Source organism: Solanum dulcamara, chromosome 6 (genome assembly GCF_947179165.1).
Source record: "Solanum dulcamara chromosome 6, daSolDulc1.2, whole genome shotgun sequence".
NCBI classification, from domain to species: domain Eukaryota; kingdom Viridiplantae; phylum Streptophyta; class Magnoliopsida; order Solanales; family Solanaceae; genus Solanum; species Solanum dulcamara.
In genome coordinates, this window is record NC_077242.1 from 3,846,515 (window position 1) to 3,918,603 (window position 72,089).

General features: G+C 30.6%; 4 protein-coding genes across 9 annotated transcripts; 1 reads left to right on the top strand and 3 right to left on the bottom strand.

Annotated features, from left to right (window-relative positions):
- Positions 1-5,245: 5,245 nt before the first annotated feature.
- Positions 5,246-5,988, bottom strand: LOC129892257 (VQ motif-containing protein 10-like). Its single transcript, XM_055967821.1, has one exon. It carries the CDS (start codon positions 5,833-5,835, stop codon positions 5,503-5,505), a length of 333 nt encoding a protein of 110 aa, XP_055823796.1. The 5' UTR covers positions 5,836-5,988; the 3' UTR covers positions 5,246-5,502.
- Positions 5,989-12,047: 6,059 nt separating this feature from the next.
- On the bottom strand, positions 12,048-20,427 carry LOC129891754 (polyadenylate-binding protein-interacting protein 8-like). Of its 6 annotated transcripts, XR_008767231.1 has the most exons (11): positions 19,686-20,427; positions 18,199-18,309; positions 18,064-18,108; positions 14,824-14,896; positions 14,624-14,736; positions 14,419-14,478; positions 14,166-14,213; positions 14,013-14,081; positions 13,559-13,789; positions 12,561-12,830; positions 12,048-12,425 (listed from the first exon to the last, which is right to left on the bottom strand). XR_008767231.1 is itself a non-coding variant. In XM_055967231.1 (10 exons), exons 1-10 carry the CDS (start codon positions 20,052-20,054, stop codon positions 12,368-12,370), a joined length of 1,008 nt encoding a protein of 335 aa, XP_055823206.1. In that variant the 5' UTR covers positions 20,055-20,426; the 3' UTR covers positions 12,048-12,367. The 6 variants fall into 6 exon arrangements, 3 of the variants coding, with proteins under 3 accessions (XP_055823206.1, XP_055823207.1, XP_055823208.1); XR_008767229.1 differs by lacking the exon at positions 12,561-12,830; XM_055967231.1 differs by lacking the exon at positions 12,561-12,830 and having other exon boundaries at positions 13,559-13,620; positions 19,686-20,426.
- Positions 20,428-25,201: 4,774 nt separating this feature from the next.
- On the bottom strand, positions 25,202-32,773 carry LOC129891975 (ethylene receptor 2). The gene is made up of 7 exons (XM_055967485.1): positions 32,619-32,773; positions 30,667-31,610; positions 28,769-29,137; positions 27,923-28,189; positions 27,664-27,791; positions 27,274-27,471; positions 25,202-26,111 (listed from the first exon to the last, which is right to left on the bottom strand). The coding sequence occupies exons 2-7, from the start codon at positions 31,573-31,575 to the stop codon at positions 25,757-25,759; spliced, it is 2,226 nt and encodes a 741-aa protein (XP_055823460.1). The 5' UTR covers positions 31,576-31,610; positions 32,619-32,773; the 3' UTR covers positions 25,202-25,756.
- A 27,884-nt stretch (positions 32,774-60,657) lies between these two features.
- On the top strand, positions 60,658-63,028 carry LOC129892140 (9-cis-epoxycarotenoid dioxygenase NCED1, chloroplastic). The gene has a single exon (XM_055967691.1). It carries the CDS (start codon positions 60,820-60,822, stop codon positions 62,650-62,652), a length of 1,833 nt encoding a protein of 610 aa, XP_055823666.1. The 5' UTR covers positions 60,658-60,819; the 3' UTR covers positions 62,653-63,028.
- Positions 63,029-72,089: the final 9,061 nt, after the last annotated feature.

The following is a 72,089-nucleotide window of genomic DNA, read 5'->3' on the forward strand; positions in this document are numbered from 1 at the left end:
TATGAGATTGGAGGACTGTTGTTGTACTTGCAGGCTACAAGTACATTTGGTTTATTGAACATAAAGATATAGTTTTCCAAGAATGAATAGAACATCTAAAGGACTTATGCTTTAATACAAGTCCCCTGTAAGTGGATAATAGATTGAACAGAGAATTTGGTTTTAATTAAAGGATCAAAATGCTCTAAAGGAAAGATGCTAGACAACTGGAATGCAGAAAAGTATGTTCCTAGCTATATTGAAATACAAAGGGCAGCAGTTAAAAACAGTGTCTGCAATTTATATAACTTGGAGAAGTTTCAGTAGTACTTTAATAACAAAGACAAGAAAAAAATAAATCTATGAAACACACTAAGCCCAGCCAAGTCAAGAAAAAAGATTCAAAGATTATAACAATAATTAACCATAACTGTTCTACTTTGATATATGAAGAGTCGAAGATGATAGCGTTATCTATTCTGCCTGATATTTTTTAACTGACAAATAAAGAAAAAAAAAGGCTTTGAAAAAATGATTAAACATTTACAAACCCTGTTGCTTGACCATCCTAATGCATTTCTGGTCTCTTTTCTAAGTGTAATTATCTTTTATTAACAGGATCGGGAAAAGGAGAAAACAAAAAAAGAAAATTTTGCAGCTTCCAGGATCATGTAACAGTGGAAAAAAATGAAAATGAACATTAAGGGTGATCATGAAAATGAATAGTATCATACAAGCTCTAAATAAACATCCAAAGTAAAACTACAGATAACAACTAGGCGCTAATAAAATATGATACTAGTTCCTTGTCCCGTCTTCTAAGAAAATTAGATACTCATAAACTATTTCCAAGATTTTAGACATTGAAATGCTATATATTAAATTGTGCTTAGCCTTCACTATGTCAGTATTTTATACTAAGTAATGCCAAGTTATAGAATAAACAATAAATCAATTAACAATACCTTCATCAACTTGGTCGATGTTCAGGACTTTTTTTCAACTGTCATGAAAATTGTATTCTTTAGAAGGTGATCGTAGCCATTATTGAGTACAAATTAGAGCTTCTACTGTTTTTGACAATAAAGAACTCTGGTAAGAATCAAGAATTCGACCACGTGTGTTAAATGCTGACTCAGATGCAACAGTAGAAACAGGAATAGAAAGAACATCTCTCGCAATTTTTGAAACAACTGGATATTTACTAGATAAAACCTTCCACCAAGACAAGATATCAAAATCTTTATTCTTCACCACATCATCCATCAAGTATATCTGAAGATCATATTTTTTGAAAATATTTTCCTCGTCTGCCAAATGTTTCTCCCACTCAGATTTCAATAAATCATCGATTTCACTCATGCTAGTATCACCTCCAATATTGTCATTAGAAGAAGCATCAACGACAAAGTTACTGTGAGAATCATACAAACGCATTAAAACACTTGCCACATCTTTCGACTTTAATCTTCCCAACAAAGGACCATATGCCTTGAAAAGAGTGAAGTTTACATACTTCATCTTATATCTGGGGTCTAACACAACAACAACAAGCAATAACATATTCATATTCTCAAAATTTTTTCAATACTTCTCAAATTTACTTTATATCCTGTCTGCCATATCAACCAAAATAAGATCTTCGCATGTAGAATACTTTTTAATAGAACTTCGAAGTGTAAAAAAATAACGAAAGAAACAGTTGGAAGTAACATACAAAGTCCCTAAAAATTTTAAAGTGGCCTAATAGAAAAGATCAAGAAACTTGACAAAAGCTTTCACATTCTTCCAGTCATTTGCTGATGGATTTTCTCTTAATGCACTTATTTCTCGACAATACTTTTGATATTTATGGTCATCCAGATACATTCTTGTAAAGGCTTTTTCAAATTTTATAGTTGTATCTAATATTGTATATGTCGAGTTTCATCTAGTTTCAACATCAAGACTCACAAGACCATGAGTGTCTATCTTAGTTTTTTCAACAAATGACTTAAAAGAAGCAAACCTTGAAGGAGAAGATCTAACATATTTTACCGCATTCCTTACACTAGAAATGGGTTCAATTTGTTCATCTAACCCTTCTTTTACAATCAAGTTCAATATGTGAGCACTACACCTAACATGTAAAAATTCATTTCCAAGTATTACTCCATTCCAATCATTCATTACCACATTCAAATGCTTAATGGCAGCATCATTGGCAGTCGCATTGTCTAAGGTTATTGTAAACAAGTTATCAATGCCCCAACCCAATAAGCATTCCTCAATTCCCTTAGCAATAGTCTCGCCTTTGTGATCTAATGTTGGAAAAGAGTTCAAAATTTTCTTTCATAAATTCCATCGATCATCAATCCAATGTGCGGTGACAACTATATAACTCAGATTTTGGAGTGATGTCCATGTGTCACTAGTAAGGAAAATACGTTGGTCCTTGATAAGATATCTAAGCTTATCTTTTTCTTCTTGATAAATCCTCAAGCAATGCCTTGCAATAGTTACACGAGAAGCTAGTTCAAAATTTGATAAGGCTTTAGTCATCAATTTTCTAAAGCCTTCTCCCTCTACAACTCTAAATGGCTGCTCATCAATAATTACAAATTCAGCAATGACTCTTCTAATTTCTTCCGCATTATACACTATCCTTTCATTAGAATCCGAAAGACCTTCTGTCCACCCTTTTTTAATAGGTTTTAACGTTGTTTGTCTCTTAACAACGATTCTAAAGGGAAATTTGTTACATTTAACAGTTAGATGTGACCTTAATGTAGTAGTCTCATTCTTGCTTTCGGCAGCAAATGTTTTTGGACAGTAATTGCATTTCGTCCTAATTTTACCTCCTTTAGCTTTAAATTTGGAGAAGTGACCCCGAATCTCGAAAGTCTCTCTACCACTATTCCCAGATTTAGAAGGTTCTTTAGGAGTTGTTTTTTTTGCTTTTTAGGAGGAGTGCATCAATAAGGAATGTTCTTACCATGTTGTTGTTGAGATTCTGTTGGCACAATCGGATGGTTGTTGTCAATCTCTAGCGATTTAGTTTCAGAAGTTGTAGCTTCCATCGAGAAAGACAATTTGTGTATATAATAAAAAAAGATTATAATTTGTAATAAATCAACAAATTGATAGCAATATAAATAAATTTGTAAAACCTTACAGATGGAGAGTTTGTGTGGTGTAATGACTTTTTATGAAATGAGAAAAAAAGAACAATGGATGTGAAATGAGAAAGGGATCTGATTTATGGAGAAGATGTAGTCGAATAGGGTTTTCTAATTACATAACATGGTTTGGGCTTCCGGTGTTCATTTCCTTCTGGACTTTTTTTGTATATTATTTAGATGGACTTCTCAAGTCCAAATCTAAATGTAAGAAAGAAAACAAAAATTATGAAAAATTTTAAGAAAATATTTATAAATTACATTTTAATAAATATTTTTATGTATAACATAATTTAAAAGTAGTATAGCTATAATCGGGTCGGTTTGGGTTCGGTTGACTTTTTTTAGTTAAAACCAAATCAACCCTATAATGGTCGGATTTTTTTTCCAAACATCAAACCAAACCACTGGTCGGATTTTTTTTCCGATTTGGTTCGATTTATCGATTTGGTGCGGTTTATCGATTTGCCCTGTACAACCCTAGTTTAAACCATACATAACAGGAGTACATACACTATTATTAATAGTGATAACATTAAGGTTTCCAAAGCTGACCAAAATATTACACATTGACGGTGATATTAATTTAGGAGACACTACTACATTCTTGTTTGCTTGTAGTTTTGACAGTGCGTCTTCTGGAGGAGTTGGCATGACAATAATTTGGTCATGTATTAGGTGCTTCGATCCTATCCTATCCAGAACATCTACTACTTTGTTTGCTTGGCGGAATGGAATGTGTATAGTATCACTGAATTTCCCAATTTCTTTAATAGGGACCTGCAAGAATCAACCATATATAGTTGTTGTCTTGTTGATAGGCAAGAGTTATTGTGAATAAGCTAGTTGAAGTTCTTGTAGAAATGCACACAACTCCAAAAATGTGTGATTGAGAGAGAGTATTGATATTTTTCCAGAAACATACAATCCAATCACCCTTGTAGTTCGTGATTACACCACCAATTAATAACCACACTTTATAATTTTATTTTTAGTATGTTTTAAAAAAAATACATTTTTCTATATTTGATAACTTTATAATTTCAACAATTTACGTGATTTCTGTAATAACACAATATTCAAAAGTATTTTCATATATTACACATATATTTAATTGAAAATTATAAAACTCCCACCCACCCTCTTATTTTCTTAAACTATGGTGTCGTTTGACCCAAGTTCTCAAATATTCTTGGCAAGTTATTATTGGATGAAGTTTTGGTGAAATTTCATTATGCGTTTGGCCATAAATTTTTTCAAGTTTTGATGAAGTTTCAAACAATATTATTTTGTACCTGTAAGTTCTAAAAATTATTAAAATTACTCATAAGTTTGTGTTATCATTTTATAATAAATATGTAAAGTTAAAAAAACCTTATAACATAGTTGATAACAATCAATAACAATAAAATAATAATATAGGCCAGAACAATACATTAATCGAATTAAAAATAATTTTTTTTTTCAATCTTATCACTCAAATTATTCTTTTTCGGGGAGGTAATAACAAATATTCTTTTATAAAATCTTCCCACATTGTAGGAGCGATCTCTTCCGTCAAATTTTCAATTCTAGATCAGATAACAGAGAAGATGAGCAACGGAGTAAGTTGGTAGATAAATATTTAGTTACAATTAATAAATAATGGTGTTTTTATAAAATATAAAAGTTTGGGGTAATCTTTAAATTTTAAAATTTCCAAGTTCTCAACTTCTGGACTTGAATTTTTTGACATATATTTGCCAAGTAATGACAAATTATATGGACAAACATTAGTGTCCAAAAATTTTTCAAATTTTTTTCAAAAACTACTTGGGATAAACGCTTACCATATATGTGCTCAAACTATAAGACATTTAAATTGAAACAAAAAGAATAATAGACAATAATTAAGTAAGGGCAATTTAGTAAATTAGGCAAAATTCCCTCGCCCATTAATGAAAGACAAACCTCAAAAACAGAAGAAAAAGATACAGAAATAGAACTGGTTTCAAAATAAATATTGAACTTTTTACTTATTTTCTTAGTTAAGCTGCTAATACATTAATTACTAGTACTTAAAATGGGACGAAGGGAGCTAGTATCTCTAAACTAGAACATCAAAAGTGGAAGTTCAGAATAATTAATAAATTAAAGAATGGTATAAGTGTTTTCATACATCACATATATATAATTCGAACTTCAAAAGTAGAAGTTCATCAAAGGATAACAAAGAATGAATTAAATAATAATAAAAGCGTTTAAATTAGTAACGTATTTCATCCTCATATATGCGTTACTTAACTCGAGAGTACTCCTTCAAAAACAACATCAATTTTTTTCAAGATAAGGACTTTATACTATTTCTAAAATTATACTGAATATGTTATTGTTGTATTTCATCGGTATAATGGCGAAGGAGGTCATCTAAAGTGGGCAATTCTTTGAACAACTTGTCAAATTCGTTAAATGACTTCAATCTCCCCAAATTCGGTCCGCCACCACCAGCATTTTGATCTTCCCAATAATTACTACTATCACGGCCGCATCCCCCGTAGGAAGCTTCCACGGGTGGTGGCGGTGGAGGAGAAAAGGCTGACTCCACCGCCACCGTGGAATTCTTGCCGGTCAGTGTCTGAACGACCGATTTGAAATTGCTGGCATCCGTTTCTATGTATTCTGTGTTGATTATCACTACCTTCACTGGAATATTTGACATTTTTTTCTTTAAATTGGAAAATGAATGATTTTTAAATTTTTGTGCTGTTGCTGCTGCTGTTGTTTGTTTGATTATTGAAGATAAGAAGTGGGTGTATATTTATAGAGGGAAAAAAAGGATTTGCAAGTTTGTACGGCAAACAATGGAAGTGTTTTATTTATTTACTTAGTTTCCACAGTTTGACATTTAAGAAATTGGTGTCAGATGCACCGGTGGAACTATTTCATCTTTAATTAAATGTTTTGAATTCATATTTTTTGTATGAAAAAAATTATGTTAAGTGCGCTAGCTATGAATTAACTTTAGAGTGCGCAATCTGAATTTAATTGAAATTCAATGCAGATTTCGAACATTAATGAAAAATCAAATAAAAAAGAAAGAAATTGACGTCATTAAAGAAGATTTGACCGTTTTGTGCTGTCTGGAAGGACCAAAGATTGAGTCAATTGTCAAAGAAAATAAAATTTTATTATTGTTCCCGCACGCCCCACGAAATTGCATCCAATTAATTGGCATTTGGCAACATGGGATAAATTTTTACCCGCTCGAATTGTCGTTATATAGTTGATGAGATCATTTTATTCTTAATTAGAGATCTGAAATTTGAGTTCAGGAAATAAAAAATATTAATATCACTTTAGAAATGGATTCTACAATGCATGAAATTGAATTAGTCGAATATCAATACAAGTAGCGTATATGGAATGAAATCGATTTTTTATATTTTGTTATAGGACTCCCTATGTTTCATTTTACTAGGTCGAAAAAATATCTATTAGGAGTTTGTTTTACTAAACTAACTTTATTAATTATGTTGAAAATCTTATAGTACCTTATGTAGTTCTTTTAATGATAAAAATAATATTGAAAGAAATAATAAATTTCTCTTAATTTGTTAAACCAGACAAGTAAAAAGATTTTTTAAAATATAAAAATCAAGTAAAATAAAATGAAAAATTGTTATAAAATCTTAAAAGTATCCGGACACATAAGGTTATAAAAGATATTTGACTGCATTTGTAAGACTAAAAGTTATCTTAATAATAATGAAATGAAAATTTTAAAATTAAATTATTTATAATCATATAAAAATATTACAATATTTTCCTAGACAATTTTAAAAAAATAAAGTTGCATCACATAACTTGGAAGTTTGGAATAACGGGAATAGTAGACCATAAAAAAGACTTGGCTACGTGTATATCTAATCTATAAGTGAGTCGTTAGAATAAGACTTGTTATATATTTAGTATATAATCTATCTTACAATATACTAATATATACTTGGTGTAAAAATCAATAAATTTATATCACATCAATTGGACCTTCTCTCTTCTTCCTTCATCATTGTCTCTTATTCACACCAAATTTCTCCCTAAAAAATTGAAGAAAGAAAAATAAAAAAAAAAGTGTTCACACGATTTTGATTTACGTAAAAAACCTGACGATTGCTAAAGTACTTCGAACTTGACCCCATAAAACATGTGGTTGTAAACATATATACATCACAAACACTGAATTATTTAATATCGTTTGGTTTAGTGAGATAAGATAATAATTTAGAAATATGGTAACTCATATAATTATTTTACTAAGTGTCTTGTTTGTGAGTATTATTTAGTTTTAGGATTATTTCATACCACTATAAATGATTAGATTATAAGTTATTTCATATATAAAAAGAGTGGAATAAAATAATTCGTGAGAAATTCTTATCTAATGTCTATCACATCCCACCATTTTAATTGTGCATTGTATGGTTATTCTTTACGTTTTCCTCATAAATTCTACTATTATGTGCATCATTTATATATTATTTTTATACGAGATAAAATGTGCAATAAGAAATAAACCTTCATGCAGCAATCAATTTTTTTTTGTTAAAATATATTAATATTCTAAAATAACCATCATATAGTGGAGTATTTTTTAATGTAACAAATGAAAAAAAATTAATACCAATAAATAATTCTTACAATACAATTCCCGCATTACTAATTATGCGTAACTAATTTCTAATAAATCAAATGACCCTAAATTAAGTCTTCCTTCTATAAATCTCTTTGAGCTACGGATCGATAGATGTTTGGTCAAAACTTTTTTCTCCATATACTTTTGGCCATGTGTTTGAAAATAGACTTTTTTCACTTAATCATAATTAATTAATATATTATTATCAACTCATAAACATGAATTTACTTAGCAATAATTAATTAATATGATTTGACTTATAGTTTGGTACGAATAATCGAAGCAAAGCTACTTTAACAAGGTACGTAGTGGGGTTCTTATAGTACCAAGTTGTGCATGCTGCCAATGGCAACTGGTTCTGTCTTTAAAGCTATTTATTTATAGGGACAAATTCAATTTTAAGTTTAATAATTTGACAAATTAAAAGGTTCAATGACTCATGTCAACTATGCTTCAATATCTCACTTGGGTATCAAATAAACGGGTTGAACTGAATTTCAAAATATGTTGAGTTAATAAATGCTTGGATTACATTAATCTATTTAAATATTATTTAGATTGAAACGAGCTAAAAAATGAGTCATAATCCAACCCGCTCCATTCTTACTATACAACAACAACCCAGTAAAATCTCAGAACATAGGGTCTGGAGAGGGTAAAGTGTACGCAGACCTTACTCCTATCAAGGTAGGACGGCTGTTTCCGAAATACCCTCGGCTCAATAAAAGCATAAAAGGAGGTTAGATAAAGTTAAGAAGTTCAAAGCTATATGAAAAAGCAAATAACAAAAGCGACACAGATAAATTCTCATGAGTCAATATGAGTGGCCTCACAAATCAAAACTTTTTTTTATGACCAAATGCTTAATCTCAAAATTATAATTTCGAAATAACTTTGTCCACGGACCATATAGTGGGGTTCTTGCAGTACCAAGTTGCATGCTGTCAATGGGAACTGGTCCTTTGTGACCTTTAAAAGGCTAGGCTGGCTGGCTATATATATTGACTATTCATAAGTCTTTGACCAAAAATGGTCAACAATTGTCTGTCCTTTAATTCAGTATCTCCACCCACCTTAAGTCATCAATCAGTAATTTCTTTTTACAATGCTTAATTATATTCTCCTTCATGATCATCTAATTTGTTTAGTTTTACTTAATATTCTTAATATATAGTCCCAAAACCAGAAAAAAAAAGGAATTTGAAAAGATTATTGTTAGTGTGTGTCTTTAAATCAACCCATGTTTTTATATAATATGAGGCAAAGCTTAGAAGAATCATGGATTGTTTCCAAAAACACAAAAAAGGGTACCATTGGAATTCTCGAAAAGAATAGTCAAGAGTTTTGATCAATTATGAATATATAATTTGTCAATCATTAGTCAATAGGAATGACAAACGGGGCACGGCGGGAATAGGATTTATTATGATTTGCCTAAAAAATTCATTGAATTGTGAAATTGCTACACATCTAATTATATCAAGGAAATGAAAAGAAATTTGACGACGAAATGAAATCCTTGCAGATTTATGTAAATTTGTGCTACGCACCATTTTGTTATCTCTTATTAGTCAACAAATAAAAAGTAGCCTAACACGTTTCCTAGTTTCTTTGTATTTCTAATTTCCTATAATTATAATTACATAGAAATTTATGTAGCAATTTTTTCACCAATCATTTCTTGAATTCTTGTACGACAAATTTTCCAAAACTCTTGGGGATCATGTGGCGCTAATTAAATTGTGCTATTTTCTACTTTTGCGGCCAATCTGACATTATTTATTTGATACTATTTCATGCAAAGTATTTTCTATTTCTTAAAAATTATATTTCATTCATTTTATGTGGTATAATTTCTTTAAAATTTTGTTTAGCAAAAAAAGAAAAAACGTTTTTTTAACTCTATGACTTACAATTAATATGTTTGGTATATATAGAAGAAGATATTTTTTGAAAAATATTTGTTAATTTTCTCATATTTGATTGATCCAATTTTATTTTATTTTCTAGAAACATAGGTTTCTTAAAATTTTTAAAACATAATTTCTAAGATGAAAGTAGAAAATTAAATTACAGAAATGTTATTTTACGCGAATTGTCTTCATCCACCCTAACACCCCCACCCCATCTCACCCTATTGCTCATCCTTCACACCCTAGCCTTTGCCCTACCCCCACCCCCTTGATCAACCACCACCCCATTATATTAAGAGTGAATTCACGTGTACTCTATAACTTTCGTGCTTTTGTATTGGTTTTAGAAATTTTCGAGATGTGAGATTGTGATTCTGTGAACCTTAATTATTATATAATGTATACTTTAATGTAAAATAGTTAATGTATATGTATATATTGTTAATAAAGGTCTTAAATAGCATATTCTTGTAATATTTCCTTATAGGAATATATAAACTTTAATTTTTAGAACCGTCTCTACTTCACACCCCATCTCTATATTGTCTATCTGTATAAATGTTCATATGAAAACGATTATTTTTCAAGAAAATATTTTTCACGATTTTTTTTTACTTCCCAACAAACACATCCTCAATGACATGATTTTACACCCCATTGGTCAATATCAATTTTAGGAAAGAAAAACAGAAAAAGTACGAAGAATGCGCTTGAAATTGAAATATGTGAGACAACAACTTAATTGAAGTTCCTTTTAGACCAAGCAAATACCTCACTTTCTAGATTAAGAAAAGTTGACAAACTCCACATTTAAATTTGTTGATAGTCAACGTGAGACTCTTTTTCGACGTTATAAAAAACACACTCGTATTTTTCTAGGACTAAAATGGAGCACGTACGTCATTAATACTAATAAGACTCTAGAAGCAAGCATTTTTTCGACGTATCTGTTTCATATCGAAGATATTTTTAAAATTTTATTTTATTCACTCATGTGTTTGCTTCATGTCAGGGATATTTTTTGACTTTTGATGTTTATTTTTTAAAGTTACTTTACAAATACCTTTTAGTTGATAGTTTGTTTTCACTAGCAATAAAAAAAAATTGCCAAATAAATGGAACCTAACATGAGTAAAATGTTGATAACGTTATTACAGATTTGTTAAATAAAAAAAATATCTTTTTGAAATTGACTAAAAAAAAATGTTTCACATATGACACAAATTGAGGCAAAAAATAGATAGAAGTTTCAAATGCATTAGATAGTCGAGAAAAACTTAACTCTTTAGGTCAATTACATGAACTTATCATAGTTAAATATTAAATTAGACTAATAATACATATCAATTAATCATAGAACCAGACAAATGAATTTAAATAGTACCTCTTTATTATGATTTCTTGGTTATATATAGATTAGAGAAACTCACTAATCTAAACAAGGGTAAATTTGAAAAAAAAAATAATTAATAGCTGCTTGAGTAGGTAAAATATCATTTATTTTAAACTAAATATAAAAGTTTAAAACAGAACTAATATGGACGGGAGGGGACTACAAGCAAAACTATATCAATCAACAGTTCGTTTTATCGATAGAGCGTCTAAAGAGGCGAATTCTAAAGTCATTTATGGGTTCACGCAAATTTCCGCAACTTCTACTTTATTCTTATAAGAACATGAACTATTTATTCTTTTATCCTATTTTTTACTTTCTTATTTCGCACATGACCTCAGCACAACGTCAGCATCATTGCTATGAATTAATCCTATAATATTTCATCGATATATTAATATCATATCGATATCATATAAGACTGAACTTAATTCTCTGAAATACTCCGTAGGTATATTGATACCTTATCACTATCATATAGGATTGAATTATATTTTCAAAAAAAATAAAAATAAAAATAAACAATTGAGAGAAAATTATTAAAATCACAATCTTATTTATTAAACTCTAAATTAGTAGAAAATATATATTCTTTGTGATACTCCATCGATGTATTAATACCATATCGGTATCATATAAGACTGAATTTAATCATCTATGATACTCCATCGATATATTGATACTCAGTATGACGTCATTGCGGAAATTTTAAAATAAATTTATGTCATTTTAAAATAAAAAAGAGTATAAAAATAACAAGACATTTAAGGGTAAATAATTTTCCTTTTTGGGTACAAGTGTTCTTTTCGCTATATTACAAGAGACTCACTAAATATTTATAAATATTTCACCATGATACCAATTATTATTATAGTATTTATTAACTTGGATTGGTCTATGCATCTAACACTTTGAGATCATTTTTAAGAAAAAGATTTCTTTAAAATGGTTATCAAAGATTGCTTCACGCCTCAAACCAAATACCATCAAGCATCAACCAGTAAGTGCTTAATAAAAGTAAAGTATGGAACTACTAAAATGTTTTGACATTCTGTTAAAAACTTTAGCTAAAACAGGGTCAATAGTCATTTTCAGTAGTGATAAAGAGTTATTGCGGGCTGAAAGGAAGTGAGGGGAAGAAAAAGATGGAAATTACTGAAACAGACATTTGTTTCGAGTTCCCATCGTGAACTCAAGTCTTCCAAGAGGGCTTGCGCTCAACTCTTTCCAGACCTTGATAGCAACAAAGGATTGGCTAATGCATCATGGGACGATGAACTCGTGGCCTCACAGGTGTCTTTGAAGGACTCACCCTATGGCATTAGCAAAGGTATTAAAGTTAGAAGAGACATTAAACATAAATAACACAACATACTCTTTGTAAAAGGAAATGCTGGTTCAAGAATGGAGCACCCGGGGTAAGATGGGAGGGGTGGGGGTGGACTTACAACTCAGTAGCGGTAAATTCTGTCAAATGCATAGTGCAAAAACATTATGGCTAGTATAGGAATGGTACATGTATTTTCTTCGATGATCCCTTTCATCCAATAAAGGGCCCCAAACCTTCTTTTCTCCATTTTGTATATGTTACTCTAATCACTAAAACTTCACAGCCGATATTTTCTTGGGATATCACTGGTGCTCCGTCCAGCTTGCACGCACTTTGACTATTTCATCATGCCGTATGTCCAGCCCGCAACCACCGTTGTCAAGGTTATCTGTCAAGCAGGACTCAAGCAGATGGACTCATACCATGTATTATAGCTGGAATTTAAACCTAAATCTCCAGGTTGGTCTATGCGTCAACCACTAGGCCATCCCCATGGGACCTTCACAACCTAATGATCCTATATAATTACAAGAGAAAGTACTTGGACTGACAAACTTAGATTTAGTTTCATATTCTACTCTCAACCTTGTTAAGAAAAGTACTTGAAAGTAGCTATCCATTAACGTCTCCTCCAATTTGACTCTGAAAATCGATCCTCAATGAGGGAAGGGTCTTTCTTACTGGTGCAAAGGGAGTAATAATTCAGTTGAAATGCTTATATGCGCAAGCAGGCAACCGGGACTGACATATTCTCAAGGCTACAGAACACACACACACACTAACCAGGGTACAAACACAACAACATTCCCTAGACTGAACATGTCCCAACTCCCAAAAATAAATAGCCGACTGATACACAGTTAGCATCTGGCATGCACTACGGATAACTGTAGCATTATTTTTGAGTTTCATTTTCAGATGACAGAAAGGCAGAAAGCAAGCAATGTTATAGTATACATTCGGAGAAAGAGAGAGGAAGTTTTTGCAGTTTACAGGGAACCTTAGAATGCATGACTATGTTGATTGGTGCCTACTTGGGAGGAAAAGAGAATCTGAGATACCAAGCTTAAAAAGATGCAACATTATTGGGATCAAAGACATTTCTAACTAAAGTACCTGATGCGTTGGGATCCCAAAATCTGTCCGCAACAGTCCAATGCTAAAATTGCACTCTCAGCCTGCACATTTATCAAGTATCTGTTTACATGTAAAATTTACTATAATTCCAACGCCCGTTTAGATCATCTTCAAAACAAAATATTTGATATTATGCTGCAGCTTTTTGCAGGCTAGCATCTTCAGATATACCACTGATAATGTATAGGAACTTGCTCTGCTCAATGGCGTCTCCAGAGTGATGGTTGCCACATATATAAGAAGGGAAGGAAGAGAAGTAAATTCAGAGGAAATACCAAAAAAAAAATGGAGTTGACAATCCCATGACACAAAAAACTAAAATAAGAGGAGTCTTCATCTAGTGAACATTAGAATCTATAGGTGTGTGTAATGTACCTATTGATACAACATCCCAACTTAAATCCAAAGAAAAAGAAAAAGAAAATCAACGTACCATAACAAATTCAACAAAAGCAATACGGGTAGAGTGCACTTGATCCCCCAAAAGCCTCAGGCGAGACACCTGCAAAGAGAAGAGCAGCTTCAGCATCACTTGGGCGAACATTCTGTAAGATAATAAGTGAGAAGTTTCAGACATCACACTGACCTCACCACATCTTGTTTCAAAGAAATTCTTGACATCAGCTTGAGAAAGCTGTTCAATATAGAGTACAATACATTAAAATTTCAGATGATTATGAAAATAAAAAGCTACAAGGAAGAGAAAAATATACAACCAGCAAAAAAGTAACTCAGCCAGATCATTATAACCTGTGCATCACATACTGGTAATCCCACAGAAAGATGTACTAATAAAGCATGCAATAACTTCAGAAGATTTCAAAAGCAAGAATTTATACCTTCTTATCAATATTTGTGCAGTAGACTGTCCTGGCACACATCTCACGCTCATCCTCAGACTGCACATAGCATGTACACATAATGGAAAACTAAGCACTTAGTTCCATGAAGTTACTTCTATAAGTTGAGATAGAACCACAAGAAAATTATTTTTTCTACATCATCCATATAAAAGTAAATAAAATGACACAGATCTGTGCATACCCTAGGAAGGAATGTAGGATTCACGGGTAGAATAGCAGTTTTTGATGGTAGGACCTTCAGAGGGGAGAACCCTAATATTGTCCCACAGAGGCTAAGTGATGCTCTTGCTGAGTCTGTTGGAATGATTCCACATGATAAGTTAGTTTTGACTTTTGAATGTTCAGCAGTACTAAGAAAAGCTTCAACCTCCTCCAACTTACATTCGTCAGCGAATTCCACGAAGGCAAAGCGAAGGCGAGAGTGGGGATCACCACAAACTCTGCAGTCAACAACCTATGGAGCAAGTGTAGACAACCGAAAACACACCAATATTACACTCCTTTTTTTGCTTTTATAGAAAGACCACTATTACACTCCTCAATAGATACCCCATACAATTTTCACCAAAACAACAACATACCCAGTGTAATTACACAAGAATTTTCACCAAAAGCACAAATACAAATTAATGTCAGTCTAGCTTGAGAAAGAAATAAGGATGAAGAACTCGAGCACACAAATAAACAGCTCTGCTGCATGCTGGGGTATATGCCTTAATCTGAAAACAATTCAATTGTGTCAAAATGGCATGAAACTTAGCAAATTATGAGGAGACTAATCCAACTATGTCAAACAGAAACATAAGCATCGTGACTTTATGACATCTTCACAACACCTTGCAGACTGACAACAAGTAACCCAATCTAGCTTTCCAAGTTTATACAAACCAAACTTTTTGTTGGACAGTCCCATAATATATAGTAAAAACAAGTGTATGGCATATCAATTCTCGTGATAGGTACCTTTGAAAAGACAATCTATGAAATGGATAATGGATCTTGCAGGGCAATAATCTTAAGCCAACCAGATTAGACTAAGTGCCCGTTTGGATTGGCTTAAAAGTTGGTCAAACCAGCTTTAAAGTTATTTTATAACTTTTGAAAGTGTTTGACAAATAAAAAAAGTGCGTAAAATAAGTTAAAATTTACAAAAAGATGTCAAAAGTTAAAAGTTGGTCCCCCCTACTTTTAAAAGTCAACTTTTGGAAGTGTTTGACAAATCAAAAAAGTGTGTAAAATAACATAAAATTTACAAAAAGATGTCAAAAGCTAAAAGTTGGTCCCCCCTATTTTTTTCTTTTTGACTTAAAAGTCATTTTCAGCTTAAAAATCATTTGTTTTAAGCCAATCCAAACAGGCTCTAAAACGAACCATAACCAAAGTGTAAAGAAGCTCTTCAATTGATGATGCAAGTTAGGAGAAAAAAGTAAAGTATTTACGTATATTAATTCAAGCAGTCTTTAACCAGAGTAAGCATCAGCACACATTGCTAGTGAGCAAAAGACAGTTAAATCACGTTACTATGACACTAAAGTGAAAGAAAAGAAAGAAAAGAAGAGGAAAATAACAAGCAAAGTAGTGCCCTTTCGAGCTATGGACCTTGTAGTTCAAAATTCCAATACCTACTTGCTTCTGTATATTGTAACTTTCTTTAGATTCTTCCTAATATATTGATTTAAGTAAAAATGTAAGATGTAGGTTGAAAATATCCAAAAACTATAAGCCAAAACGAAAACACAGAAATTTAAATTCCACTTGGAGATGAAGGATGCAAGTGGAAGAACAATAGGATTATAATACTTTATATATTTTTAAACATCTTAGGTTCATCTCACATGCTTCTTAATTAGTAACTGGCTCTCAGATATAGGCTATTTTATTAATTTTCAGGCAGCAGTGATTACATCCTTGCAGTAAATATTCTCAGATATAAGCTATTTTATTAATTTTAATGCAGCAGTGATTACAACCTTACAGTAAATATTCATAGTCTACTTCTTATGTCTTTAATCAAGCAAAGTAAATTTTTTAAAGAAAGTTCAAATCCCACTTGTGACTTGTCCTAGAAGTCAAATGATACTAGCGTCCTTGGTGTTCAGGAATCAGCCTAGGAGGAATATGAAAGGGGGCATCTTATATCCGTCTAGTTCAATCTTCTGTTGTGTTGAAGTTATTAGGTTTTTCTTGCTATGCTGCTCGGACTATCCAAAACTGTTGTTGTACCCGTGTCGGATCCTCCAAAAATGCACTACTTTTTAAGGATCCTGTGCACACCTGGCTTTTTTGGAGTGTCCAAGCAACATAGTTTGCTTGTGAATATACCAGCTTCACCTTTAGGCTTCTTCTTTCGTTTTGTATCTCCTCATTTCAGCTTCCTCTTTCCCATGCTTGTCCAGAATTTCTATAGACTAACAGAAACTACTTTAAGATGCAGCTACTATTTAACTCTAAAAAGCTGTCAGAGAATTTGAAGAACTTTGAGCTACCTTTTTGACTTTGAATTGGGATGACCAAAAAATGAATACTCCTTCCGTTTCAAAAAGAATGACCTATTTTCCTTTTTAGTATGTTTCAAAAAGAATGACTCCTTTCAACCTTCGGAGTGGCCCGGTGGTTTGGGCTTGGGACTTCCATGTTGGAGGTCTCAAGTTTGAAACCCCTTACTTTCCTCTGGGTCGAGCTCATCACACCAGGCTTGCTTAGTGCAGGTTACCTCTCCTATGTGATTTGCGAGCTATTGCATAGAAGCGGGGGTTTTATCCTGTGCGCACCTAAAGGGTAGCGGCTGCAAGTTTCCCTTGTCATTAAAAAAAAAAAAAGAATGACCCCTTTCCTTTTTGGCAACACTTTAATTTCAGTTTTTCACATGACATGTTTAAAGCCACAAGATTAAAGGGCATTTTGGTACATTTGACGTAACTTTAATTTAGGACCACAAGATTGAAAAGTCTCTTTATTTTCTTAAACTCCTTGCCAAGTCAAATTAGGCCATTTTTTTTTAAACGGAAGGAGTACATAATACCTGAGCCTAGTCAACATTCACTTTGAGATATCCTTTTTGACCCTCAATGGGGATTGACAAGAAAATAAGTACCTCGGCCAGGTCAATGTTTCAGAATATTACGCACAATGTCATTATACTAATACCACAGCCAAGAGATAGAAAGAACACATCCCTCTCTGCCAAAGATAGACAAAAGGTATGTTTGCTGCATGTCATTAGTAATTTGAGCAGCTCCTCTAGGCATCAATATGTCAATGATCAAGATATTTCGACAATACTAATGTGTTAAACAACCTGACAATTAATGCTAATCATAGCTCGTAAGTCGTAATATCAGACAGTCTAAAGGTTATTGCTTATTTGCAGGTCGTGCAATTTCATCCTCCTATAAAACGCAGATAGAACAACAAACTTGGACTCGAGGGCTATAATATGGAGTGAAACACATGCTATAGGCACCCCAAGCTAGGGCTTTTCATCTGCTAAAGCACGAGATTCAGCACATTAATGTTTTTAGGTTTCTCAAAAAATTGAAAGAAGCGACACCTTGCACTTAAAGCACTCAAGCATCTAATATTATGAATCACAACAATGTACAGAACAGCATCGTCACTTACTTGTCCATAAGCGCTAAATAATGCAGCAAGACGCTCTTCTGTTATCTGTGGTGAGGCAAAGTCAAAAAGAGGAACGTTGTAAATACAAAATACAGATCATAAATCAAATATTAATGGGCATCCATCCTCACTTACATTGTGATCGACGTCAGAAACATATACTGTTCTCCTAATGCTATCTTCTCTTTGAGCCTTAAAAGCTCTATTGTTCATTCTTCTTCTGCCCTGGTTATGGCTGTTACCTCTCTGCGGACACAGAAGTGATAAAATTAAGGAGGAGTCAGCTTGCTGAATTGAGCACTCAAAATTACTTCCAAAATGGCGAAATGCAATTCCCAATCCACGAGGGTATTTAGTAAATCGAGGTAATTATGATCCTCGAATTGATAAGTATGGAAGGTTGAACTTTTCTCTTTATAAAAGAAAATAAACATCATGACCAGACGAAACTTCTAATGAGGACAAGATTTGAAGCTAAGGTAGAATTGTTCCTTTGGTGACTTGTGAATCACAGATGCGAAGCGTGAAATCAGCTTCTACAGCCTCTTTGCAGAGGTGCAATGGAAGGATGCTCAAAACATCAACCAACCCCCCATCTGGACCAAAACTTTTAATCCAATTTATACGAAAATGACAAATATATTCCCTAATATCTGGTGTGCATAACGAAAAAGGTTTGATCTGAGTACTGCTCAAAACACCAAATTTAATGTACCACTCACAAGTGGACATTTGGATCAAAATGACAATTCCACCCCATTCACGACAATGGAAAAAAGCATTTATTCATTTTTACCAGCTAAGCATCCACAACAATTCTATTAAACAAAGGTCACTAATACTAATAACGAACTCAATGTCAAATTTCCATTTTTGACGAACAGAATGTCAGCGATTAATTACTAAAGGAAGAGTCAAGAATCAATTTTGACAAGAAAGGTTCAGAATGCAAAAGTCCCTCAAACTGTGAATCCAGCTACTACATTCACTCAAACTACCCTTGATAAATGATCAATGGCTCAAAGCATGAAACTTTTCACAACAACTTATTTGACAGACTGATTACCGAATATCACGCAGGATCAATGATGCTTTCCACATACATTCCCAATATTTGAAATCTCCAAGAACCATTTTTTAGCAAGAAATGATGAAATTTTCAAACAAATTTGTTACAAGCAGCTACGTTTCCCATAATTCAAACAAGTATACTAATAAATAAATGGATGCACAGACGGCCTCATAAAAAACATTAAATTAAAGGAAAACAAAAATGAGTAAAAAAGGGCAGCCTGTGCACTAAGCTTCTACGCAGGTCTGGAGAAGGGCCAAACCACAAGGGCGTATGCAGCCTACCTTGAATTTTTGCAAGATGCTATTTCCATAGGAAAATAAAAAAGTGTTTTTGATAAATAAGAAATAAAGAGACTTCAAAAACTAAACCTGCAAACTGGAAAAACACTTTGAATATATCAGAATTTCGATTTTATCATGTGAAATCAGGAAACCAATAATTGCCCAAGTCATGAAACGATCAACCAAAAACAAAAACATAACAAAATAAAAGTCCAAAACAACTGTTCAATATCAATTTAACTGAATCATAATAATGGAAACAATACCTTTCCATTGTTTTGGAAAACATCACCTCCCACAGTCTTAATAACAGGCACAAAATTGTGCACAAAATTATTCAGAAACATCTGATCACGATTATAATAAGAAGGAACAAACTCCTTTGCCTGTGGATTCAACTTGAGTTTCTTCAACATGTCAACAATATCTTGCATTTTATAATCAGATTTAGCATCCGAAGAATCATTTACACCATTAACTACAGATTCAGAATTCACATTTTTCTCAGAATTGAACTCAGATTCTTCCGAACCCACATCAGAAAATTTGGTATCATCAGTGTTTGTTAACAGTGATTGAACTGCTGGAACCTCAATCACTGCCGTCTCATCACACACTTGTGCATCAGCCGCCATGGAAATGCACACAAATATATATATATAAAAATTTACAGAAAAAAATGTAAACCCAGAATTCTATTATTATACAATAAATGAAAGGGGTAATCAAAATTCCAATTATTTTTTTTTGATTTGAGATTTAGATGATCGGTGAAATGTAATAGTGAAAACCGACTGAAAGTTTGTTTATATATAGAAAAAGTGGGTCAGAAATGGAATGGAAGTGAAGAATGGTGATGAAAGAGAGAGAAATTTTAAAGGGTTTTTCTAACAAAATTCAATCAGAGTGTGTTGAAAGGTGATTTTATGGAAATTTCAAGAAGGTAGCTTTGGGTTTTGGCCTTTAGCTAAACATTGTTTTCCATGTCGTTTTGAAGAGAGAAGAAACTACGAATCCAAATCAGAATCCGAGTCGGAATTTAAAGTTTATGAAATTAAGAATTTTAGTATTTTGAGGCTCTTTTGATATAAAAATAATAAATAATTAAATTTAAAATGAGTTTATTTTTATTTAGTGAATAAAAATATTGCATAATTTATTTTAAAATTAGTTATTTTAAGATTATAATATTATTTTTATCTCATATTAAAAATAAAATAATAATTTTAAAATAACTAATTCCGAAATAATTGCCCTATTAAAACATAGTGCCAGGAGTAATACATATGATTTCTCCTTTTGATATAAAGAATTAGAAGTGAAAATGAACTATCTAAACTCATCAAATAAGAAGAGTATAGTAGTACTCCTATCACTCTTATTGAAAATGAAAATAATTATTAAATGTTATTAGATATATTTGGAGGGAGTCAAATTAATATATGGTTTTTTTGACAAATGAAACTCATAAACATAAAAAAATAATATTATTTTGAAGGAAAAAAATAAAATACAGCTAAGGCAAGAATGAGCCTGCCTTGTTTTTGTTACTTTCTGAGGTATTTTGGATAATGTAATTCATATGATTCATAACTGCCTCTTTAATGTTTATTGGGATTGTAACTTTTTCTTATTTTTTAATTATAAAAAAAAATTAAAATGTTTTTTTAGTACATAGTTGTGGTATTATTTTTATATTTTTAATGTCACAAGTTGTTTGTCTAGTTTCCTTTGTGACGCTGCGCACAATGGAGTGGGTGATGATTGGAAATTTCCCTTTTAGATCACATAGATAAAGTACAAATAAAATAAAGATTCTTTATTTCTGAAAATTGAAAATTTATAAATTCTTTATATATTTATATATATCAGAAAATATTAAATATAAAGTATACATTTCTATATTATATGAGCACAACTTATTCCACGATTACTTATTACTATCAATTTCCCGATAAAGTAACCATGTACCTGATTATTCTATATAGTATTTATCACCTCCAACTTTCCATCAACATATTTATTATACACACGTATTTTGATTAATTCCATATAATATTTACTATTTTCTATCTTTTTTAATTGTGTATTATAACTTAACACAATATAATATTTATCTCTTACGTACTTTTCATAAGCACAAATATCAAAATAATTCAACCCATGTTGTATAAATGGAAAGAAATTATGTAGTTGGCTAGTGCCAAGTAGATTGAACAACAAATAATGTTTTTTTTAGGATAAAAAGTCTAACTTTTTCAATGTACTAATAAAAGCTGTGGGAGCACATTATTCACGTGATCTTAAGTTAATTTTGTTTTCAATTGACAATCAGAATATAAACAAAATCTTTTTGTCTTTAAAAAAAAAATAGTCGTTTGAGCTCCAAATAAAAATAAATTATAATATTGCAAATTTGTTGTCATATTTGAACCTTAGAATAATAAATTTCATTTACTTAATTTTTGCTGCTGTCAATTGTTATCTAGGTATTATAATATTCGATATATAGTAAAAAAAGATTTGTTTCTTTTTCTTTCCATTATACCATAGATAGTTGATCTCTTAACAATGACCTTAGTCTCATAACTATCCGTGACAAAGGCTGCTCAATACATGGATGGATAGCCACTTAAATTTATCGATAATATTTATTTAGAAATTTAAAGTATGATTTGTTCTAGTTGAGTGAGTTTATACATTCATCTTAAAGTTTAAAAAAGTTTTGTAGCATATTTTCAAGAGACTATTATGTAAATTAACCACATACAACATATTACCTTTTAATTATACATATCAACTTTAATTGAAATGTATCCGAAGTTTTATGATTTATTGAGACTAATGAATACAATTAAGAAAAGTAATTAACATATTTTAAGTAGTTATCTTATTTGTGTATTAATGCGCTCTAGAAAACACTTGCATTAGTTTTTCAAGAAGTACCTAATGGGATCACTTTATCATATTCAAATGTTCAATCAGAACAAATCGTGATTTGAATAGCTACATTAAATTTACGGCATAAATTAAAAGGTTATCGATATATTCGACCACCAGGATCTTTTCTATGAATTAACCGATTTATAGCTGTAGACATTGATACTTTGTAGGACTCTATAAGTTGAGTTCAATTTCAATTAGGGTTTTTGGAGGTTACTTTACCCTAAATCCTAGTTCATGCCTATATAAAGGGTAATATATTCCCTTGAAAAGGCATCTCAGATATTTCATAAAATTTTTGGGATATTCATAAAGAGATCAAAATATGTCGGACTCTTTTTGAAAATCAAATATTTTAAGAAGATCTACAAATCTTTTCGTGGAGATCAAGTCCAAATCATCCTAATTCGAAAAATACGCAACTAAATGGCCCTCGATTCACAGAAAAATCTTAGGACAGAAAAATCAAGAATTAGGAACAATTTTGTGCCTATAATATTTTATCAATAAAATTATATTTTTATATATTTTATTTGTAATTATAATTTATTTTTCTATCACTTTAAAATTTGTCGCAAACAATAGCCAATACAAATGTTAATTCCCACTCACCAATTACAAAAGTAAGAAAAACAACACAAGAAATCTGTTGTATATCTTGTGCCTTTTAACCTTTATGAAAAAAGACTGCATAAAAAATCACTTATTTGTAGCAACTTTACTCTTTTCTTGATTCTCTCAAGTAAAGCTAGAAGCAGGGCAACTTCCATTTAATGCACCAAAACAAAATGAACTGTTATGCTTTCCTTAGCAACAAAGAACTATAGCATACAGTAATAGTTATTTCACTTATTATAAAGTGTTACATGTTATCTTTTAGGTGATGTAATAGTATATATATTTTTTAATAAGATATATCAATATTAGAGAGTTAAATTTTCTTGAATAGTAGTAAAAGAATTTTAATCAGTTATATATATAATTAATATGAGATATTTTTACACTATTAAATTATCTGAAAATTAATGTTGAGGTTTAAACCTTCAATCTGCATTAATAAAAGTATAATAATGCATTTAATTAATGGTGGTTGGTGATGATAATAGCTAGATGACTAGCGATACCGATGATTTTATGGGTGTCAAATGGGGATGTTGTTAGCTAATTAATGGTAATTGATATTGTTACAACACGTGGTAGTTAATGGTGATAGCTCTCACAATAATGGTTGAAAGTGATAGTTATGTTGGTGCCTTGGTGGTGACGACTAATAGTTGTGATGGATGATAGTGATGACTAATGGTGATGGTGAATGATGATGGTGGTTGACAATATATAGTAGTGACTATGCTGGTAAGTATCATTAACGAGTAGTGATTATTGTGATAATGATGGTTGATGGTTATTATTGTAAGTGGTGGTTAGTAATAGTAACAACTAACTAATTGTAGTAGTCGACAATGATGGTAGTTATGGTTGATGATAATGGTCGTGGACGTTGATATATAGTTGATAAGATGTGCGGCAGTAGTAGTCCTTGATAATACATAATACATGGTGTTATAGTGATGAACAAATTGAATAGTTGACCTGTCGTATTTATACAAGCCTTGAATAAACATCATAATAATATTAAGATTTTATTACACATCTTAATCATTCAATTCTATTCAGACGCATTAAATGGTATAACATGAAAAAATAAACGCTTTAATTAAAATTAAGATTTGAATAATGAAAATTAAAATTTATATATATGATCCGAATTATTAAAATTAAGAGATTTCTTATAAGAGCAAACAAATGAGACGTTAAACTTCATTGACAAAAATAGATAGCAACAAGTAGCCATATTTCTTTTTCCGTGGGGTCTGAATATATGTTTTTTGACTTGACAAAGGTAGGAGTAAGATAAAATCTACATACATTTCACTTTTCCAAGGCTCAAACATTATTAATGAGACTATACTAGATATGTTATTGTTGTTATTCAGTTCTTTTTTCTTTCTTTTATGTAATATTAAATTAAGGAAAGAAGAGTACTATGGTTAAGACTTGAAGACTCTTGAACAAAAACATAAATAATTGTATATATTCTGTAAAAAAAAAACAAGTGTTGACCATGAGGAATCAAATTCTCTGCCCTATCATTGGCGCCACTTTCAGAATTCCCTTCTTCTTGACTAATCATTTCATAAATTAATTACCAAAGTTTGGTAGCACATATCATATACTATAATTTATAAGGTGATTGTTGTTTTTTTATTTCGTTTTCCTTCACATGTTATTAAATATCAAGATTGTACTTTGTACCAACTACTACATTTCTTATTATACTTTGTAACAACGACTACATATCTTTACATAAACACCCTTACCTTCTTCAAGTTTTCTTTTTTCCAACCTTCTTCAAGGGTAAGGATGCTAATTACCTTCTTCTTTTTTTCTAAAAAATATTATAAATGTTGTATAACTAAGTAAGCAAAAATTTGTATACTCCATTTCAATTTATTTATCTAATTTTGACTTGACACAAAATTTAACAAAGATACTTTTTGAATTTTGTGATTTTGAATGTCTCAAAATGTCCTTGAATCTTATGAGGTTAATCATGTCAAGTGAAAAGTTAAAATTAAAGAATAGAGGAAAAAAAACATTCTTTAAAAAGAAAAAGACAAATAAATGGAAACGCAGCACGTTACTCTACATTGCTGAATTCAACTGTCATTTTTCTGTATTTTTTAAAAATATTTTTAATTATAAAATATATAATTATTTCAATTATTTATCTCAGTTTAGAATGTCTGTTTCACCTAGTAAAGAAGAAAATTCTAACATATTAGAATGGTGAAAGACATGCACATCGTATAACTTTTACACAAACGTTGTCAATTATTTCTAGGAAGGGGAGCCTGAGTAACTGGTAAATCTGTTGTCATGTGATCGGAAGGTCACGGGTTCAAGCGTTCGAAACAACCTTTGACGTAAATGCAAGATAAAGCTGCGTACAAGGATCGAACCCTTCTCCAGACCCTGCGCATAGCAGGCACTTTAGTGCACACCAGGCTGCCCTTTTTTTCCAATTATTTCTAGCTAAAAAAAAGGGATTAAACATGCTATCAACCCTCCAGGAAAGACTGAACTTGTCCTACATATACATATATTGTAGAATTAACTACTTTGTACAAATCTATTGAGAATTACATCATTATGGTATCACTTTCCTATAAGATATTTGAAACTGCAACTAGCAAATCGCGCCATCATCATGAACAAACCATCGTTTTGCCCAAAGTGGAAAATTGTATTTACAGCGGACACTCTTGTATTCTGATTTCTGAGGGCATTGAGTCTTGACAAACACTTTTTGGTCGTGCAAACACTTCCTCTTTCACTAGGATTGAAGAACAGCTCCGTGCTCTAAAAGCTCGGATAAAACACTTCTCATTTTGTCAATTGAAACAGGTTTCAGAATAACTCCGTCCATACCAACTCTCATGCAGTTTTCTTTCGTCACTCGGTCAGTGTTCCCTGTTAGTGCCACAATAAGTGGCCTCACGTGACGTTTCCCAAATTTCTCATGTACACTGAGGGCAACATCATAACAGTTCATACCAGTTATACTCATGTCCATGAATACTACTTTGTGTTCCCGAGTTAGAACTCTTAAGCACTCATCACCAGAGCCAATGGTTGTTACATCGCACCCTAGGTGCACTAGTAGACTCTTGGTTACCATCCTGCTAAACCTACATGAAGAAGTTTCAAAATTTATGTCAAATTAATCACTTAAGACATTATTCATCTTATAAATCATTTTCAAAAGATACTATATTTGCAACAACCTGAGAAACAGAGTTGTCACTAGGACAGATTTGGGTAAAATAATTTACAGCCACCAACAGTGAATGAGAATAAAGAAAAAAGCAAAAGGTTTGGATACTTGTCAAAAAAGTAAAAGAGAATCCTCTATAGGTTTTTTATTTGATACACAAGAATCCTCTGTACCTTGCTCTCAGAGATGTCTATATCTAATATTTATTAATCCCTTCGTCACGAAAAGAATGACAGAGTAAAAGGATTACTTCCATATATTTATTTCTTAAACCTTTAAAATAAGCAAAATTGGAAACCACATAAAAGTACAACAAATCACATTTTCTGATAGTTTAAGATACTTCCTTAACTTTTTAAAATAGTGTTGGTCAATTAAAATATTTGAATCCTCAAAGTATAAATCGGCGCAAAGATAGAGGTTTAGGTTCCAATCTTTTTTCTGCTTTGACTCAGAGTATAAATAAGCACAAAAAAGGACCTCCTTCCATTTTCCTCTTTTTGTTAACCTCCTTCAACTTCCCCTTAAGCATGATAAGACCTATAATGTACTTCTTATCCAGTTTTTCTACCAACACAAGACGAAACTTCATGCATTTAATTACTAAAACTCAAGAAACAACTCACAAGCTAATGAGGCATGCATTGAAGACCAAACTTCAGCAGTTAGTGGAACCAAAACAAAATGATAATGATTTTTGCAGGAAATAGTTGAATAAACTTTTTAGGAAAAATAATCTCTTGTTTCTACCGTCCCTACTTTGGACCTTTTTTTTTATGACAAGTGAACCCGCAGCCGCTACCCTTCGGGTGCGCATCATCTAGATTATACTCCTAATATATCCAAGTCTAGAACATCCCAACATACATAAAGTTATGAGACTCTTAACTTCCAGACATTTAATAGATGGTCAGGGTCCTTGTTCCAAAGTGATGTCCAACAATTACCACTTTTTTCAGCTTGTAGATGTCCAGTGTCACGTAAAATAGACCAACACATAGCAGAACAATAATCATTGGCCAGAAAATGCAGGAAAAATAAGAGGTATAAAGTAAAGAGGTAGTATGAGCACTCACCCATTATCATCCATAACCAAGACCTTTAGTCCTTGAAAAGCCATCTGCATGTGATTTGCAGGCAATCCAGGCATAAAGGGAAGCTTTGAGTCATTTAAGCGACCAGGAATGCCAAGTTTAACAATAAAGATAGCAGTAGATCCCTTCCCGAGACCTTCACTTTCAATCCAAATGTGTCCTTCCATAAGATTAACAAACCTGATCCAGGCCATTAGAACAATACGTCAAATAAATGATCACTGTTGTTAAGTGTCTCAACATCCCATGAACAAAATTTCCAAGGAATGTGCATCAGCCATAATAAAAACAAAGAACTCAATCTAGAGCAGTCCTCAATTATCATAGCAGACTGAAAACCAAATCAAAACAAACACCAGTGAAGTGAGATACCTCTTACAAATTGCAAGGCCAAGTCCAGTGCCACCAGAATTTTTAGTTGCTAGTGCCTGGTTTTGCGCAAATTTACAGAACAACTTGGGGATATCCTGAGTATTAATGCCTGATCCTGTATCTTTTACCTAAATTACACGGAAAAAGTAGCAGTAAAATCAACAACAGCAACAATCACTACCGAAAAGAATTGCAGAGCAACTACCATTTATACTGGAAATACAAAATATCAAGCATAAAAATAAACCTATAAACATACCTGTACACGTAAATAGAAGTGATTCTCACTTTGCACAGGAGAAAACTCGGGAGCTCTAGGATCTATTAAAGATTCTGATTTTGCAGCATCAGCAGAAACTGACACACAGCCTTCTTTTGAGAATTTTACAGCATTGCCAACAACGTTTAAAAGAATTTGCATAAGCCGTTTTTCATCTCCAATAGCAACTTCCGGTAAATCCGAAGACAAACTAAGTGTGACAAACAGCTTTTTCACAATTGCAATAGGCTTGATTAAGTTAAGGACCTAAAGCAATAAACAACCACCTGAATTAGTGAATAGTTTCTGGGAAGGGCTGTCAAAATGGTTAAAAGAAACAAGTAACCATCCAATCCAACCCATTAAATATGAGTTGGATAACTGACCATTTAAAAATGGATCAAATATGGATACTATCCATATTATCCACTAAAATTGGATATCCAGATGGATAATATGGATATCCATACTATCAAATACCCATTTGTCTGCTTGTTATATTTCATGAGTTCTTACTTTCTGGGAGTCTCAGCTTATTTTGACTTTTAGCTTGCGTTGTCATCTAACTATTCCTGAAACTATCCATATTATCCGTTGGTTAACCCATTTTTTCTCCGTGTTAAATATGGGGGGGTCGAGTATTTTATCCATTTTTGTATAGCATGTTTCCGATCCGCCCATATCCGATCTGACCCGCCCACTTTTCACTCCTAGTTTCCAACACAACATGACAAATAACCGAAATATTGTCATAAGTAATGTTTTCAACAGATCTAGAACATATTTTCATTGTTCTTTTACTCAAATAATCTAGAACTTGCAAGTAAAAAGAAAAAGTAGGCTTACCTCTCTGAAGAGAGCATGAAGATTGAAAGTCCTAAAGTCAAGTTGAAGGCTTCCATCCTCTAGCCTTGAAAGATCCAAGACATCATTGATGAGAGTTGCTAAAAGGTTGCTGCTTTTAAGGATTGTTTCCACCATCAGCCGCTGCTCCGGTGTCAGTTCACTTTCTTGCAGCAAAGATGAAAGTGCAATTACTGCATGCATGGGAGTTCTCATTTCATGATTCATAACAGCTAGGAAATCATTACGCGCACGAACAGCTGTTTCTGCTTCTTTTCTTGCAAGATCAAGAGCCATATTCTGCTCCATAAGCAGATCTCGAGCCCTCATTGATTCCTCCAAGATGGCAGCATGTGAGAGAGCAACAGCTACCTGCATTGACAACAGATACAGGAAAAAGTCACTCCATCACGTCACACATTCAAGTCCCACAGGCATGAGCTGCTCCCATTTGAGCCCAGTTGATTGATTAATCATAGTCTACGAGAAGCTTGAATATCCACTTCAATGAAGAAACTGCAATCACTCCACAAATTTCTGTTTTATCAAGGAAATTCACAACTAAAAGGTTAAAGATTTCAATTGCCTCTAATTAGTTCATTTTTTTCATTTATTTTCTCGAAATACTAGGAAAAGTGGGGTGCCGGAGAAAAATTGAGGGTGGAGGACTGCTCCTTCTGAAGAAATATTAACAGCATAATCCTGTCTTTTCTTTTATGCACGTACTTATTTTTTCCCTTCTTCTCATTTTATATGAAGAGTACAGAAAATACTGCTCATACAGTCGAACTACATATTTAGTCTATGGTATATATATGAAATCAAATCAAAATTACATGTCCTAGTTTGTTTTAGTTCCTACATCCAACGTCAAAATCTAATAAAGCGTAACAGTTGTGGAAGCCAGTTTTGTCAAATGCCATCTTTAAGAGCTTGGTGCATAACAAGTTGAGTGTTTTAACAACAACATACCCAGTGTAGTACCACAAGTAGGGTCCGGGGAGGTGAGATGTACGTTGTACGCAGACCTTACCCCTACCTTTGTGGGATAGAGAGGTAGTTTCCGATAGACTCTCGGCTCAAGGAAACCAAGTTGAGTGCTTTGGCTTGCTTAAATCACACAATGCATATGCAACAAGGAACTACAGTGTGACTTTCATCACCAATAAATTCTTTCTTGTGGAAGGTGACACTAAATTATAAATGTTTCAATTAATTATCTTTTTCAATTCCTTAGGCATACAATTGCTTATTATTGTATTGTTTTCAATTCCTTACTCATACAATTGCTTTTTATGTTAGTAGTGGAGTATTATTCTTTAGTTTTTTACTTCTTAAATAATGTCCTCACTATATTTGTGCTTTTTGCTTAAAAGCCTAATAAACCTCAGATTGAAAATTCAGTCCAAGCATTTTCCAAACTATGTGAATCAAGAGGAATAACATTTATGAAGATAATCAGTGCAGATGAAGTCTCTTATACTTTGATTTCTGTTACTATCTATTGTTTTTTGTACTTCGATTATCGTATTATTTTGTTATAGTCACTGTTCCGAATGCTTTGTTATGCTTTTACTTCCGTTTCTTCTTTTTCTGGACTGCTTTGGACTATGTTTCCTTGAGCCGAGGGTCTATCAAAAACAACCTCTCCACTCCCCCTATGAGGTAGGGGTAAGATCGTACAATCCATCCTCCCCCAAACCCACTTTGTGGGAATACACTAGGTATGTTGTTGGTGGTGTTGTAATCAGTGCAAATGAAACTGCATCAATACAATTGTCTCAATAAGACTGGTTTTGTAGCTTCTCTTATAATGATCAAGTAATATCTAGCATTTGAACATCACTGTGGTAAAAAAGTGAAGCGATCAGATATTATATCACATGTAAAAAATTTCAAACCTGATCGGCTACCACTTCAACAAGCTCCAATTCATGCACATGCCATTGTCTTGCACTATTTGAAGGAAGCATCAAAACCATCAAAGCATAGCGCTTTGTCGAGAGTTCAGGCCAATCATTAATCTGAAAATTTGAGAGATGCAGAAGTGGGACCCTAACAGCAACCACCTCACCTGGCATGTACTTCCGGGCAGGTCGAAACCTTGCAACGGGAGAATTTGGTGAAATTTTAACAGCACGATTTGCACTGAAAACTTGATTAATTACTGGAAGTTGTATAGGTACTGTAAATCCAACTGGATTTTGATGATGTAGAGTGTAAGAAAGTTGAAGCTCCAAACCAGTTTGAGTTGGCATCCACAAAGCACACTCTTCCAGTGCCAATGCTCTTCCAAGTTCAACAAGTGTAGTCTTCAAAATAGTATGTCTATCCAGAGTACTTCTGATTTCATGTGTTAGCATTCTAACATATCTACCCGTCTCCTCCTGTGTCCGAATAAGACCCATTTCACGATCAAGTTCTGCCGCTTTGTTTTTCAAGAATAGCTCCCTAGTTTTGACACTTAATAGATCGGGAATAATGTGCACAAGCATGATAGCAGTTGCACATGATACTGCAGCAGTAAAGGCCTTTGCGGTAGTCATCACTATTGCCACAGTCCTTGTATGAGCAGTAGACGTCCACAAGTTGATAAGGTGTGTTGCTCCACAAAGAACTATGAAAGCACCAAACTGCACGAGCACCCATCGATATGGAAAAACAGCTGATTTCTGAACAAAGTATACCAACTCGATTGGGATGGAGAAATAAGCAACTGCTATGAAAAAATCGGAAATGTACTGATACTTCATTAACAACTCATCGGCAGGCAATTGTGGATCAAAGCAGTTACAATCCATGATGGACATTCACCTCAATGAATCACTCTATCTTATCAACAACACTGCAGCACAAGGACATCAATTCGTGAAAGGAAAGAATGTATCCCTCTGAAGATAAAATAGTCCAGAAGAATACTAATACAGCAGCTAAGTTATCCATAGCTCAAAAAGGCAAAAAGCAATATTAGCAACTGCTCACATATATAATTAATCTTTTGAAGAAGAGAGAAACTTTAGTAGAAACATAGTGACTAATACTTATAGATATGAAAAGAACAACAAGAAAATATGCTGGATGGACCGTGTCTAAAAACCTTAACAGAGTATACATCATCCAGTAAGACTCTCCTTTCAAACATGATTAATTATAATTACAACTACTATCATTATTTTAATAAGTATATAAGATGTTGTTATTATATAGAAGCGGAAATAGTAGATTTTTTTGATGGGGAAATGAAGCACCGGCAAAAAAAGGTACTTCACCCTCGTTTCTCATTCTCAACAACCGATTCAACTACTCCATTTCTAAAATCCTAAATTATTCCAACTAAAACCGGAACCCATTTTGGATAGCTGGTTTTACTTTAGGATTTATTCCAAATCAATTGATGTAAAACTCTTACAAGCTGAAAAATGAGGTTTGGATAATCAGGTCATGGGGAAAACGATTCAATTTTTAATGTTTTTTTACTTCCATCCCAATAACTGAAAACTCGATATTCAGTAATAAAAATTTGATCTTTAAAATTAATGGACAGGAAAAAAATCAAATTTAATGAGTTTCATCTCAATAACTGAATACCAACAATTCAGCAAATAAAATTTACGTAATTAGCCTCGAAACAGAGAGAATTTTAAATATCTACACACTGAAAAAAAACAGAGTATTGCAACATAACAACAACAAAGCACAATTTTGATTTCAGAGCATAATTGACATTGTTAAACAACTTTGTAAAACACAGAACATAGTAAGTCATGTGACAATTCGTATTCCTCGATCAAAATTATGGGGAAAGAGATTAGGGTTTCAGTCTCGCGGAGCGAATAGAGACGGAAAAACTTACAACGGAATATCGCCGGAAAAGAGATTTGCGACGAATGAAGTCGCCGGAGATAGAACTGGAGAAGAAATGACCGCTTATACAGTCCCACAAATTTAAGCATCCTCCATTAAAGGCCAACCATTTTGATTAGGCGGTGCTGCTAAATTTAGTAAAATTGAGTGACATCACAGTCACTCACTTTATGGAGGTTTGATTAATGTCAAATCATAATTTTATAAAATTATTATTGTTTTTTTATATTGAGTTATTTGGTAAATTGATAACGCATTATGGCATTAGTAATTTTACTTAATTTGTACATAAACATTAAATATTATATCAATATCTTATTGGTTAGTATCTTTGTCTTTTAGCTTTCAATTCACATTATTGTCTTAATTCTTTGATTTGTATTGCACTTGTATAGTTTTTTTCATGTTAGTTACTACTATTTCTATTTTATGAGTATTCTATAAAGTTACATTATTGTCTTGTCGTGCCATATTATTAGAGAAAAATAGCTATTTTAAGAGCATTTTCTTATTGATTAAATCGAAAATCAAATCGTTAAGGACCAAATATCGATAAATCAAAAATTAATAAAAAATATCTTATTGATTTATCATATTCAAAAATCAAAAACTAATAAACCTAATCGATAATACATGAAATTGAACCGAGACCTAAGGAATATTTGCGCAAATACATGTACACAGAAAATTGCGCCAATGATTTTTTGATCATTTTGTGAGCTTCAATGGGATGGATTTGTTGTTGACGATAAAATTCTAACTTAGGAATTACATGGTAAATCCACTTCAGAATTTCAGAGACAAAATTTTGCTTCTGTAAGTAATATGTTAAGCAAATATTTTTGGTGAAAATAATTTTTTATAACTATTTATAAATTATAACAATATATAACGTGCTTTTATAAGTGATGTTTGGGGAGAAAAGTATGTAAGCATATTTTAGAAGATAGAGAAGTTGTTTATAATAGACCTCGGCAAAAGACATATTTATCTTTACTAAAATAATTTGTTAATTATATACACTTATAAATTGAGTAAAAGAAAATGAACTTTTTATATATCTTACATTTAAAAATGAGAGTAAAAGAAAATGAACTTTTTATATATCTTACATTTAAAAATGAGGATCACTTATGTGTAAAAATAAAAAAAAATTAAAAGAAAAACATAAAATTAAAAATAACTTTATAAAAAGATACAAAACCAAATCTCTCTAAACTTACAACTCGAACGCAAATTATGCAATAATGGTTTGATTTGTCACAAGTTATTTTTAAAGTTACTAAAATTATAAAATTAAGAAAAACCACGTGGTATAGCAAATATGTGATATGTATTAGAGTGTCTAGCTATAATTTTAAAAAATTATTATATGTGGATATATTTTATACTTTATATTAGTGCATCGGACTGCCCTTTGTACTTTATATTAAATAGCAAATCTTCAGCTATACATGGATATCTTAATTATAGACACATTCAACAGACTTCTTTTTTTACTCTGATTCTCCCTTCTAAATTTTCTCTCTCTAATCCCTAATTTAAGGGGATTTTTCTCAATCTTTTTGCAGATCATGATCAATTGTTGTAACGACCCATTAGGTCGTTTTGAGTACTAGGGTTTTTTATTTCATAAAAGACTCACTCCGTAAATTTTTAATGGGTACTTTGGACTAATCGATAACTATGGTTATTTAATTAAGGAGTGAATTGAGATAACTTAATTTAATTAGTGGACTAAATTGATAATTTAGTTAATACACTATACCACTTGTTTAATACATATAAAAATATATTAGTAGGATTTAGCTTTTATTTATTTATTAATTCATGATTAATTACCCTAAATTATAAAAGAAAACAAACAAAGAGAAAACCGTACCTGGGCGCCGACGAAGGAAATTCAACTGCTGCAGGTGAAGTTTCCATTGCATAAATCTTTTATCAAGAATGTTGATAGCTATATTATTTTATTATATTATTAACTTGTGAAAATTTTAGAAAATTGAATGTGCATATTGCTATGCACAGTGGGTTATGGATGGTAAACAAAAAAAAAAATGTATATATATAGTTACCATTGAGTTGAACAGAAGGAAGAAAAGTTTTTATTTTATTTTATTGGAATACGTGAGTTGCTGATGTTTGTTTTCATGGACAATTAATATACACGTGTGTGATGCCTGCTAGTGGCTAATAATTTGGAGTTAGATTTGATACCGGGCGTAGGATTTGGTGTTCTTAGATCGTAGCATCTGTGAAGTGTTCGTAAGTTGGCTTATTTTCTTTTTATTATCACACTATAATTTAAGTTGGTATATTAAGATAGGTAATTAAATGCTGGTGTATTATATTATATGAATACCATTAAAGTTATGTTATTTGGAAGAATTAAGACCTAATCCTAGACTTGTGATATTAGTTGGTATCAAAATTTAAGAATTGATTATAGAGTTGGGGTGAGTTGTTGGGTCTAGGTTAAACATATGTATAATAGTGGTGTCTACGGGTTCGTTTGCTTACGAATACGGTATACTTGATAGATTGGAAACGTGAGGCATCGAAGAAAGGGAAATCACCGGTGAATTAGCTTGCTTGGCTTCGGTTCTTCGGTTGAGGTAGGTTATAGTTTTTATTCCATATCATAGATAGATTCTTAATAGTGATTGATATTCATTGAGTAATGTGTGAAGTTTACTACGCATTTAATTGTTGTGGTTTGGATGATTGATATATTGTTGTGATTGGTCTGAAATACCGAGGCCATGAAATCCATAATCTTGAACTTGCCTAATCAAAAAAATGGTGCCTTGAATAAAGAAGACTTGATGAAATATTGTTAATGAAGTGGAATGTAATCATGAAGAATGATAAATTAATTATATTTGGATCGGGTATCACGTTCCAACACGATATATTTGGATCGGGTGTCACATTTCGACACGATAATATTAAAGAAAAACAACTTTAAATGATTTAATGCTACCCAATCTCCAATAACTCATTTCCTAAAAGAGCGTGATGTGGAGGCCTGAGTCCTCATGTATGATCTTGATATTATTGACTGGTTATGTAATTGTTCATTACGTTATCACTTGATCTTGATCTTGTTGGTTGCCACCTGTTAAGTGCTATGGTTGATTTCCCGCTATTACTTTATGTATATTGATTTCTATTTTGAGTCAGCCGATGATACCTACTCAGTACATGTTGTCCTGTACTGACCCCTACTTGTATCTTTTCTTGTTTTATTTTGTGGAGTGCAGCGAGTGTTCTACCGACTTCGACTCGACCTCAGCTTTAGTCAGTCTCCGGTTCATAAGATTTCAGGGTAAGCTATCATTCTAGCTGGCGATGGAATCTCTTGTCATAGCATGATGTCCTTAGTTTTCGGACACGTTATGTTATTTATTTATTTGGTGTTTGATAATTCGAGATTTAGTTTTAAAATTTAGATGTCCTTCATGTGATGACTTTCAGATTTTGGGGAATGTTATGTAATAGATTTTAGTGGCTTTTGTTATTCCTAACTTTAATAAGATTGAGCTTCCGCATTATTGTCGTGGTTTACAAGTTGAATCGTTAATGTAAGTTGAGGTTTGTATCGTTGGTTCTCCCACCTATGAGGTTAAGTGTGGGTGTCACTCATGACCCAGTTTGGATCGTGACAATTGCCTTTTTTTTGAAATTTGTATTTGTATAGTCCATTTTTTAAAGTTCTATAGAAGCTTTTGTTTTCACCATTACAATGGCGGACGAGATTTCTTTGCAAATCTCCTTGTAGATCACGTTTTTTTTGCTCAAGAACGAGGGACAAACACTATTAAGAGAAAAGAGGGTGTTGAACCTTCAAAGTCTTTAAAAGTGAAAAACAATTTTAAAAAGAGAAGAAAAGTCAATAATATTGTTTTCAATGGCAATGAAAAAAACGTCCAGGAAGAACCAAAGGAACCAGAAAAAGAGATATTGTATCATCTAACAATATATTTGTATTCACTTGTTTCTGAGAATCTTTTGATACAGTTGTATACTTTAATGTACATCAATCTCTATTTACGTTGTGTGGTCTAATTGTATTCATGTATCAACCTTTAAAAAAAATAATATATTTTTGAATGAGAAATTCTTGATTTGTATCTATATTGATATTTGATACATGAATACATTTGAATGAAGTTATAAATACATTTATTCCATATTGTAACAATAGGTGTATTCAATGTATGTATATACACTGTAACAATAGGTGTAATCACTGTATATGTATTCACCATAATAATAGTATATTCACTCATTGTATTTGTTGTGATTTTCAATATGCTAACTGTATACATAATACATTCTTTGAATAATACTTAAATTAATGAGCAACATATTTATCAATGAATTTCAGTAACATCTATTTCTAAATGTCTGTATCAATTATGACAAAGAACAATAGAGAAAATTGAACAATAAAGTATATTGCATTTCAATTTTTGTTAAATCGATATGAATTTCAGCAGGAGAAAGTGTTGAATGAATAATTTTTAGATGGTAATTTAATAATGGGAAGTCTGCTAGTTTAATGGACGCGATTTAAGGACTTAACATTTTAAAAAGGGACTCTACCATGTTTAATGCCTTAAAATTGAATATGTATACTAGTATACAATAAAAACAAACCTTGATACATTAAATACTACAAAATAGCTACTTAAGATGTAGTTACGTAGGGTAATAAACATAATTATAGCTATTAAAATCTATTAACCCTTAAACTAAAGTCATTCTTGTAAGTTCCTCAAATAATTATATGCACTACGGCTATAGCTTAAATTGCGTTCTAAAATCGGTTATCGGTGCACAGTTGGGCTAATTATAGAAATGGGCCACAAGCATTGCGTAATGTTCGTTGATAAAGCCCAGATTAATGGATTCTGTGCAAACTCTTTCAGTTCAATCTGGGCTCTTGTAGACATACTTATATGGGCCAGAGAAACTATCTTGCCTAAGGCTCGATAATTCTTGCGTAACTTGAAACATTTTCTTTGGGTAACTTATAAAAAATTCACTAATTTAGGAGCTAATTACTTAAATACGTGTTACTTTACAATATTATGAATTTTACCAGATTTTAGAATCCAGATACATGTATCTGACCTGTCTAGATACATGTACCTCGGATACATGGGGCCAAAGTTATGTGTAATTTGTTCTAAATACATTTTATATAAGTAAATTTGCATGTATCAGGAATACATAGATAAATTTCTCCCGCCTCCCTTCTATCTCGCTCTTGTATCTGGTATCCTAGATACATGTCTAGTATTAATTACATGTCAGATACATATATCTAGTGTGATTCGCATGTATATGAGATACGTGGAAAAATATCGCTCGCTTCTCTCCCGTTTTCGGTCGTCTCTCTCCCTATTTCGGTTATATGGTAACAAAAAAATGTATCCATGTGTATTTAATTTGAAATCTTGTATGGAGTTATTAATTAATAAAACAATATGTAATTATTTCAAATTATTGGGAAAATTAGTAAATATGATAATAATGTTTGTGTAATTAGGTAATTTATCCTCTCTTTTTTTTTTGTGGTGAAATTATGTATTTGATAGATCAATAAAAAATATTTACAACCGCTATAAATTATAGACTTGCCATTTATTTAATCGGATCACTAATTTAAGTTAATTTATCTTCTTCTTTTTATTATCTTTTGATTTTGACTTTAATTGTCAAGATTTTGAGCATGTTTGGATTAGCTGAAAAGTTGATCAAATCAGCTATTAAGTTATTTTTTAACTTCTGAAAGTATTTGGAGAATCAAAAAATATATAAAATAAGTTAAAATTTACAAAAGGAAATCAAAAGTTTAAAGTTGGTCTTCCCTTTACTTTTTACTTTTTGACTTTAAAGTCATTTTTAGTTTAAAAATTATTTTTAAGTCAACCCAAACGAGTTCTTAATTAATCACTTTTGGACTATGACTTAGTTACGTATTTATTTAATGTATTTTAAAAATCAAATACTTATACTTATAAACTATAGAAATTTTATACTTACATTCCTTGTGATGTTATCCTTGTTTTTTCTAAAGACATTTAAATCTCTTAGACAATAGAAATCATAGACAAACAGTAAAACCTAACATTAACGAATTTTAAAGCAAAATAATAACTAAAAGCTAATACATAAAAGAGAAATTTATGTCAAAAAAATATTATAAATAAATAAAATTTTCAAATAACTTACGTATTTAAAATTGAAGAAAGTTAATTACAGTACCAACCGTTACAGTACTTCTCAACATGAAAATATCTCACTGAAAGAGAAAGCCAACAAACCATAATTATATTCGAAAAAAAAGAAGAAAAAGAAAACCATAACTTTTTGACTTGCAACATGTCAAATTTTCCTTCGTTCAACCAACTTTCCACACATCCTACCAAACACAAAATGTAGATTCAGTGATCCACCATTTTCAGTCAAATTTAAGTTATATGAGTAAATAATATATTCAATGTAATTTAATTTTATCGTATCGACCTATTACTAATGCTAATTAAAAAACAAATAATAAAATAAATTATATAACTAAATAACAACCGATGAATTATCACAAAAAATTGTTAACAACTATAAGTGATAATTTTTAATTTATATCGTCAATGCATAAAATTTAAACTCACGGTTAAAGATAGCCTATTGAAAGAACGTTGGTTGGAACTTTTTCGATAAATTTGGGTGTCAAAAACGCGGAGAGAGACACGTTTCAATTGACCAAATATGATTTTATAGCTTCAATTTTAATTAAACACGTTTTTGTGAATGTTCCAAAAAAGAAGATTCTAATAACAATACGTGTCCATTTTTGTAAGGTTTGCCTAACCTCTGGGAGTTGTTGAATTATTCCTCAGTTTTATATTATTTGACGCATATTAATTTGATATAATCCTTGCGAAGATTTTAGTTAGAGGTGTATTACTTTATTAATCTTATTAATGCTTTGAAACGATAAGTTAAACAAATAAATTAAAATAATTATTTTAAAGAAACAAATATTATGAAACGAAAGAATATTATTTGCTCGAAGATAATCATAAAAATAAAGGGGAAGAAAATAGGACAAGTAAATATAATTGCGCAGGGTGTGACATTTATGTATGATTGTTTATTGGATAACTTTTCCTTTTTTTCTTAAATAATGACAATGAAGTCAATTCGATTGCTTTTCGTTTCGTTTAGATCCTCCTTTGTGTCATTGTGTGGTTTAGTTGGGGTAGGTATCTTGAGGGATTCATTCAAAAATATTTTGTCAAAAAATTTAAATAGATATTGAATGTTTTAATTATTTTTTTTGTATTTATTTTTTTATATTTTAATTTTATTTTTAGTGAAAATTCTTGGTTCTTTAGAATGGATAAAAAAAATAAATTATTTTTCAATTTTTTCATGTTTAATAGATCAATTAGTTTTTTTGAAAAATATCTTCTCTAAAAAAATAATTAGTTTCTTAAAAACGTAAAAAATATTTTTTCTAGTAGAAGTATAGAAACGAATTTCACGAGTAGTTTTCTACGTGGGTTGTGTCATCCCAATTTCCGCCCTTCAATACACCTCAACTTCGTAGCCTCCATCTCCACCACCCTAAATCCCATCTCTCATAGTATAAACAAATGTTTTTAGGATAATAGTTGCGTTTATCTAACGGACATAAGAAAACAAGTAATTAAGAAATCACTTAATTAGTTTCTGTTTGATCATGAACATGTTTCATTTTTTTTGTGTGTGTATTGGGGGTGAGGGGAACGAGGTGGGGGGGGGGGGGGGGGGATTTATTCCAGAAAATGATTTGGATATAAAATTGTTACAAACTTAAGTTAAATTTAAAAATTTACCGAAATTAGAAAAACTCTAAAAAAAATAAAAATTCACTCCAAATCACTCACAAAAATTCAAAAATAATTACAATTTGTATTGATCATATTAAAATGCAATTCTAATTTCAAATACCATTTCCAACATTTAAATTTTTTTTAGTATTTTTCCAAATTTAATAATTTTTATATTCAAAATCCATTCAATTTAACTTCAAAAACTAAATATGGTAACATGATAATCATAAGTGTCTAAAATTATATAAACAGACTATCCCTATACCCACAATTAATTTGAGACTTAATATTATCCTTTCTTACATGTCTAGGCCAGGATATATATGTCGAGTACATATAACAAAAAGTACGAGAGTCCATCATTCGATAGCCGAAAATTAAATATGAATTTGATTTATGATAACATGTTACCAAAAAAAATTAACATAGTTTTTACGTCTAACGCAACTATAAAAATTAATTTATGAAATCATAATTATTCGAGATATAAAAAGGTGACAAGCGCACGTGTTGGATTTTATGCAGTTTTGATAATTGATAAAGTGACATAAAACTGTCTCAAATAACTGAATTCGTAGCAAGATCATAAAATAAATAAAGACACAAGTGTGCAGAAATTAAGGATTTCGTGATAAAACTCAAGAAAATAAATATGTGATGAATTGAAGAGTTGGAGTTCGACTACAATGTAACACAAAAGAATCAATAAATCTGATTTGAAAGAGTCTAAAAGGGCAAGGAGTTTCATGAATTGAAGATGGAGTCTCATTTGAAGTAGAACTCTTCAAGTGAGTGCTAAATTGAAGAATTGGAGTTCGACTACAATATAAAAGAATCAAGGAGTTTGATTTGAAGAAAGAGTCTAAAGAGGCACAAAGTTTGAATTGAAAACGGAGTCTCACTTGAAGTAGAACTCTAATTAAATAGAATTCGAGCCAATGTGGAGTTTAAAGTGAAGAATAACTCTATAAAAAATTGTGCTTAGTTAAATAGATGTGAAGTCGTACAAAATACTCGTGCCTAAACAGCTACGGTTAAATTAAACAACAAAACAGAGACTAAAAGGAAAAGTGAGGTAATAAAATCGAATAGCAAAGTCAATTACGGTTAAATTAAACATCCAACATCTTCTAAATTGATCGACAAGATAATGCAAATGATCACTACAACTAATTAGTTAATTGTTGGGTTTTAAAAGGTGTGAATGGAAAAGAAAGAGTTGTGACTTTTTTGAGACTTTTTTGGAAGATTGTTGTGACTTTAAAAAGATTGTGACTTTTGCGAAGGGTTGTAATTTTTCTAAAGAGTTGTGACCTTTTCGATAATGCACAATAAGTATCTGTTCACACTAACCTTTGTTGTTTATAAATAGAGGATTTTCCTCTCATTTTTCCACAACGAATTTCTGGACTTCTTCTTCTACTACTAAATCTAATATTTAAATGTACTTTACTGTTGTGTTGAGTGGTTTGCTGATACCCTGGATTTAGATAGCGATATAACGGTGAGTAAAATTATTCTATTCTGCGAAGATATATTTCATTAATCTGGAATACTTTAGGGGAATAATTTACTTAAGGATGCATTAAGTGGCTCGATTTTCTTTTTGGAGAACAATATTTTGTATATTATTTCTAATCTATTTTAGATTCTTATTTATGTTTACTAATTTTGAGTTTTCTAGTTTTGAAAATACTCTTTTAACCTTACTGTTTCTTGAAAAAACGTTCAAAATTTTTGTTCTTAATATTTTAGTAATAGAGATTAACAACAATTTAATTGATGAGTTTGTTGATGTTATCTTAATTAATTAGTGGCAACCACGCGCTAAAATAGTGATGTTGCGTGGCATGCGTTGATGATATATGTTATTTGATGAAGTTTAGTTAGGTTAGATATGAGTATAAAAAAATATATTAAATAAATAAATAAATCCAAATAAGAAAGCAAATAATATTTATTCAAGTTCAACTGCAAAATATCGAGTATAGTCATACTATTAAATCAAAATAAACTAGATGCTGAGTCACATGCATGTTTATGTTAATGACCTTAATCAACACACAATTGGGTCAATTCTAAAGTATACTACGCTGGTGTCTTAGGTCTTGAGTTCAAAATTTTAAAATATTGAAATTTTTAATAAAATCGAACGTTTTCTTTTATAATGAATTTAATACAAGATAAACATGAATCAATCAAATCAGTGCAATACATGAGAATTAAGTGGGAGATCAGTGGAGTTAAGAAATGCTGTTGAGGATAATTGTTTGTCTTGAATTACCTACCAGACTAAAAAGTTCTTAATATTTTTAAATTTATGTATTGTATTTTTTATCGGATGTACCCAAGGGACAATTTATGTATTGTATTGACATGCATGAACCTAAGATTTAATTAATTAAACAAAAGTGCCAATAGTAGAACGCGTTTTTTCGAACAAATAAAGTAGGAAAATGCAGGTCCATTATTTGTATTTTTGTGAAGGAAGCCATCGATTAGAATATTAGTCAAATCAAAGAGTATTTTGCTTGATATACAAGCTTACTTCTTTTCTTTTTCTTTGGCAGTCCCTCGGTGTCAGTATCTATATTGAAATTTTATTAAATTCAATTTTACAGAAAGTTTTATATTTGGGGGCAAAGTGTTCCTAATAAAAGTGACTTTGTATTCATTAAGACTAAAAATCTGAGAGCTTTAACTAAGGATAAAGTTGTACTTAATTACCACATCATCACAATCTTTATTGGTATCTTACCCTTTTTTCCCCTTCTATTTGATATTACAATCTGTTATTCGGAATTTATTTGTGTGTCTAATGCAGATTTTCATCGCATATTAGAACACATTAAAAAGAGAAGCACTTTCCACTATAAGTTTCTCTGTTAAAGACTTAAATTTGAAACTTCTAATTAAGAATTGAGAAATCTTATACGTCTTGCCATATCCCCTTGGAAGTAATGTTTACCTAACATTTCTTCTCAACCAAACTTTTAATAGTCAAAATATTCCTTTTAGGATGGATATGCAAGATTTAGCTACGTACGTACACAATCTTTTGTCTAATTAATTATATGAAAGATCTATCATTAGCTTCTATCTGAAAACTTCTATATGTTCTCAGAGAGAATTTATTTGTTGACTATATTTACTTTCTTTTTTAACAATTAATCATGCCTTATTATCCACAAATGATCTTGTGTGTGTATATATTTTAAAGGAAAAGTTAAGCCGCACAACAAATATAGTCCTTATATTTATCTGTAATAGCGATATTTTAAAAAAATTGCAATACATAGTGAAGATTTGAATTTAGAAGTAAATACACCTAATAAGCTTGTTTTCTTATTTCAAGCTTGAATACAAGTATATTTTATAAAATATAGTGACATGCTGGTTGTTTTCTTGTGAGGGTTGAGATGATTTCTGATAATAATACAAGTATATTTTATAAAATATAATTATCGTACAGTGAAAAACATGAATATAATGTATTTCCCTTACACATGAATACATTATATTCCGCTATAGTTTAAAATAAATTACTGTTATGTTTCATAAATACACAAACTATGATTATGTTTTGTAATTACGGGTGAAATTGTCGAAATCTTTAGAAAATTTTCTTAAAGGAAAAATTATTAATTATTGATAAATATTTAATTGTGAATTCAATTATATAATATTAACTTGAGATTGTTATATAAATTTTAAATTTTGAAACTACCTGCGAAAAGTAGTAACTTTGAAATTCTTACCTATTAGTATCAGTTGAACCTAAAGGGACATCATATTGTACTTCTGAGTTATCTACTTATCTTGAAGTAGAGGTGAATCTATAGAATTTTTAGAACATAAGTAAAAATATTTATTTAGTAGAATTTGATTCCTAGTCATCTAGGTAAATAACTTAACGACCTTCAACACAGAGCAATACTTAATCTTCTTGTCAATAAATAAAATTATATTAATTTTAAATATATACATAAAATATTTAATTTTATAAAAAAAAACACGAATTCATATGCCATATATAATTTTATAGTCACGTCTTACTCTCTTAGACATGAATTATTGTAGGCACTAAGCAGTAAGTCAGATCGATGCAGTACAATTTTTTTAATGGAACAATATGTACTAGAGTACATTGAACATGATAAAAAGAAATATGTAAAAGCTGGATGTCAACAAATAAAGTATCATAGAGAACCAAAGTCTATCTAATGTGGTGAATGGAGAAATTAAATTGGTAATTCAGTTGCTCTTTATAACAATTTTCCTCAATAATAATATTTTATTATAATAATCATATCTTGATGGTGGAAGTAATTTTTCATATATACTTTTTATAACAATATTTTACAATAACAACTAAAAAGTATCGAAACAAACGACTCTATTATAGAAAGATTTAACGGTATATCCCAAATATTACATAAAAAGTTTAACAAAAAAAGGTAAAAAAAGAGCAACTACTCAACTCTCTTGTACTAGGGTCCCTTTTGCTTCTTAAAATGGCTTCCATTTCCAAATAATCTTATCTTTCGTACCCTGACTAATTCCATCATATAATTGGTGTGCATCAATACAAAAACGTTCAAATGAAGCTCATCATGTAGTTTATCTTCACTCTTGAGTCTTGTCCGTATAGCCTAGCATGTAGCAAGTTGTAATATCAATGTCCTACATATGCATTACGATATGATAGAAGATTTTTTTTTCTTTTTTTGTGTTTGAGTTTCTATAATACAATTAGTGATCTTAGATATTTCGCTAAAAATGTTTAAGTATTTTCAAGATATAATATGAATTGATGACTGTTTGCAACAAATTTTAATGTGATAAAAAATAAATTGCAATCACAAATAAAATAAAATATGAATAAACATAATTTTATTGATAAACGATATGGTACAAATCTGTTTGTTCTCTTGATCCTTTTCTATGATTTTTTTCTGTGATTTGAAGGTAGTTAATAGCGTATTTCTCGAACTAGGATGATTTGGATCTCCTTGAGATTTATTTGATCTCCATTGATCTTTGTGAATATATCATGAATTTGTGTAACATTCGAGATACCTCTTCAAAGGAATATAGTAGTCTTTATATAGGCATAAACTAGGGTTTAAGATAGACTAACCTCCAAGAATCCTAACTGATATCAAACTCGTCTTGTAGAGTCCTGCAAAATTTCAATGTCTACAACGACAACCTTCAGGGCAATAGCCATAGCCAGATTTATGATTTTCATTAAAAGGGCTCAAAGTATTTGAGATCTAAACTTGAAATCTCAAGGTTAATTTTGAACTTTTTAAATCACGGAATCAACTTCTAGGCTTGTTTTCATGAAATTCAAATTTGTATATATACATACAAAAAAAATTAGAAAAAGACTTTTTATATACAATGTAATTTTTTGATGAGGGAATAGGTCTGCCGCTCTCCCCAAAGACAACTCACTTACTATTCGAATGTCAAACTTAGTGTTTAACAACTCACTTAATATTTGAATGTCCAACTTAGTGTTTAAGTTCTCAACCCTTGTATACAAGGTACTTATTATTCATTGGAAATAAACAAGAAAGTGGCCAATTTTAATTAATATTGGTCCTTATTTCAACAAAAGATCTCTCATGAATTATATAACATGACATATCACAAATAATATATAAAAAATATTTTTTATTGTCAAAGATAAACTTCTCCTTAAAAGCATTGCTATAATAATGTGCACAACCAATATGGAGTCTTTTCTGAAAAAGGAAAAAAGAATAATCTTATCTTTCGTACCCCAATTCCATCATATGATTGTTGTGCAAGTTATCCCATGGTTTACACTTGTCCCTAAAACCTAACAAGTTGATACATTATGAACCTATAAATTGTATGCATTACTATATGATATGTGGTCTTTTTATACTCCCACTACTTAAAGTAACATTTGACCTCTATTGATATATAATATGATTTTTCAATAAAGAGTATTCAATTAATCACTCTGAAGAGGTGGTAATATTGCCTCTGAAGATAGATCATTGATGATGTTTTGAGTTTGAACGACAGACTCTTGAACAAAGGCAGAGCCAATATATTGTTGAACGCAATAATTTTAGTTTAAACTTTGAATTCGTAGTAAGGAATTCATTGAATATGTAGAAAATTTAGAATCTAGTAACTTAAAAGAGTTAGAATTTCTAATCCATAAACTTCAAATTTTGACACCATATTTGCTCTTGAAAAGGGTATAAGTGCTCAACCTTTGTATGTTACTCCCTTAGATCCCTTTTAAGTGTCTTTCTAACCTTTCAAAATAAACCAAAATAAGTGACATTTTAAACAATCAAGAATACACTATTAAATTCTTCTTTTTCCAACTTACCTTATTGTGTGAACAACTTTCTAAAAGGTCTTTCAACTACTCTCTGTATATTCAAAGAGTAGGAGAGTATTTTTCAAGACAAAGATAAATGGTATAATGTAGTACTCAAATGACCCCTTTATCTAATTAATATAATTAACTAAACTTAAATACTCCAACATGACATCACACCCTAAAAAGACACTTAAATACTCCAACATGATATCACAAAAAATAGTAAAGATTTTTTTATGTGGGTACAAGATAGTCTTTTTAGTGTTTAGTCCCATCAGTATTGCAGGAGGGGAAGCAATTGCATGTTCAAATTTGTTGCAATTTGTGGCTGAGGCCACAAAACATAAAGTATTTTTCTTGTGGACAAGTGTAATTTAGAGGTGCAAACAAGTGTCCCCAATATGACTAGAAAAGCATCAATTGGATATTCCCCTCTTGCAATTATTAAAGGTTTTTTGATAATGTTAACTTAATCCTAATTAATTAACACTTTAATTTCCTCCACCAAAAAGTTCCATTAATTTAGCATGTAATAGAAGTGGAAAAGGGTTGAAAAATATATAATTATTTTAATTTAGACCCAACATATCATGATATCTCCTCTCTTGTCCCACTTTTTAATGCATCATTCACTATGCAACAATAGAAAGCTTATATGCCGTCAGTAATTATAATGCTCATTTACATTGCTGTTTGTATAAAAAAACATACAAATTAATTCAACATTCTTAGTTTATCATTAATGAATAGCTAGCATGTTTGGTAACCATTTATTAATTCAACATTCTTAGTTTATCACTAATGAATAGCTTGGTTAAATTTCTAAAATTAACTTATTTTGAATTATGTTTTTTTAGTAAAAATAGTTTGTATTTGATCAATAAATTTAAAATGCAATTTTAGCAACAATTATTGTTTAATCAAGTTTTTAAAAAGTGCTTGAAGAAAAACTATCTTTATAGCTTGTGAAAAATAACTTTTGTTACTTCCTAAAAACGCTTATTTTCTCTCCAAAAATTAGTCAAACACCTCATTTTTTTTTAATTTAAAAAAAATTCTTGGGACAAAAAACTTGACCACATGGACTAGAAGTTCCATTATATGTTTAAGACTAAAAAAAATTAAAAGTATTATTATGCGTTTTATATTTTTTAGCCAGTTCAATACCATGAAATTCGAAAGTCATCTTTATATTGTTAAATTTCATGTATACCCTAACTAAAGAGAGTGGTGGTGGGGATGATAACTTTTAGATAATTTAGAATAAAAATATTAGATAATTTATGACAAAATATTTATTATAAATTAATACTCATAATGTTTGTTTGAATTAGAAAAATGTTGGTAGAGACTAGTTCAAAGTCAGCTAGTACATTGGGTAAAACCCAACATGTGTGGGTCAAATATCTATGGGGCCCAAGACACTTTACCGACAAACAGAAGACCTGTCTAAAAAAGCCCACTTAGGCCCACCAAAAGATGGTAAGTTTCATTTCATTTTCATACTCTTTAACTCTACTTTGTATCTTCGTCGTCAATTAATTAGGGGAGTCATCATTTTGTCACCATGCATTTATTTGTTTCTATTTTTATTTTATTTGAATGAGTTACTCATTATAGTCCAAGCCTCTTGGCATTGGCAAATGGCAATACCAACAACTTGCACAAAATTGTTTTGGAATTGCCAACCTTCAACTTACTTTCCACTCCAAAAAAAATCAATACTACATGAAGAATTTTGTCTATTATAAGTCAGCCTCAAAATGAATTGGTTATGTTAAAAAGATGTTGTGACATGTGGCGCTAATGCGATTTAATGTGTCCCTTAATAGTTTGAAGATGAGTGTGTGATACAATAGAAGAATATTCTATTTACTCATGAAAATTTAGCTGGAGCCTCGAAACTAAAAATATTCTTTAAATGAGTTAGGGGAAAGGGCGTGGCTTTGTATAGTAACAATATGGGTTCATTAAACGGACAATAAATAATAGGTGTCCGAAATATTGCAGACAATGTTATTAATTCATGTAATAGGCGATCATTTTGCGCAATTGGAGGGCATTTGAGTCAATCGTCGTCGTCTGACAATGTCGGAAAAATTTCACTTTCGTACTATTAAAATATAAAATTATTGTTTTATCGTCCGATCTAAGTTGTATCGATTAGTAAGTGGCAGTTATACAATAGAAAAACAAAATTTGATGAAACTATTGATTACTATAAGAGTCACGTGGAGCCAAAAACTACAACCAATAATAGAGTATATAGACTATTATGAAACATGTTGTTCAGTTGTCAAGACAACATTAAAGTCGATTATGTATGACTCACTTGATAAGGAAAAGAGAAGACAATTGACACTCAAAAGGCTTGATGAACAACTCATAAAATTAGGTTAAAACTAGATATATGCAAATCTTCAATCACGATATAACGTAAAACTGAATACAATAGATCCAAGAGATTGTTACAATTCGTGTTTCAATTTCGGAGTGGGCTAAGGTACATAGGAAGTAAGAATAAGTAGGTAGGGCTTGGTTGGAAATCCAAGTGTCAAGTTGTAATAGTTGGGGGTGTCCACGTAAGACACTCTCTGTTCTGGACATGTCATGACGTGGCCAACATGATATGTTCCTTTCTTTTTGAGAATTGCCGTTTGTTAGTTTTCTTTTTCTTTATATATATTCTACCACAACAATCATTTTGCTTCCAATTATTTTCATTCATTTCACACTTTCTTTCAGTCTTCTCACTAAAAAGAAAAAAAAAGTGACCAATATATTACTCGTGGCTTCCATGTAGAGGACCAGCAATATGATTCTCTCCAATAAGATTATTTCTTAATCTAATTAATGATAATTGGTAATTCTTTTTAGTCTTAAAAACTACGTGCTTTTAAGAAACTTCTTTCGACCAATGTACACGATTTGCCTTTACACTATTCGACTCACACAACCACATCCTAAATCTAGAAGAATTGGGAGTTGACACAAGATATTTTCTATATTTTATATTTTCCTAGTGATGGATGATGATCAAAAGATCGAGACATTATTAAAGACAAAGATATTTTCATTTTGAACTAATGAAAAATTTGAGTTATAAACAGAAACGCAGCCACCCTCGAGCGATGTCAAGCGATATCCCTTTGTGAGAAAATTACATTGTATATATAAGTAAAAATTCAGTTTAATGAATATATACTAGTGTTGACACCTTATGACATAAGTTGAAGCTTTAGTATATTGGTTAAGGGGTTACAAAAATTATTTGAGATTGTGTGTTCAATCCTTGGTTACAACTTATATTTTTATATTTATATTTTGATATCCCTTAATAAAAATTCTGCCTCCTCCACTGGTTATAAATATTGAGAAGTTTCTTGATTTTTTTATGTGAAAACATTACTATTTTTTTCTCACCGATTCAATTTAAATATTTGTGGGAATAACCATTTAACATTTTTTAGTGAGAAATTTTAATGAAAAAATAGTATTTTTTTCATAGTGAGCGTTAAATATATAATGGAGACCAAAAATATTATTTTTTGACAAACTTAAAAAACTAAACTTGTTTAAAGCATACCTTATGGACTATTTTTAAACCTACCACCAGAAAGGGATATAACGTCCCTGCTAGTATGAGGAAAGGGGTTCTATATCCCAACTCAATTCATTGAATAGCCCAAATCATGGATTTCTTTTCATTTTTTAAATTGATCATAACATTTTTTCATCATTTGTTATTGAGTCTAACTCAATCACAAATTATATATATATATATATATATATATATTTAAAATGTACAAATAATCTATCTCAACACTTCGCACACATTCAAACCTGTCAATATGAACGATATAACATGAGGTCTTAATTAATGATCCAATAACGGGTGAAGTGAAAAAATAATATCCATTTTAGGACTCCTATTTAAAGAATAGCCAAAATTTACAAGTTTTTAAAAGTTTATATCCGTATAGAGTTGACCTCAAATAAACGAGTTTGAAGATGAAAATTTTAGAATATCATGTCTGAAGTTGAGCTTGCCGAAGCTTATCACATCTAGAGTGTGTTTGGTAGGAAGGAAGACATTTTTCAATAATTTTTTTTTAAATTTTTTCATATTTGGTTCACTTTAATATTTTGGAAAATATTTTTCAAATCAATTTATTTTTCTCAAATTTAAAGAAAATGATTTTCTTTCAAAAACTACGAAAAATATTTTCCAAAACTCTCCTCCAACCTCAAATTATAATGTTTTCTTACCCCATCCCTACCACGATCCCTCCCCCACCCAAAAAAATTCAAAATTTCTTTTTTAGAAAAAATTAAAAGTTTATTTTTAAAAGAATATTTCACGTTTTGAAATTTTTATTTTTTTACCCCATCCCTACCCCCAAAAAAATTAAAAACTTTATTAGTTTTGAAAAATATTTCAAAATTTATTTTTATACCCCACCCCGCCCCCTCCACCTATCAGCCCCCACCCTCACCGCCCCCTCCCCCCTCCTCACAAAAAAAACTAAAAATTTATTTTTGAAAAATATTTTAAATTTTGAATTTTTCATTTTTTTTACCCTTACCCCTATCCAGACCCCGTACCCCCTCCCCCCAACACTCACAAAAAAAAATTAAAAATTTCTTTCCGAAAATATTTTAAATTTTGAAAATTTCATTATTTTAACCTATCCCCTACACCGACGCCCCACCCCCACTCTCATCCCCCCCCCCCCAAAAAAAAAAAAATAAAATTTTATTTTGAAAAATATTTCAAGTTTTAAAAATTTCACTTTTTTCACCCCGACCCTGCCAGCACCCAACCCCCACCCCGCCCCACTCCCAAAAAACATTTAAAAATTATTTTTTAGAAAAATCAAATTATTTGGAAGTTAGGTCTCGAGTCGGGTGTGGTTGAATTTAGGTTCGAAAGTTGTAATCGAGTCTAAATTTAGAAGTCGAATCTTGGGTTGAAAGTTGAGTTGGGTCCCACATCAGGTTTCGGGGTCGGATCTCGAGTCAATTATTGGGGTTGATTTTCATGTCAGAAACTATTTTTCTAAAAAATATTTTCTACTCTCTAGCCAAAAATAAAAGATATTTTCTAAAAAATATTTTCATCCACTAACCAAAAATAGAAAACATTTTTCAAAAAATATTAGCCACTCACCAACCAAACATAACAAAATAAGTTAGAAACCAACTTGTTTTTCAAGAAAACATTTTCTAGGAAAACATTTTCCTTCCTACCAAACACACCCCTAAAGTTTCAAGAAATTTCAAATGTGGCCTCGAATAAGAAGAGGACGATGACGTGGTACCAATTGGTGGAGATTTACAACTCGTTGAAAACTGCTTATTTTAAGCTAAAAAAAAAATTGGGGTAACCAACTTATTTTTTTGGCTTATAAGCTGAACAGCTTATAAGTCAAACAAACTAAATTATTTTTTGGGGCTTATTTTAAGCACAAAATGATTTTAAGTTGGCCAGTCAAACACTCAAAAAAAGCTGAAAATAACTTATAAGTAGCTTATAAGGTAATCCAAACGGGCTCTTAGTCTAAGTATGTTAAAATTGGGTAAACTTTAAATATTTTTTTAAGTTGATATCTTTTAAATAGGGATGCCACAAGTTGCTACATGGTGTTTTTTCTACTATAGTAACGAACCTGATTTTGATATCATACGAAGAAATGAATGTGAACTGAACTCAATTTAAAACTAATTTTTAAAACGGGGATTGCTCGAGATTACGTAAGAAGAAAAACAATCCAATGTGAGATACTTAGCACTTGCTAATTCATTGATAATGAAGAGAAACTGTTTTGGATTAACATTACCTAATTGGTTTTAACAAGAAAGAATCCAATGAAAATGATTTAAGTTTATTTAGGGTGGTTTGCTTGAATAATTGATTATCAATCAATATCACATGAGAGTGATTTTATAAAGCTGTGAACAAATTTTCTTTTGACCTATCTATAAGACAAAAGGGCTATTTTTGTGAATGTCCTTAGCCTTGTCATTATTCAACTATAGCAACAAATGCTAGAATTAATTGATAAAAAAGACCCCACATTCTTGGCTCAAATATCCAATTGCCTTTCACTGGCACCTTGATTCTTTTATACCTCCATGTGCCCTTCCTATATAATCCTCTTTAAAATGGGGCCACTTTTAAGGTGTGGGGAAATGGATTGAAGGCACTATCTATCTCTTCTTTGGAGTATGGTATGGCTTTACACTCTATTCATATTGGTTTACGATAAAAGCATTATCATGTCAACTCTGGCTAAAAGAGTAATGACATTGACCCTATTTAATACATGAACAATATGAAAACTTGGCCTTTGAATAACTAATGGGCATCTATTCTCTTAGGGTGTGTTTGATATTATTTTACCTAAAATATTTTTTTATTTTTTTTTATGTTTGTTTATAGAAAACAACTTCTCCACCTTCACCGGGCAGGAGTAAGGTTGTATATGCACCACCCTCTCAAAATTTACTTGTGTGATTAAATGAATTAGGTATGTTGTTGATTGGTCAAATTATCTAGAAAATATTTTCTGTAATTAATTCAACCATTGACCATCCCACTCCCGAACGCTACTCCCACCTCATTCCACCATACCATCTTTATAGTGTTTTGCTTGATTACATATAAATATTCTTGAGATAATAAAATTTTGCTTACTTATCAAACTCTAAAATATAAGTAAAGAAAACATTTTCTTTTATACCAAACACACCTTTAAATTTAATTTTAATTTCTTGAAGCATGTAGCCAACCTTTTTGCTTTTAAAACAGCTTCATTAATGATCTATTTTAGTAATTTATTTATTATTTTAAAATATTGGTTGTTTTTGTTCAGGTTGTTTCTCTTGCAGTTGGTAGTTTTTTCAGGTAAAGTCGGTTGCCTTAATTTGCACATGTATTCTTTACTTATTGTCCAATAACACGACAATCTGAAAATTATTAGGTAATCCCAAGTAGCACTATTATATTTTGAAAAATGACATAAATTAAAACAAATTTTACATAATCCATTTATTTTAGTAAGTTAAAGATTTGTTTTGTCGATTTGCATGATTAGGAGGGGTCACAACTTGTAATTAAGAAAAGATTATGAACTGAAAATCGACTTCATTCGAATCCCTTTGAAGTAGGAGTACTTTACAATATTCTTAAATTTTTGAAGTTGATTGGTCCAAGTTGGGCATATTTTAATTTTTCATTTTAAGGATATGTATTTTATTTTTTTGGGAGGGGTGGAGTGGGGTGGGGTGGGGTGAGGGGCTAGCTATATAATATTTGGAACTCACCGACTCCACTAATTCAGAGTTGCCTCGTGTAGACCGATTCTCAAAGGTAGATGTACAATAAGGCCTACGAGCTGAGATGAGTGTAATAATTTTGGTTCAAACGCGGTACATATGTATTAAGAAGTCTACTGAACCTACAAAAGTTCAATTCTTAAATTCATTTCTATTTTTTAGTAGTGATTTTTTTATTTATTCTGAAGATTCAAACTCGAGACTTGTCAAGAGGAATTGAGATAATGTGAGCAGGGGAGAGATGCTAATTGATAATGAGGATGCATGTGGAGAGCATACCTCTGCAACATGTGGAGAGGATGGGAATATCTACATTAAGAGAAGCAACTTGCTCTTGTCATTGCCAATGATTATCTAAATTTCCAAATTAAAATAGTCACTCATGTCTTTAATTTCTTTCTATCATTTTATTGTTTTCAACTCTCAAGTCAAACACAAAAATCTTAGCATCCTAATTCCTAAATGTTGCCCAACAGTCAAGTGGCATTAGAGCATGTTGTCTTGTGAATGTGCCACTTGAAGGGCAGATGTATCACCAATATAGATTGTGAAATATAGATTGTGAAGCAGTGGTGGGACTGTTTCACCCTCAACCAGAGATTTCGGGTTCGAACTTTGAATATGGAGAAAATTTTGTTGGGAGCACTATTTCTAATGGGCTTTGCAGTATACAATCCGAATTTAGTCAAATTTCCAATATGAGCTCCGAACACCAGGTGAGAAATCAAAAAAAGAAGGCAGATTTATTGTTTCGACTACTAATTCAACAGAATTTGCTAACTCTAGCTTAAATTGTACACTTATATTACAAAATTTATTAAATATGCATAAAGTTATTAATTTTGAATTTAATAATTTAAATAATGAATCTGTAAACTACAAATTTTGAATCGTCTCTATATTGAATGTGCAAAAAAATTATAGATAGTTGGTGATATAACTTAAACTCGTAAATAAATTGTTAGTCAATTAGTAATCAATCTATTAGCAATTGTCTTAAACTAAATACAAATTCAAAATTTAAAATTGATATGTATTCATATTGACCTCAAGTTAATATCTGATAATGTCTCTATGCAAAATTACTAAGTTTCCCATGAATCCGTAAACCTTGAAATATGCCTCTTGGAGCTGCGACTCCATGTGCAATATTTTGATCTTCTGACTTCTGGCCCCTTATCACCAATTTAGTTAAACATGCATAGAAGCATGTTCACTTATTAATCATGAAAATTAAATATCGAGTGGTCCATAGAGAAATAAGTTGATGTCATATTTGCATTAATGCCGTGCCATATTTGCATCTTTCAAAAACCTATAGAACCAGATAGCAAAATTATTAATGATAGTCCATGTCACAATTAATCAATTAATTAAGTACGGAATATGACGCCTATGGCACAATATATTTGTGCCCTCCTCTTCACGTACACTAAGAAAATAAAAATTAAAAGTAATTTATCCTAATTTTGGTAGACACTAGACAGAGATATCTGATACATATTACTGATGGAAAAGGTGACTGATATTCTATGAAATTAATCAAGATGTGTGCAAACTGACACGGAAAACATGATTATAAAAAAAATTACCAAAATTAGGAGTGTGGTACTAATACTATACTTCCAAGATCGTTGTTATCATGATCGAACACGTACATATATTAAGTAAATATGTTGAGCTTAATAATTTATTTTTTGGCGCATAAGGATCATTATCTATCAAAATTAGCCGTTTAATTAAATGTCTTTTTAGTATATGGGTTCTACATTATATATTTTTTAATATTATACGCCTACTTTTTTTTTTCTTGTGGGGTTTGGAGTCATTCATGACATGTAGGGGACTAATACCTGTCAATCGAATAAATCAATTATTAAATGTGCAAAAAAAGATATGGCTGTTAGCCTATAATTTGAAATCAATTAATTAAACTAATCTTTTTAACGGTAAAATCAGTGATCTCTTCAACTCTATAAGTCCAAGCAAAAGGAATCTTCAACTGCAATCCAATTAAAATAATCAAAAGAAATTAATTGCGGCCATAATATTTTTTATAGTATAAAGTTTTCCCCTAATACTTTTGTTTAAGAGTGCAAATCTTAATACAAAGATAACGTGAATTGTATATGCGTAATGGTAATTATAATTTAGATTGGACCTAACCATCACTTACCTCCTTCGAGAAGTTAATAGTAGTTTCTCTCTTATTCTTTTGTTTTTTTAAATATCAACTTTTTTATATAAAAAAATAAATCATAGGATATCATACCATCAAAATATTCTGTCTATTGTTCATTTTAGGTAGAGATTTTTAGGTTGTGTTTGGTACTGTGGCGAATGTTTTCTCAGAAAACAAGTGAGTTTTTGATTATTATTTTTTAGTTTTTGATAAGTAAATAAAAAAGTATTATGTAAAAAATATTTATACGTAATCCCATAAATACTATGGGGTGGGATGGGTTGGGGAGGCGAGGGGGTCCGTGGTGGCAAGCTTGGGGGTTGGAAGCGTTGGGTGGGTGAGGAGAAGACAGTAAACTTATAATGTCACTTATAAATCTTATTTTTTTGTTTTCATTAGAACAATCATTTTTTCCATTTTAAAAAAACTAATTTTTTAAAGAAAATATTTTTTCAAAATACACCCGTGGGCTCGTTTTTTCGCAAAAGAGCAACCATTTTATATATTATGTAGATTTGGTGCTTCAAGGAGGGTTCTTTTTAGAGAAATAACGTTCACAAATCACTTTTTATTTTTGTCTATAAAAAATATTCATTTTCATATACAGATTCAGTACTTATATTTATGCGTTCAATATTTTAAGATCTTATCATTGAATTCATTATATTTTACAGTTATGAGTTTATGTCTATTATTTATTGCAATTCTTGTAAATGACTATTTTTTGTAAATTTTACCCAATTATGTAATCAACAAAAATTTAATTATTTTTTTAATAGGTAGAGCCAAAAAGGTAGATGTGGGTGCAGTTTGACCTACTGTGTGATTCTATTCTTCTCGTGGGCATTAGTTTAATTTAATTTAATTTAATTCTACGAACCACTTCTTAAAATTCATCTCAATCTTATTGGATAGGCAGCATTAATTAACTATCAAAATTTCTTACTAATGGAACATTTTTCAGGTGTACTAAGCTAGAAAATTCCTACACCAAAGGGGGTGGACAATGAGTGACATTGTTTAATAGAAGAAGGGATAAGAGACTTAATTAAACTATTAAGAAGATAAACTTAAGACCACCATTAATTGCCATTAATCACCATGCACCTTCATCCATTTTCATTTCAACTTTTTCTAAAGATATTATTATTTTCATTTCCTAATTTGTCTTTTTGGTTTTATGTAGCAAGAACTTAATTTATTTATAAGATTGTGATTATCGAACTTCACTCCTTTTGGATCTTGCTTCTATTCTTTTTGCATTTCTTTTTGGGGGAGGAGGAAAACAAATCGCGAACAAAATAACTTATTTCAAGGGTAATCCTTACATATCGAAGAAAAATAGGATAAATACTAATTATAGTGTATCTTCACTTTTATTCGAATAGTTTCAGTTATTTTTGTCATAGAAAATATTCAACATTTTGAACATAGTCATGAATACAATTCTTGTTAACCATGTATATCTCTCCTATTTAAACTAAGTGCTCAATTATGATTGAGATGCATGAGCTTACCTCATATTCACTTTCCAATAAATTAGTTTTTGAACTTAAAATCTTAATTAACTTGGTAAACTTCCCACTTGACAATATACAAGTGAAAAAGTATTTTCAAGATGGCCATCTTCTACATGATGTCAAGCATTTACATGGACATAAATTATCCTCCAACACTATGAAGTGAAGTGCATTGTTTTATACCACACAAAATCTTACATCATTCATTTGGGACATAACAATAAAAATGAAATGATCTCTCTTGCCTTTATTTCTATTAATAGTAATAAAATGTAGACATTTTTCAATCAAAAGGATGAAGATTGTAACATACATTGTACACATTTATTTAATATTGTATGAAAAAAAAAAAAACATTGTTATTGGTGAATGTGAGAGTCCACCCACACTTTTCCAAAAAAAAAAGAAGATGAAAAATGAAATGTTAGGGGGGCTAATTGGATATGAGAGAAACGTGTGGGGCATATGATGGGGACATAGATTTAGGTTAAGTGGAGAAATTAAACCCGACACGTGGTTAAGAGATGACCTTTGTTAATTGGGTCGAACGCGGGTTTTAAGCCGAGTGGAAATGGACCAATTAAAACACACCATTCACTTTAACCGAAAGTTGGCTTTGCTTGGCCCATTTAGGGAAACTTGGTCTAACACTCCTTTGACCCCCCCGCCTCCCAACCCTATTCGGATCGAAAAAATTTATTCGCACTCAATATTAATATTAGATAAATATATGCAATACATAGTCTGACCTATTTATAATAATCATCTTATATAAGAACATTTTATTATAACAATTAAGTTTTTTTTGAGTGAATCGACATAGATGTTTTTATTAAATTAGTGAGAAAAAAAAATAGTATTATTCTGACTCGAAAAAATTAGGAAGATTTTCAGTATTTTTCAGTGAGCTAGTTAGGGAAATGGGTGGGATAATAATATTTTATAATTCAAATTTCTCATTGATTCACAATGGAAAAAATCTATGTTTCTGATAGTGCAATTTTTATGTTATGTCATATTATATGTTCTTTGTAATAATTTTTCACTATAACAACTAATTTTTTTCTTGGAACTGACTTTCATTCTTATATCATATTATATGCTTCTATAATAACATTTTGCTAATAACAATTATTTTCACACCAATTCTATCACTTAATTAATTATAGATAAGTGATATATTTTTACTTTTATTTGTGAGTTTTATAATTAATTGTTTAGTTTGATGTAATCATCTCTACCACTGAATATGATATTGTTATTGCAGATTGATGTAAATAGCTAAAACAAGTGATATTTCGTTTGCCTTTTTTTTTTTTGCTTTATCTGTGATTTTGATAATTAAATCGTTCTGTTTAATGTAAACATTGATTAAAAATGATATTTCGTCATTAAGTTCTACAAGGAAAAAGAAACATACAAACTTTTGTCTAATTTAAATTCAAATCAAACTTAATTACCTTAATAGTACCTTTCCCATTTTCAACTTCTTTCTTTTTTTCTTTAATTATTTTTTAATTTTTCGGCTCAATATCTAATATTCGCATTGAAATTCGATATAATTCAAATGCGTCCATTGCAGAGCCTATTTTTAAGAACAATGCTCCAAACAATTCTTTTTCTATTCTCAAAAAATTTGAACTTGAAACCTCTTATTAAGAGATGAAAAATCTCAATCATCCAACAACAATCCATTTTAGTCCACTTTTCTTTTCCCATCAACTGTTTATTTTTGACCACGAAGTTTTGTTCAAGAAAATAATAATGGTAATGACTATCTTTTTCTTTTCCTTTTATTTGATTTTTGATAATCTTTCGGTGTTAAATTTCTTTGACACTCCCTATTTTAGCACAAACTTTTGACTTATTTTGAAAAGACTTCTACCTTTTTGCAATTCTTATAGCATATAGTTAGGGATTAGATATACTTACATTAAACTAAATATTTATACTATAGACTCTTATCATGTTCAATACAATTATTATATTTTGTATATACAAAACAGTTCCAAATAAAAACTAGAAAATTCACAAAAAAGAACTAAATATTTAAAAAATTCAAACCGCAAATATGATGTAGGAGAAACATAATACAATGTAGACATTAATTTAGAATAAAAAGTAAAATTCCGCAACCTCTAAACCTTGAACTCAAAAACATATATAAGTTTTGTAATAGTAAGCCGATTACACTCACAAAATCTTGCATACACAATTAAATATAATTTTCAAATTTAGGAAAGAAGAAAATAAAAGCAAACATTTACAACATAAGAACATACTAATAGGATGGAACCTCTTTCACCCCATCAAATTTCCTAATTTTTTTCAATATAAGTTATGGTGAAATGATTGAGACTTATAAATTCATAATTAAAAATCTTTTTTTTGAATCTTTACCTCCTAAAATGAATCTTATAATGGAATTAAATTCCAATATGGATACCAAAACACTGCTAGCTAGCGTGGCAATAAAAAATATAAAGAGTTAGGTAGTGTTGTCAAATTTTTTCATAACCAAATGTAGGGACATCCACCCCCCTCTCCCCACCACACCCACATGGGTCATTTGTTGTATTAGTAGTAATGTACTAATGTAGTAGTATTAGTTAAAGAGTTTAATCCTCCAAATATGCATTTTTCACATCTCCAACACGTGGTCTTCTCTTACATGTTAGAAGTGGACCATCATTCCACATACTCCCCCACTCTATATATACAAATACCCTTTCTCTCTTCAAACCAAATCACCTCACCTCAAAAGGAAAACAAAATTCATCTCATTTCCCACCTCTTTTCTCTCTACACAAAAAAAAAATCTCACATTTTCTCCTTTTTCACAACCAAATAGTACTACACAAAAACAAAAACATCAAAAATAGGTAGCCATGGCCACTACTTCTCATGCTACAAATACTTGGATTAAGCCTAAGTTATCAATGCCATCATCAAGAGAGTTTGGTTTTTCATCAAACTCTATTTCCCTACTCAAAAATCAACATAATAGACAAATTCCCAATATTAATTGCTCTATTCAAGCTCCTCCTATTCTTCATTTTCCTAAGCAATCTTCAAATTATCAAACACCAAAAACTAGTACTATTTCCACTACAAAAATTTCACATCCAAAACAAGAAAAAAATGACTCTTCTTCTTCTACTTCTTCTTCTCAGTGGAATTTAGTGCAGAAAGCAGCAGCAATGGCTTTGGATGCTGTAGAAAGTGTTTTAACAAAACACGAACTCGAACACCCTTTGCCAAAAACTGCTGACCCACGAGTCCAGATTTCTGGGAATTTCGCTCCGGTACCGGAAAATCCCGTCTGTCAATCACTTCCGGTCACCGGAAAAATACCCAAATGTGTTCAAGGGGTTTACGTTCGTAACGGAGCTAACCCGCTTTTCGAACCAACCGCCGGACACCACTTCTTCGACGGCGACGGCATGGTTCATGCCATTCAATTTAAAAATGGGTCAGCTAGTTACGCTTGCCGGTTCACTGAAACAGAGAGGCTCGTTCAAGAAAAAGCTTTGGGTCGTCCTGTTTTCCCTAAAGCCATTGGCGAATTACATGGTCACTCAGGAATTGCAAGGCTTATGCTGTTTTACGCTCGTGGGCTCTTCGGACTTGTTGATCACAGTAAAGGAACTGGAGTTGCAAACGCCGGCTTAGTCTATTTCAATAACCGATTGCTTGCTATGTCCGAAGATGATTTACCTTACCATGTACGAGTAACACCCACCGGCGATCTTAAAACAGAGGGGAGATTCGATTTCGACGGCCAGCTAAAATCCACCATGATAGCTCACCCAAAGCTCGACCCAGTTTCCGGTGAGCTATTTGCTCTTAGCTACGATGTGATTCAGAAACCATACCTCAAGTATTTCAGATTTTCAAAAAATGGGGAAAAATCAAATGATGTTGAAATCCCAGTTGAAGACCCAACAATGATGCATGATTTCGCTATAACTGAGAAATTCGTCATCATCCCTGATCAACAAGTCGTCTTCAAGATGTCTGAAATGATCCGTGGAGGGTCACCGGTGGTTTACGACAAGAACAAAGTTTCACGATTTGGGATTTTGGACAAATATGCAAAAGATGGGTCAGGTTTGAAATGGGTTGAAGTTCCTGATTGCTTCTGTTTCCATCTCTGGAATGCTTGGGAAGAACCAGAATCGGATGAAATCGTGGTGATTGGTTCATGTATGACACCACCAGACTCCATTTTCAATGAATGTGATGAAGGACTAAAGAGTGTTTTATCCGAAATTCGTCTCAATTTGAAGACTGGCAAATCAACAAGAAAGGCTATAATCCAAAACCCAGATGAACAAGTGAATTTAGAAGCAGGAATGGTGAACAGAAACAAACTTGGAAGGAAGACACAGTATGCATATTTGGCTATTGCAGAACCATGGCCAAAAGTTTCTGGTTTTGCAAAAGTAGACCTTTTTACAGGTGAAGTTCACAAATTCATTTATGGTGACAACAAATATGGTGGTGAGCCTCTTTTTTTACCAAGAGACTCAAACAGCAAAGCAGAAGATGATGGTTACATTTTAGCTTTTGTTCATGATGAGAAAGAATGGAAATCAGAGCTACAAATTGTTAATGCAATGACCTTAAAATTAGAGGCCACAGTGAAACTTCCATCAAGAGTTCCTTATGGTTTTCATGGAACTTTCATAAATGCCAATGATTTGGCAAATCAAGCCTAATTTGGAAGGTGAAGAAAGAAAAAAAAAAGTGGCTAAATTTGCAATTTGTGGCTATTACAGAGGAGATTTACCAGAGGGATGGTTTAGAAAATACGTCCCCGGAATTTCCTCTGTAATGGAGTTTGGTTGAATAGTTTCTTTCATTATTTTTACTTTTTTTCTTATAGTGTGAGAGGTTTTCAGAGACCAGTTAGTAGCTTGGATGTAGTTAGAAAATGGAGCTCAGCTGGTTTTTCTGGTTATTCTTTCACATTTGATTGTGCATGAGAGAGAGTATATATACCTTATAGGAATACTATACAATGTTCCTGTAACTCTCTGTTTTCTTGTATATGAAAAATCATGGCTTATATACTATTTCTACCCTTCCTCTTCACTTTCTCTTCTCTCTTTGTGTTTCTTTGATTTTTAATCCCGTGTTCAATATCCGTGGCGTTGACACTCGACTAATCTGTGTATCTTTGGTATTCTATATTTGTGTTGGCACTCCATTAATTTTTGTTTCTAACTTGGTGTTTAATATTAATGTTGGCACTCGACTAATTTTTGTTTGTGTTTTTTTGATTTCTAATTTGGAGTTCAATAGTGGTGTTGGCACTCGATTAATTTTTATTTATGTTTTTTTAGTTTCTAATCTACTGTTTAATATTGGTGTTGGCACTGACTAATGTTTATTTGTGTTTTCTTGGTTTCTAGTGTGATGTTGCCACCTTGACTAATCTTTGTTTGTGTTTTCTAGATTTTTAATTTGTTGTTCAATACTGAAGTCGACACTCGATTAAATTTTTTTTTGTGTGTGTTTATTGGATTTTTAATCTAGTGTTTCATGTTGGTGTTGACACTAGGCTGATCTTTATTTTTGTTTTTTGTGATTTTTAATCTGGTGATCAATATTAGCGTTGACATTTGATTAATCTTTATTTGATTTTTAATCTAGTATTCCATGTTGGTGTTGGCACTCGACTAATCTTTGTTTGTATTTTTTTGATTTTTAATCTGATGTTCAATACTGATGGTGACACTCGACTAATTTTTGTTTGTGTTTCTTTGATTTCTAATATGGTGTTCAATATGTTATTGACACTCGACTAATCTTTGTTTGTGTTTACTTGGTTTCCAAATTTGGTGTTCAATACTCAACTAATTTTCGTTTGTGTTTTCTTGATTTTTAACTTGATGTTCAATAGTGATGTCGGCACTCAACCAATCTTTATTTGTATTTTTTTTTATTTCTAATCTAGTGTTCAACACTGGTGTTGACACTCAACCAATTTTTATTTGTGTTTTTCTTTTTCTAATTTAGTGTTCAATATTGGTTAATATTTATTTGTGTTTTCTTAGTTTTTAATTTGATGTTCAATATTGATATTAGAATTCGACTAATTTGAATTAACGCCTAAAAAGTTTATTTTTGAGAGTAAAATATTTCCTATCAAAAATAATTTTATATTTGAGATTTAAATTCAAGACTTCTTGTTAAAAAATGGAAAAGTACTTTGTTACTTTGCTCGGAAGTAAGAGCACGTTTGAATGGACTTATTTTAAGTAACTTATATGTTGAAAACTGCTTATAAGTTAAAAAAAAAATAGGTGCAGCATAACTTTTTTTTTTTTTAATTATAAGTTGTTTTCAACTTATAAGCTGCTTAAAATAAGTTCATCCAAACAAACCCAGCCAATTATTTATTGTGGCTTATTTTAAGCACAAAATGACTTTAAATAGCCAATCAAATATTCAAAAAAATTAAAAATAACCTAAAAATAACTTATAATCAAATCCAAACGGGCTCTAATTCTCTTCTTTATATGTTACCACTTACATGTTTTTTTTTCAGGGAATAAAGAAAGGAAAAAAAATGAAACAATCTTTGTCCTTGACCATTATGTACAAAAACTATGGATATATAGCGATAATTTAAATAATTACCACACTACTTCGACAGAACCAATAGATAGATGCTGCTCAACATATTGGGAGACCTAAATTAAAATTTTAATTAGAAGCCTAAAATTTAGATAACTTCATATATATTTATTTAAAAATTATTTTTCTTATTTAAATACAAATCATTACTTAATTTTTTTAGTAAATGATTTCGTTGAATACCTTCTTTTTTCTTCCAGTTATTACTTTTAGGTAAGATTTTATCAATTCATCGTTGAATTTTTTTCACTGAAGCAATCATTATATGAATTGTTAATATAAAGAAAAGAGTTAGAACTATAATATCTAATTCAAAAAGTTGATAACTCTATATACCTCACTTAATATGTTTGTTGTAAGGCTTGAAAACATAAGAAATATAATAAAAAATTTGCAATTTACTTTATTTAACACTTTTCGCCTATTTATTTATATTTTTGACAAAGTATTATTTCAACTCATCGAAAATTTGAAGAAGAAGAAGAGTACAAAAGGAATTAAAAATAATAAAATAATATGAGTATTAGTGGAGAAAATGTAAAAAGGTAAAACAATATTTTCTTGATTTCTTCTATTTGAATGATGCTAAAGAGAATAAAATTATATATATTTTATTAAAAATGTTTTTTTTATCATAAATAATCACTTTTTCCATTAAAAAAATTAATACATAATTTATTATTAGTAAAAATTTGAGGCCCCTAAGGCATATGTCTTATTTTTTAAAAGGTTAGAGCCGGCCCTGCCAATAGATTTGCTAAAATTATGCATTTATTTGTAATAATTTTATTGAATATGTATAAATAATTCAGAGATTCAAAACTCAGTAATTTTATTTTTCTTATAATTCAAAATTTATAAATTTAAAATTTGAACATTTTATTAATGTTTAGGTGATGGAATACTAATAGTGTACAAAACTTTTATATGCTGACATGGAAATATTTTTCCCAGGAAGCCGGTTCATATTTGTATTTATATTAAAAAACAATTTTTTTTTTATAAATTATTGATTTTGAATTCTTAGTATTTTTCGTTAACTTGAAATTATTACGGGAAATAAAAATTCATACGCTTTGAAACGTGAATCCGTCAATTGAAGTGAACGAAGAAAGAAATATAAAAATGTGATATGCACTCATCATAGTATAAGAAGTTTCATATCGACAATACATAAGATAGGTATTGAATATATAAGTAATCAGATCTTACTCACTAATTACACGTTTTAAAAATTTGTACGTTATAGGTTTAGAACTAGAGCGGATAAGAGAATTATTAACTATATAAGTAAGGAAACATACCTTACACACTAATAATGTATGTATTTTAAACTTATATAAATCCCAAGCACCAAAAAAATAATAATATCACTAACTAGCTGATCCGTTTAAAACAAACTATGCTATTGCATCAATCACTCAGATAAAAGTCTGCAGACTTGTCCCTAATTGGTGAAAGTCGCCAATGCCATTATCTTCCTAATTTTCATGCAAATTGTAACATGTTATTTGTGGCACTCTTTCATTGGAACCTTTAATTTAACAAATATATTTGGAAAACTTACTTAACCAATCAAAACGTGCAACATAGCAGTACACCTTTTGGGACTAGAAATTATATTGATATTTTTTTCCTTCTATTATCCATCTGGTACTCAAAATTCACTAATACTACAAATTTGAGCACGTATTGCATAATAGAAATACTTGAAAACATTCTATTATTATTTCATGATACAATTTATAGCGATGTAATCAAAGTAAAAGGATCCATATTGATAGTGATAAAATTAAACGTTCTGATCAATAATTGACTTATTTGCTAAGTAGAGTCTCACTAAAACGAAAAAAGCTTTGTGCCAAGAAATTTTTCATTTTTGAGGTTTGAAAAGCAAACGATTCGATTATAATGGACATGATCAAGAATTGCCAAGTCCTATTTTGAAGAAGCACAAAAGAAGATCGTGACTTAGAATTAATCTACGATAATAATTATATATTCCGTGTAGTTTATAAAAAAAATCTAAAAAAGGTTTGATGTATACATATCTTACATTTACATTTGTGAGGATAAAGTTATGATAAAGATAGAAAGGTATATCAAATAGTAAAACTAATCAAAATATAAGAAATAACAGTAATATTAAAATTTGAAAAATAAGATAATCTATAGTTTATTATATCAAATTATCAACCATGTTGGAGTAGGATAGATATTTTAGATTTAGACTGCAGCAAGTGTGATTTGGTATACGTGAGGTGTTTTCATTGGTTGAGGGAAATTGTATGAACTTTTTGTCCAATGAAGTCTTTTAATTGGTTAGTGAGTCAAATCATTTTTATTTTATAAAAATTCTGCCTTAACTCCAACCATAATCATATATTTAGTGGTCAATGTTTCCTATTTTTAATTGTTAATTCCAATTTTTATATCATCCATGTGGTTATATAAGTAACTATTTTCTATAGTTTTAAGCAATAATATTGAATTGATCTTGTTTATGAATCTATAAAGAAATTCAAGAGAAGATTTGTTTTAATATATATAATAACAATAACAATAACATAATCATGGTGTCATTCCACATATAAAGTCTAAAGAGGATGTGATAGAAGGCAGAGGGCGAAGCCACTTTATGCTAAGAGGTGTCAATCGACATTAATTTATCAAAAAATTACACTTTTTGTTACATCAAAAATTTAGTCTTATATGTGTATATATATAATAAAGTTACATATCTTATCTCTATTTTTGTGTGGTAAAAAGTAGATGACGAAGTCACCTCATGCTAAGAGGTGTCAATTGGCACTGATTTGACAAAAAAATACATTTTTTTGTTACGTCAAAATAAATTTAAGTCTTATATATGTATATACACTATGTTGATTTCTCTTATTTTTGTTATTTATCTACTTTTATCTATTTTTATACTCCTTAGTTGAAAAATCTGACTTCCTTATGGATAGAGAGATTGTTTCCGATAAATTTGCTTCCCATTAGGAGTAAACAACTATGATTGAAAAAAATTAGAAGAAAAAAGTGTTTGACAGTAGAAATATCATTAATAAACAGAGTACATTTGTTTTAATAAGAAAAAATAAAACAAAAATTTAAAGGACCACTGAGATTATTATTGTTGAAGATGAAAGGTGAGGTGTACAAATAAAGAAGTTAGGTACTAATCCTTGACCATTATCATCCAAATAGGATTGAATTAATTAGATTAATTTGTTCATGTCAGGCTTTGATTGAGTAAATTACGGCATAAAGATAAAATAGTACTATAAATTATCATTTGTTTAGTACTCGTAGATCAAAAGCACCAATAAAAAATCTAAATTAAAGTTTTTATTTATATGTGTGGATCGTGAAGTAGAAAATTGTGAATACGTACTTGAAAAGGATGGTATGTATAAAAAACCGTGCATGTTTTTTGGGAGAAAGAAAGAGAAAAGAAATTAGAAATAAAAAATATAATTAGAGGTTTTAAGTTTGAGCTTTTTAAAATATATTTTTTAATTGAAAATGTCATTTTAAGAAATAATCTTGTAATATTTAAAATCAAATTTAATCAAACCGCAATAGGACATGAACTTTTACTTTACTAATGTAACATCAATAACAACAATTTTACCCAATTTAGCTTCATTACAATACTTACTTATTCTTTTAAAAAGATTTAAGTTATGTACGTTGATGTTATGTGTATATAATTGAAGGTTATAATAGAATGTATATAAACTTTCCACGCTTAATCAGATTTTACAAATTTAAACCTAAGAATGAAAAAGAATTTGGATAGATTATCATTTAGATCACCCCTACCCCCGACCCCTATCATCCCCTACAAAACAAAAAATTAAAAAAATAGAATTTCAATTCAAGGATCGAGGATTGGATTCCAGTTTGAATATCGATTTTCAAATAGAAAGTTGGGGGTTAGCTTCCAGGTCGGAGATTGGGGTCGGATTCCAAATCAATCATCAGGGTTGGAATTTGAATCGATCGTCGGGGCCGGATTCTGATTCGGGTGTCGAGGTTAGCACCTGAATCGATTAATGGGGTAGGTTTTCATGTTAAAAACTATATTTCAAAAAAATATTTTCTACTTTCTAGCAAATTATAAAAGATATTTTTTGAAAAATTATTTTTCGTTCACCAATCAAACAATAGAAAATATTTTCTACTCAACAACCAAATATGAGAAAATAAGTTAAAAATCAACTTATTTTTTAAGAAAATATTTTCGATTGGGCAAATATTTCTACGCCGTCAATTTTATTTGTCCTCGAATATATTTGTTTTGTAAAAGGCTTCATGCAACTTGGTCAAATAGTCCATTTGTATACTTTCTATATTCATTTAATTATTTTCTACCACATGATAATACCATTGAAAATGAAATGCTTTCTTTTGATAACCACAAAACATAATCTTCTTGAATATTCTCAAATGTTTAAAACATTTTATTTTTTTACATTCACACGATCAATAATTTAATTAACAAACCAAGCAACTCAAGAAAAATGGACTTAATTTTTGTGAAAACGAAAGATATATGTGAAAGTTAATCTAAATCGATCAAATATAAAATGTCTTTTTGTCGTAGTTAAGGGCCGGACTCAATAGCTTTGGTCCAGATCTTACATGATTGTCCTGAGATATTACAACAACAACAACAACTACCCAGTAAAATCCCACATCGTGGGGTCTGGAGAGGGTAGAGTGTACGCAGACATTACTCCTACCAAGGTAGGACGGCTGTTTCCGGGAGACCCTCGGCTCAATACAAACATAAATTGTCCTGAGATATTAATTGATTATATATAAATCATGACGTAATTTAGAAATAACTAACTTAGAAGAATTAGAATCTCAACCCCATAAATTTATATCTTAATTAGTTTTCAAAATTTCATCCCGTAGCTAAATGGATTTTATTTTCTTATATATGCAGTATTCGTACTATAATTTTATACCATAATTTTGATATTATTTTTCACGGAATTCAAATAGGATTCTAACACAGGGATTATCAATTAATCCTTGGATAAAATACTCAAAAGACAAAAATATACTTGATTACCTCTTCTTTTTTTTTTTTCTTATTTGATTTTAAAATAACGGTAAAATTATAAATAAAACTTTGATCAACTTTTTTTCTAAAAAAAAAAAGATACCCCCTTTTCAGTGCAATAAAACAAACATTCCTCAAAAATATCTATGTACTCAATTATTTATTGACAATAAATTTAAGTTTATAATTCTGTAATTATAATCCCAATTTAATTTTATTTACGAATCAAACGATCACTATAGAAATTAAACTCACTAAAATTTGAGTTAGAGAAGAATTGTTAGAAAAGACAAAGTCACATGTGTGTCTCTTTCCATTTTCCACTTCATTATGGGCAATTGCAAGTCTCTTTCACTTACAACGATTATGATGAAATAAATTAGATCTCTCGATTTTTAATCTCTCTCAAATTTAATCTTTGAATGAGAACATTTCTTTTATTAAATGAATTTTATATAGTACGAATTTAATTTTTTCATTAGTTGAGATTTCAATACGAGCATTGAAAATCGAGAAAAAGAAATTGAAGTCCCTATCTTCTATGAGGGATTTACGGTTATTCCACAACTCAAAAAAGCAGCCATTACTTATCTGCCACATATACTATGTTTGAAAAAATAAATAAAACAAAAATCATTAATTGAAACTTGAAAGTAAGGAAAACATGCAAAATGGCGGCGCCTAATATAATTTGAATAATGTCCTTTAAAAAAGAAGAAATTATTTGAAGGAAATGTTTTCCTAAATTAACCAAGCTATTTTCTTCTCCTTCAACTTATTTTAATTTGTAACCTTATAAAGTTATGGAAATTCTTGTAAAATGAGTTAACACATTACGTATAAAACACTAACTACAAAAAGTTAGGTTTTAGTCAGAGTAGCCACATATAGCTCAAGGTGGCCATTTGAATACTTTTCGTTAAAAAATTATATTATGTATATAAAAAATTGTACAAAGTATATTGATTAAAAATTATTTTTCATACGTATATATTAAATCTTGAACACTCTTAATAAAATTTCTGACTTTATCACTGCTTAATTCCAATCATGAACTATGCCCCTCCCCCCCCGCCGCCAAACCCCAAAGCATATTTACACAGTTAGGTTACATTAATATAAATTTTAATATAATGATAATTAAACATGTACATCTACATAAAAATTGAACCTTTATAAATAATAATATCACTATTTTAACATGCGTGTTCAAATATCTTTCTCAAATTCTTAAAAGAAGATGTTTTAGTGGAAAATGATGATAGAGTTTCAATTGTTGTTGGGATTTGATTTAAGAAATTCTCATTGGGTAATTAAACTAGGGAAAGATTATTCTTCTACATAGGAGACAAAAAGACAAAATTATTTATTTTATAATTTTAAAAGAGGACATCATTTTGCACTCTCAATAATATTGTCACCTTCGACAAGGGATTAATTAATTTGTTTATATTGCATTGTTATTTCTTATAATTAGTACCTTAAATAGTCACTCCAATAAGTAAAGTGTTTAGGTTTGCTTCCCATTATGAGTAATTACTAATTAGTCTATAATGATACATCAACTAATGTTGCTTTTCAGATTCACACTCACTCCTTTAATTTATTTTTTAAAACTTGATTAAGTTTATTAGACCACTTTGGGAATAAGACCCTTTAAGAAATCCAATTATTAAGAACAATAATATTTTCAGTGTGTAACTAATAAGTAATTCAAGCTCAACTTTTTTTATTAGGATCATGATTAAAAAAATTTAACCAGGTGAATGCATGAATTAATACATGATAGAAGTAAAAATAATTTATCATCCCCTTCTTCAAGAAGGAAAAAACTTGTTCACACGTAATTTTTATAACAATCTAATGAATACTCGTCATATATATATATTTATCATCAGAATTTGTCACTTAACCATGATAAACTATATAATTAGTGTAAATCATAAGCAATTTCAAATTTAAACTTAATATTGATTTGAGTTTGAAATTCTATCACAATTTATTTTTGATATTACTAGGTTCGAGATCTATTTTTAATACTTGTTTAGTGAGCTTTCAACTTCATGATCCAAGTTAAACGAGTTAATTCAGATGAACTCATAATTTGGACATTAAATCTACTTGTGGTTTGGTTGGTGGAATGAGGTAGACAAGAATATTCCATTCATAAGATTATTTTATTTTATTTTTTATATAAAATAACTTATCTCACTATTTATATTAAAATGATGGATAAAATTATCATGAGTCTAAATAATACTCTGTACCAAATACAGAATATAAAAATAATCCATGAGATATCTGGATATTATTACCAATTTGGTGCCCCTCCCAGCCATGGGCCAAAAAAACCAACAAAAAAAAAGGTAAGATAAAGAAGATGGAGAAAGAAACAGTATGAATTATTAGGTGGGTCCTAAAAATAATAAGCAA

Bases quoted from the DNA above. Each gene is read 5' to 3' on its own strand.
- LOC129891975 (XM_055967485.1), bottom strand. From the start codon at position 31,575: ATGTCCATCATGGATTGTAACTGCTTTGATCCACAATTGCCTGCCGAT. The intron at 28,190-28,768 runs GTAAGCCTACTT...TTATTGCTTTAG, and splicing joins TTCATGCTCTCTTCAGAGAG to GTCCTTAACTTAATCAAGCC. The intron at 26,112-27,273 runs GTGAGTGCTCAT...TTCTTCATGTAG, and splicing joins TTGGTTATGGATGATAATGG to GTTTAGCAGGATGGTAACCA.
- LOC129892257 (XM_055967821.1), bottom strand. From the start codon at position 5,835: ATGTCAAATATTCCAGTGAAGGTAGTGATAATCAACACAGAATACATA.
- LOC129892140 (XM_055967691.1), top strand. From the start codon at position 60,820: ATGGCCACTACTTCTCATGCTACAAATACTTGGATTAAGCCTAAGTTA.
- LOC129891754 (XM_055967231.1), bottom strand. From the start codon at position 20,054: ATGGCGGCTGATGCACAAGTGTGTGATGAGACGGCAGTGATTGAGGTT. The intron at 18,310-19,685 runs GTATTGTTTCCA...CTGTGTCCGCAG, and splicing joins TTTTCCAAAACAATGGAAAG to AGAGGTAACAGCCATAACCA. The intron at 12,426-13,558 runs GTACTTTAGTTA...CTAATGCCATAG, and splicing joins TTGGGATCCCAACGCATCAG to GGTGAGTCCTTCAAAGACAC.